Genomic DNA, 69,118 nt, shown 5'->3' with positions numbered 1-69,118 from the left:
CATAGAGAGAAGGTTCTTGGGAAACTGAAAGGTCTGAAGGTAGATGAGTCACCTGGACCAGATACAGTACACCAGAGTTCTGAAAGAGGTGGCTGAAGAGATCATGGAAACATTAGTAATGATCTTTCAAGTATCACTAGATTCTGGAATAGTTCCCGAATACTGGAAAATTGCAAATGTCACTACACGCTTCAAGAAGGGAGAGAGGCAGAAGAAAATAAACTATACGACAGTTAGTCTGACATCAATGGTTGGGAAAATGGAGTCGATTATTAAGGATGAGGTTTCAGGGCACACGATAAAATAGGTTGTAGTCAGCATGGTTTCCTAATGGGGAAATCTTGCCTGACAAATTTGTTGGAATTCTTTGAAGAATTAACAGGCAGGATAGACCAAGGAGGACCGGTAGATGTTGTGTAACATGAGGGGGAACTTCTTTACTCAGAGAGTGGTAGCTGTGTGGAACGAGCTTCCAGCAGAAGTGGTTGAGGCAGGTTCGATGTTGTTGTTTAAAGTTAAATTGGATAGGTATATGGACAGGAAAGGAATGGAGGATTATGGGCTGAGTGCAGGTTGGTGGGACTAGGTGAGAGTAGCGTTCGGCACGGACTAGAAGGGCCGAGATGGCCTGTTTTGGTGCTGTATTTTTATATGGTTTATATATATCGCCACTCTTTGCCTCCTGCCAATCAGTCACTGCTTTAACCATGCTAGAATCTTTCTTGTAATACCATGGGCTTGTAGCTTGTTAAACAGCCTCATGTGTGGCACCTTGTCAAAGGCCGTCTGAAAATCCAAGTACACAACATCTACTGGTCCTCCTTGGTGTAGGTTTCATCACCTAAGTTACAGAGAAAGGTTGAACAAGTTGGGTCTTTATTCTTTGGAGCGTAGAAGGTTGAGGGGAGACTTGATAGAGGTGTTTAAAATTATGAGGGGGATTGATAGAGTTGACGTGGATAGGCTTTTTCCATTGAGAGTGGGGGAGATTCAAACAAGAGGACATGAGTTGAGAGTTAAAGGGCAAAGGGGAGGGGAGGGAAAATAGAAGAAACTGAGATGCAAAGGGATTTGGGAGTCCTTGTACAGGATTCCCTAAAGGTTCATTTGCAGGCTGAGTCTGTGATGAGGAAGGCAAATGCAATGTTAGCATTCATTTCAAGAGGACTAGAATATAAAAGCAAGGATGTAATGTTGAGGCTTCATAAAGCTCTGGTGAGGCCCCACTTGGAGTATTGTGAGCAGGTTTGGGCCCCTTATCTCAGAAAGGATGTGCTGAAACTGGAGAGGGTTTAAAGGGGGTTCATGAAAATGATTCCATGATTGAATGGCTTGTCATATGAAGAATGTTTGATGGCTCTGGGCCTGTATTCACTAGGAGAATGAGTGGTTATCCATTGGAATCTATCTAATGGTGAAAGGCCTTGATAGAGTGGATGTTTCCTACTGTGGGAGAGGGGTCTCAGAATAGAGGGCTGTCCTTTCAGGACAGAAATGAGAAAGAATTTCTTCAGCCAGAGAGTGGTAAATCTGTGGAATTCTTTGCCACAGGTGGCCGTGCAGGCCAAGTCTTTATGTATATTTAAGGCAGACGTTGATAGATTCTTGATTGGTCAGGGCATAAAGGGATACGGGGAGAAGGCAGGAGACTGGGACTGAGAGGAAAAATGGATCAGCCGTGATGAAATGGCAGAGCAGAGTCGATGGGCTAAATGACCTAATTCTGCTCCTGTACCTTATGGTAACTCTCTGTCTCTCACTCACACTCACAAAGCAAGTATCTCTCAGACACACACAGAACACGCTCAGACCAAAATTGAACAGCAGAGAATTTATTTAAAAATACCCCAGGTTTGAAGCAACATCCAGGCGAACCGTATTGGGATGATGCAGAAACACGACTCCCTCCCCTGAGCCCTCGGCCCCTCTCCTGCACACAGTGCAAGCCCTCCTGTAGCCACTGTCTCCTCCAGTGCATAGTGTGATCCCACCCTCCCCTGCCCCAGAATAAAAGCACAATCGCAGCAGGAACCTCCCTCCACTGACCCATCTTTTCCCCCGTCCCTGGCAGAGACAGGGCTCTGACCCACCAACCCCTGGACAAGGGAGCCACCCAGCCCCTCCTTCCCCAGACGGCAAGGCAACAGATGAACCGTCACCGAGTGATCACCCCAGACACTCCACTACCACCTCCCACTCTCCTCCTCCCTCCCCCATCTCCATCTCACCCCCACACTCACTCCACCTCTCCATCTTCCCTCACTCCCCCTCCCCATCTCACCCCCACACTCACTCCTCACTCATTCCCCACCCTCTCCATCTTCCCTCACTCCCTTGTTCTCCATCTCACCCCCACACTCACTCCTCAAACACTCATTCCCCACCCTCTCCATCTTCCCTCACTCCCTTGTTCCCCATCTCCATCTCACCCCCACACTCACTCCTCACTCTCCATCCTTCCTCACTCCCCCTCCCCATCTCACCCCTCAAACACTCATTCCCCACCCTCTCCATCTTCCCTCACTCCCTTGTTCCCCATCTCCATCTCACCCCCACACTCACTCCTCACTCTCCATCCTTCCTCACTCCCCCTCCCCATCTCACCCCCACACTCACTCCTCAAAGACTCTCCATCCTCCCTCACTCCCCCTCCCCATCTCACCCCTCAAACACTCATTCCCCACCCTCTCCATCTTCCCTCACTCCCTCGTTCCCCATCTCCATCTCACCCCCACACTCACTCCTCACTCTCCATCCTTCCTCACTCCCCCTCCCCATCTCACCCCCACACTCACTCCTCAAACACTCTCCATCCTTCCTCACTCCCCCTCCCTCCACGCATGCCATCACATTCCACCTTTTCCCTTCACACTCCCCCTTTCACAACACCCCTCTCCCCCATTAACTATCAATGCCTCAGATGCGTGTCTTCCTCCCCGATCCCCTCTCACACTCTCCCCCCTCAACCCCCAGACACTGCACACCCCACTCCATCCACCATCTCCCCCCACCCCCCGGTCTCTCTTCACCCCATAACCACCACCTCCCCTCCCCACTCTCTCACCGACCGTTACTCTCTGCCCACTTCCCCTCGCCACCTCTCTCACGCTCCCCCATCAGCACCCCAGGCCCGCTCCCCTCTCTTCTACAATCTCCTCCACCACTCACACCTCTCCCAACCCTCCACTCATTCCCAATTTCTGTCTCCCCATCCCTCCATCGCTCGCTCTTCTCCCAGACTCTCGCCAACCTCCCGCCATCTCTGTCCCCTACCCCCTCCCTCTCTCTCTCGGTCTCTCCCCCCTACCCCTCACTATCTGTCCCCTACCCCCTCCCTCTCTCTCTCGGTCTCTCCCTCCTACCCCTCGCTCTCTGTCCCCTACCCCCTCCCTCTCTCTCTCGGTCTCTCCCCCCTACCCCTCGCTCTCTCACTCTCCCCCCATCCCTCTCTGTGTACTGCCCGGGGCAGAGGGTTGGGCAGCGATGAGTTCAGGTTTTGGTCTGATCAGGGGCTCTGGATCCAGTAGTGAGGAACCCCGTCCCAGAGGATGGACAGCAGGAACTGAGAGACAGGACACAGCCACACCTGCAGAGACACAGGGGGAAAGGGGGAAAGGGGGAAGGAGGGGAAGAGGGGTTCAGGGCAGGCTGGTGAATAACCTCCCCTTCAAACCCAAGAGTTATTGGACAGTGAAAGCCGGCTGATATACTCCTATTTTCATCCACATCTCTCTCCACTTCCTGCCCTCTCTCTCCCCCAAACTCTGCCTCCCACCTTTGTCTGCCGACTCTTGCCACCACTCTCACCCCTCCCTCTCACCTCACTCCTTACCCCTTCTTTCTCTATTTCTGCCCACACTTTCCCTCTTGTCTCTGTTGCCCATCTATCATTCTCTCCCTCACCCACACCTCTCCCTCCCTCTTTCCTCTGTCTCTCCCTCTCCCCCAACCCTGAACCACTGTCCGTCCCCTCTTCTCTCCTCGCCCCACTCTCTCTCAGCCCTCTATCCTCCTCTCCCCAAACAGCCCCACCCACTCAGCACACCCACCCCAAGGAGCTGACGGACAGTTGCCGTGCCTGGTCAGTGCAGAAACGGTCCCTGTGTGTCGGTACTGCAGGAGCGATCATCCACTATCGGCTCCGCCGCGCGGACGTGCGTGCCCTTGTGGCCGTTCAGTTGGACCTGGGTGTGGCAGAACACGCCACACTGCTCACAAACCAGTCGGTACGGTTGGATCATCGTAACGCCATGATGCTTGCGGGCATGGACCCTGAGATAGGCAGCCGTGGTGAATCCTGAATCAGCAAAAGAGAGCAGGCAGCTCAGACACAAGGAGTGATACACCGTCCCATCACACACTCCCAGGCTCAGACACAGAGTGAATCTCCCTCCACACCGTCCCATCACACACTCCCGAGGTCAGGCACAGAGTGAATTTCCCTCCGCACCGTCCCATCACACACTCCCGGGCTCAGACACAGAGTGAAACTCCCTCCACACCGTCCCATCACACACTCCCGGGCTCAGACACAGAGTGAATCTCCCTCCACACCGTCCCATCACACACTCCCGGGGTCAGACACAGAGTGAATCTCCCTCCACACCGTCCCATCAAAAACTCCCGGGGGCAGACACAGAGTGAATCTCCCTCCACACCGTCCCATCACACACTCCCGGGGTCAGACACAGAGTGAATCTCCCTCCACACCGTCCCATCACACACTCCCGGGCTCAGACACAGAGTGAATCTCCCTCCATACCGTCCCATCACACACTCCCGGGGTCAGACACAGAGTGAATCTCCCTTCACACCGTCCCATCAAAAACTCCCGGGGGCAGACACAGAGTGAATCTCCCACCATACCGTCCCATCACACACTCCCGGGGTCAGACACAGAGTGAATCTCCCTCCACGCCGTCCCATCACACACTCCCGGGCTCAGACACAGAGTGAAGCTCCATCCACACCGTCCCATCACACACTTCCGGGGTCAGACACAGAGTGAATCTCCCTCCACACCGTCCAATCACACACTCCCGGGGTCAGGCACAGAGTGAATCTCCCTCCACGCCGTCCCATCACACACTCCCGGGGTCAGACACACAGAGTGAAACTCCCTCCACACCGTCCCATCACACACTCCCGGGGTCAGAAACAGAGTGAATCTCCCTCCACACCGTCCCATCACACACTCCCAGGTTCAGACACAGAGTGAATCTCCCTCCACGCCGTCCCATCACACACTCCCGGGGTCAGACACACAGAGTGAAACTCCCTCCACACCGTCCCATCACACACTCCCAGGGTCAGACACAGAGTGAAGCTCCCTTCACACCGTCCCATCACACACTCCCGGGGTCAGACACAGAGTGAAACTCCCTCAGCACCGTCCCATCACACACTCCCGGGGTCAGACACAGAGTGAAGCTCCCTCCACACCGTCCCATCACACGCTCCCGGGGGCAGACACAGAGTGAATCTCCCTCCACACCGTCCCATCACACACTCCCGGGGTCAGACACAGAGTGAAGCTCCCTTCACACCGTCCCATCACACACTTGGGGGGTCAGACACAGAGTGAATCTCCCTCCACACCGTCCCATCACACACTCCCGGGGTCAGACACAGAGTGAAGCTCCCTTCACACCGTCCCATCACACACTTCCGGGGTCAGACACAGAGTGAAACGCCCTCCGCACCGTCCCATCACAGACTCCCGGCGTCAGACACAGAGTGAAGCTCCCTTCACACCGTCCCATCACACACTCCCGGCGTCAGACACAGAGTGAAGCTCCCTCCACACCGTCCCATCACAAACTCCCGGGGTCAGACACAGAGTGAATCTCCCTCCACACCGTCCAATAACACACTCCCGGGGTCAGACACAAGAGTGAAGCTCCCTTCACACCGTCCCATCACACACTCCCGGGGCCAGACACAGAGTGAAGCTCCCTCCACACCGTCCCATCACACACTCCCGGGGTCAGACACAGAGTGAAACTCCCTCCACACCGTCCCATCACACACTCCCGGCTTCAGGCACAGAGTGAATCTCCCTCCACACCGTCCCATCAAAAACTCCCGGGGGCAGACACAGAGTGAATCTCCCTCCATACCGTCCCATCACACACTCCCGGGGTCAGACACAGAGTGAATCTCCCTCCATACCGTCCCAGCACACACTCCCGGGGTCAGACACAGAGTGAATCTCCCTCCATACCGTCCCATCACACACTCCCGGGGTCAGACACAGAGTGAATCTCCCTCCACACCGTCCCATTACACACTCCCGGGCTCAGACACAGAGTGAATCTCCCTCCACACCGTCCCATTACACACTCCCTGGGTCAGACACAGAGTGAATCTCCCTCCACGCCGTCCCATCACACACTCCCGGGCTCAGACACAGAGTGAAGCTCCATCCACACCGTCCCATCACACACTTCCGGGGTCAGACACAGAGTGAATCTCCCTCCACACCGTCCAATCACACACTCCCGGGGTCAGGCACAGAGTGAATCTCCCTCCACGCCGTCCCATCACACACTCCCGGGGTCAGACACACAGAGTGAAACTCCCTCCACACCGTCCCATCACACACTCCCGGGGTCAGAAACAGAGTGAATCTCCCTCCACACCGTCCCATCACACACTCCCGGGTTCAGACACAGAGTGAATCTCACTCCACGCCGTCCCATCACACACTCCCGGGGTCAGACACACAGAGTGAAACTCCCTCCACACCGTCCCATCACACACTCCCGGGGTCAGACACAGAGTGAAGCTCCCTCCACACCGTCCCATCACACGCTCCCGGGGGCAGACACAGAGTGAATCTCCCTCCACACCGTCCCATCACACACTCCCGGGGTCAGACACAGAGTGAAGCTCCGTCCACACCGTCCCATCGCACACTCCCGGGGTCAGACACATAGTGAATCTCCCTCCACACCGTCCCATCACACACTCCCGGGGGCAGACACAGAGTGAATCTCCCTCCACACCGTCCCATCACACACTCCCGGGGTCAGACACAGAGTGAAGCTCCCTTCACACCGTCCCATCACACACTTCCGGGGTCAGACACAGAGTGAAACGTCCTCCGCACCGTCCCATCACAGACTCCCGGCGTCAGACACAGAGTGAAGCTCCCTTCACACCGTCCCATCACACACTCCCAGCGTCAGACACAGAGTGAGGCTCCCTCCACACCGTCCCATCACAAACTCCCGGGGTCAGACACAGAGTGAATCTCCCTCCACACCGTCCAATAACACACTCCCGGGGTCAGACACAAGAGTGAAGCTCCCTTCACACCGTCCCATCACACACTCCCGGGGTCAGGGACAGAGTGAAACTCCCTCCACAAAGTCCCATTACACACTCCCGGGGTCAGACACAGAGTGAATCTCCCTCCATACCGTCCCATCATACACTCCCGGGGTCAGGGACAGAGTGAAACTCCCTCCACAAAGTCCCATCACACACTCCCGGGGTCAGACACAGGAGAGAAACTCCCTCCACACCTTCACATCACACACTCCCAGGGTCAGACACAGAGTGAAACACACTCCACATCGTCCCATCACACACTCCCGGGGTCAGACACAGAGTGAAGCTCCCTCCACACCGTCCCATCACACACTCCCGGGGTCAGACACAGAGTGAAGCTCCGTCCACACCGTCCCATCGCACACTCCCGGGGTCAGACATAGAGTTAAGCTCCGTCCACACCGTCCCATCGCACACTCCCGGGGTCAGACACATAGTGAATCTCCCTCCACACCGTCCCATCACACACTCCCGGGGTCAGACACAGAGTGAATCTTCCTCCACACCGTCCCATCACACACTCCCATAGTCAGAAACAGAGAATCTCCCTCCACACCGTCCCATCACAGACTCCTGGGTCAGACGCAGAGTGAAACTCCCTCCACACCGTCCCATCACACACTCCCGGGGTCAGACACAGAGAGGACCTGTGCTGACTGAGCTGGGAGAAATCGAGGCAAAACTACTGGATAAAGTTCGTGGAATACTTTGGAGGTGGCTCTAAAAGTCTCTTGGACAACCGAGTGAGTGACGGTGCTGGTGTGGAAACTCGGTGTGCAGTTTTACTGCCGGTTTGGGCTGGGTTTGTCGGCGGCTGCTAACTGCGTAGCTCCCAGCTGCGGCTGCTGGCAACTCACCAGGAAGCCGGTTCGCTCCAAAACCGGAGGCAAACGCCGTCGTTCCCCCATTGACATCGGGGCAACGTTCCTCCTCCATTGTTTTCCTGATTTTCGTCCGGTGTTGGTGCCGGAGCATCTGGAAGGACGTTTCGGCCTCTCCCGGCCTGGGTCTCTGCAAGTCCGACGGAGCCTTTCCTGGCGCCGAGCCAGCGAGGAACTGTCGACTGCAAACTTTCCCGGCCAGGTATTCGACTCGTTCCAGGACTTCTAACCGGCACCGCTGTAGGATTCTCGGACTGGAAAGAGCGCCAGCATGCCGGACCGGTCTCCAGGGAGTCGCGTGCCTTCGGGGAGTTACGCAAGGGCGGCTGCCTCCCCGGCCTCGGACAACGCCCTGTTTCGGTCGGTGAAGGTGGAACGTGGGGTGCAATGTATTTTGCGCCCTGGAATGACACTAGAAAAGTGTGTGGAGGCAATGGAGGACCTTGTGGGGAAAGGTGGTATTCTGGCCACCGAGAAGGAGTTCGGAAAGGCAGTGTTCTACCTGGTGAATGAAGAGCTAGTGCACCGGGCCCTAAGCAGGGGAGTCACGGTAGACAACATCTTTTTACCTATGGAGCTGGTGACGGCCCCCACACAACGTATCGTGCTTGGGCATGTTAAGCCTTTCATTCCAAATGAGGACTTGCTTCCCCCACTGGCCCGTTTAGGGCAAGTAAGGTCGGAGATCACTGCCATCCGACACAAATTTAAGAGACGCACCCTCCGCACCGTAATCTCTTTCCGGCGTCAGGTATTCATGCAGCTGGAAAGGGAGGACGATGTTGAGGGCCGGTTTACTGTCCGGCACAAGAGAGTGGATTATCAGGTATACTGGAGCTCCGAGCGCCCACGGTGCCATGCGTGCAGGGGGGTGGGGCACTTTCGGAGGGACTGTCCTGCCGCCCGGAACCCGAGGGAGCCCACTTCGGGCACCAGTGCCCCAGCTACCTCTGCCCCGATCCTACTCCTGCGCGTGCGTCTGCGCCTGCATCTGACCCTGCCCCCGCCCGTGATCCTGCCCCAGCCCCTCACCCTGCCCCTACTCCTACGGTTGGGTCGGTCCCTGCTCCTCTCCCTATGGTTCAGGTGGGGGACGGGGTGGAGTCTGTGCGGAGTAAGAAGGCAAAGGGGAAATCCAAACACAGTAAGAAGCGGGCCTTTGAGGCTGCAGAGCTCACGCCCATTTCGCCTGAAGTGGAGCGCGAGGCTCGGGGAGGTGCGCAAGCAGACAGGGCGATGGAAACAGAGAGCGCCGCCCCATCGGTGAAGCCTGCACCTGTGTGCTCCTCCGGCGTGAAGAGGAGAAGGGAACGTTCCCGCAAGAGGGCAGGGGATGTAGATGCGGGGGAGTCCCAGGAAGGGGTGGGAATCCGGGTAGGGGTTGGTTCGAAACCTGAGTCCCCAGATGTAGCCACCAGTCCTGGGGAAGATGGTGTGGTTGTGCAAAAAGCTTGTGATAGCCCTGTTTGCACAAATGAGGCAGCCCTGGAGGCCTCCACCCAGGACCTACAAGTCAGCGCCTCTCTGGAGGCCAGTGTACCCAATAGTGTAAGAGGAGACGAGACAAAGCTCTCTCATTCTCAGCACCAGGCTGCTTGTGAATCCCTTGGACCAAAGGTGCCGGGTTCCCCTCTATGCCTGCCCCCTGGGGAGGGCGATTTTCTGTGCACGTCGACCCCAGCAATTAATGACTTGCAGGGAGTCCCTGGAGATTGTCCCTCCACTGTCGCAAATGTGGATGAGGCTGATGCGACGGTGGAGCGGGCAGGTGAGAGCGAGGTGCCCGCTGCGCGGTATGGGTCACAAGCGCAGCCATCTATTGGAACATGCGGGGAGGCCGATGGGGATTCTGTCTGCAGTGACGGGTTGGAGGGGGACTCTTTCGATAGTGAAATAATGGATATCCTCGCCCCCTCCTGAGAAGTCCCCATTGATACCTGTAGAGGAAATTAAGCACTTTATTCTCACCTCTGAGGGTGCCAAGCACCGGCGTCAACTAGCCTCGCTACGCTGGCCCAGCATGCCGAGGCTGGTGAGGTCCCTGCGAGTCATCCTCGGACGAAAGGGAAAGGGAAAGAGGAATGCGGTGTCGGGGAACGACAGACGACAACTAAAATCTTTCCTAGATGACCTAGTAAGGGACATCAGAGGGAGAAGCAGCCTCGCTCCAATGGGGGATGGCGGGTCACAGGGTGTCGCTGGTACCGCTCGAGCCCAGAAAGCAAAAAGTAACCTTGTTTTCTTTCCGGACAGTGTGATGGAGGGCGCCTCCGCTCTCACCGAAATGGGCACAGCTGCTGAGACCTAGTGTGCTCCCGCCATGAAGCTTACCATAGCTAGTCTCAACGTAAACGGCAGCAGGGGTCCACTTCGCAGGCATAACAATCTCTCAGCCCTCAGGGATGGGTGGTATACGGTGAGTTTCCTGCAGGAAACCCATACCATCCCTGGGGACAAGTCTGCTTGGCTCCTGGAGTGGCGGGGTGGGGTCTACATGAGCCACCTCAGCTCCATTTCTAGCGGGGTGGCGATCCTGTTGGCCCCGACCTTCCAGCCAGTAATTGAAAGAGTCCAGGACGTTGTGCCCGGCCGTCTGCTCCACCTGGTTGTGCGCCTGGATGGCGTACCATTGCATTTTATCAATGTGTATGCTCCCAGGCGCGGTGTGATGCAGACGCGCCTATTCTGTCAGCTGTCCACCCTGCTGAGCTCCATCGATCCTGGGGATTGCGTCATCCTCGGGGGAGATTTCAATTGTACCCTCGAGGCGGAGGACTGCTCGGGCCTCCAACGCGACCCAGCATCAGCAAAAAAGTTAAAGGAGCTAGTCGGCTCCTTTGACTTGGTGGACAGCTGGCGGAATTTTCACCCCAACTCTAGCGCCTTCTCGAGAAGGTCTAGAGAAGGAGGTTCCAGGATAGACCGCTTTTACATCTCTCGGGCCTACGTCTCCCGCGTGTCGGCGTCCTCCATGCGGCCGGTGTCGTGCTCAGACCACCACCTTGTGTGGATAGAATTTATTCCACTACACCCTCGGGTGGGATCCGGGTATTGGCATTTTAACAACCGGCTGCTGGAGGACAGCCGATTCCGGGATTCGTTCCGAGCTTTCTGGGTCTCCTGGAAGGAGAGGCGGAGAGAGTTCTGCTCCCTACGGCTATGGTGGGATGTGGGCAAAGCCCACATCCGGTTTTTATGTCGGGAGTACACTAGGGGGTCGACAAAGAGGCGGAGCTCTGAGGTTGAGCGGCTTGAGCAAAGAGGCGGAGCTCTGAGGTTGAGCGGCTTGAGAGAGCGTTGCTTGACCTGGAGTCCCGCCTTGGTCCGACCGCCGGAGACCAGCAGCTGTGGCAGGAATACCAGGAGAAGAAGGACGCACTAAGGAACCTGCAGCTCCAGCAGTCCCAAGGTGCGTACGTGAGGTCACGGATCCAAATGCTGCAGGATTTGGACCGTGGCTCACCCTTCTTCTACTCGTTGGAACGGTGGCGGGGAGTTCAAAAGCAGCTAGTGGAGCTGCAGGCTGCCGATGGCTCCTCCATCACGGACCCTGATGGAATTAACAACGAGGTCCGTTCATTCTATCGGTCCTTATTCTCGCCTGATCCGTCAAATGCGGAGGCGTGTAATGAGGTCTGGAAGGATTTGCCTAAGGTCAGCCCAGAGGACGCAGTGCGTCTGGATGCCCCCCTGACTCGGGAGGAACTGTCTACTGCCCTTCGGCAACTCCGGAGGGGCAAGTCCCCTGGTTTGGATGGACTGAGTGTTGAGTTTTATCAGGCTTTTTGGGATGTCCTGGGGGATGATTACAGCCTTGTCCTAGGGGAGAGCCTAGCCACCGGAGAAATGCCCCTCTCATGGCGAAGAGCTGTTGTGGTCCTACTGCCCAAGAAGGGAGACCTCCGCCTGCTAAAGAACTGGCGGCCGGTCTCCCTCTTGTGCGCGGACTACAAGATCTTCGCCCGGGCAATGGCCAACCATCTGGGTTCGGTAATTGGACAGGTGGTCCATCCTGACCAATCTTACACAGTCCCGGGCCGCTCCATCCAGGACAATGTCCACCTAGTACGGGACCTGATCCATCTACTCCAGGAGACTGGGACCCCGGTAGCGTTTCTTTCTCTTGACCAAGAGAAGGCTTTTGACCGGGTGGACCACAGTTTCCTGGTGGGCACCCTGCAGGCTTTTGGGCTCGGACCACACTTTGTGGCCCGAGTTCGGCTCCTGTACTCTGCCGCAAAGTGCCTAGTTAAGATTAACGGATCATTGACAGGACATATCCGCTTCCGAAGAGGAGTGCGTCAAGGGTGCCCCATGTCCGGTCAACTGTATGCGATCTGTGTCGAGCCATTCCTCAGCCTTCTTCGGCGAAGGCTGACAGGTCTGGTTCTGCGCAAACCGGACATGGGGGTCGTCCTCTCGGCCTACGCCGATGACATACTCCTCATGATGACAGACCCCTGTGACCTGCGGAGGATGCGCGAGTGCCAAGATGTTTTCTCGGCGGCATCCTCCGCGAGGACCAACTGGGCGAAATGTTCCGGACTCTTAGTAGGCCAGTGGCAGGTGGACTCCCTGCCAGAGGAGATGAGAGCTTTTGATTAGAGCACCAGACGCTTTCTCTATCTGGGAGTCTACCTGAGTCCTTCTGGGGAGGCCTGGCTGGCGAACTGGCAGCACCTGGAGACAAAGGTCATGGCCCGGCTAGGGCACTGGTCAGGCCTTCTCAGGGTGCTTTCCTATCGAGGGAGGGTGGTGGTCATAAACCAGCTGGTGGCCTCCATGTTGTGGTACCGGATGGTCACCTTGGCCCCCCCCCGCCCCTTTTGTCGCGAGAATGCAGAGGAAGCTAGTGGACTTCTTCTGGGGAAACAGGAAACACTGGGTCTCTGCAGCGGTTCTGAGTCTCCCAGTAGGAGAAGGCGGTCAGTCGCTGGTGTGTGTACGCACACGACTGGCGGCTCTCTGCCTCAGGACGCTGCAGAGATTCCTGTAAGCCGAGCACCCTCCCAGGTGGCACGTGTTGGCGACTTTCTTCCTCCGGAGGGGCTGCTGTCTTGCCGAAGATATGCAGCTACCACCGGCGGGCGTCAGCCGTGCTGCTTTGCAGAGGCTGCCCGGCTTCTATCAGGACCTACTGAGAGTCTGGAACATGGTTGCCTCAGGCCGGGAATCCCCTCCTCTGGCAGAGGGCGGGGTCCTGGCCGAACCTTGCCCTGTCTCAACGGATGTCGGTGCGGCTCGGGTGTGTGGAACGACTCGGGCTGAGCTGCTCGTCGGGCCCAGGCCCCGCAGCCTTACCCGAGAGACGAATCCACACAACTTGAGCCGTCTCTCATCGACACCCACAATCCCATTCAGGGATGCAGGCAGGAGGTACCTTTATGGGCTGCTGCTCCACACCCTCCACTTCCTAGCATTTGTCCACCGTCCTGACACGCCATGGCGGTCGGTCTTCCCACCTGGAGGTGAGGGGGGGCCCCAATGGAAGTACCTTTACAAGGGAGTCCTCCCCATGCACCTTGGGGATCTTGGCTGGAGGGTGCTGCACAAAGCGGTGCCCTGCAATAAGTTCTTTAGTCTGTACACAGATCTCCCAGCCACGTGTCACTTCTGCGGGCTGGAGGAGACCGTGTACCATATGTACATGGAGTGCGCGAGACTGCAGCCCCTTTTCGCGTATTTGCGTGGGCTGCTTCTTGCCTTCTGGTTGCATTTCAGTCCCACCCTATTCATATATGGTCATCCAGCAAGGAGGGGGGCACAGAGGGATGAGGATGTCCTTGTCAACTTGCTCCTGGGGCTGGCGAAAATTGCCATCCGTGGCTCCTGGAAAAGGGTGGCAGGAGGTTCTCCCCGGGCAGACTGCCTGGCTATGTTTAGGGGGTATGTTCGTGCCTAGGTGAACATTGAAAAGGAATACGCACAGTCCACGGCGACCGTAGAGGTGTTCCGGGACCATTGGGCTCCGCGGGGTGTAAATGCCATCATTGATGAGGATGGTAATATATTGGTTTAACATGTATTGTCTGTTTGTAGTGTAGTAAATGTGTTAGTCACTGGTTTTGTAAATATTGTACAGCACCGACATTTGTAATAAAGAATTTTGTTAAAAAAAAAAGGGGTCAGACACAGAGTGAATCTCCCTCCACACCATCCCATCACACACTCCCGGGGTCAGACACAGAGTGAAGCTCCCTCCACACCGTCCCATCACACACTCCCGGGGTCAGACACAGAGTGAAACTCCCTCCACACCGTCCCATCACACACTCCCGGGGTCAGACACAGAGTGAAACTCCCTCCACACCGTCCCATCACACACTCCCGGGGTCAGACACAGAGTGAAACTCCCTCCACACCGTCCCATCACAGACTCCCGGGGTCAGACACAGAGTGAAGCTCCCTGCACACCATCCCATCACACACTCCCGGGGTCAGACACAGAGTGAATCTCCCTCCACACCGTCCCATCACACACTCCCGGGGTGACACACAGAGTGAATCTCCCTCCACACCGTCCCATCACACACTCCCGGGGTCAGACACAGAGTGAATCTCCCTCCGCACCCACCTTTGTTACAGATGTCACATGTGTGATTGGGGCTGTCATTGTGAACCTTCATGTGGTCGGTGATGTAAGCTGCACTCAGTAGTTTCCCACAGACGTGACATGGGACCTTCTCTTCGTGTCGGATCATGTGGGCCCGGAGACGGTCCTTCGTGGCAAACGCAGCTGTACATGTCTGTCCAGGGGTGGGGGGATGGTGGGGAAGGGGGGGGAAGTGAGACAGGGGAAGTGGGGGAGTGGGGGGAGGAGGAGAGAGGGAGGGACAGAGAGGTGGGGAGGGGGAGTGGGGGGGGAGTGTCAGATAATGGCATATTCCCAAGCTATGCACAGCTTCCCTTCCTCTATGTTCCCCCTCCCACCATTCCTCCATCTGGACCCCCCTCCCATTGCCGCTTTCACCCTACCTGACACTTGAAGGGTCTCTCTGTCGAGTGGACCTGCCGGATGTGACTATTGAGGTGGTCGGGTCTGGAACAGAGCCGATGGTGAGGGGGGTTGGTTTGGGGTGGGGGAGGGAACAAGTAAAGGTAAATGTCCAAAATAATCCCACATGGCCACATCCTCCGTTACCCACTTCCGCCTCTCCCTTTCCTCACCTTCACCCTCTGCCCCTTCTCCACCCCCCCCCCCCCAGTACCTCAGATACTCCCGGAGAATCGTGTCACAGTGGCTGCAGCCATTGGGTCAGTATAGCACCAGTGCCTCTCTCACACTGTGTTCCCTCGCCATCACCTCTCATCCTTTCCCTCCTCCTCCTCCTCTCCCTCCACCTCCCCGTCCTTTCCTCCGTCACACTCCCCCTCACCCCTCCTCTCCCTCCCTTCTCAACTCCCTCCTCTCCCTCCCTTCTCAACTCTCCCCTCCCCCTCTCCCTTGCACACTTCCTCCCCTCCCCCTCACTGCCCCATCTCCCCCTCCACGCTCTCCTCCTCTCCCCCTCTCCTCCCTTCCTCCACTCCCCTCCCTTCCGCTCCACTCTCCCCTCTCCTCTCCCCTCCCCTCCCCTCTCCCCTCCACTTCCCTCCTCTCTCTCCCCTCCCTCTCTGCCCCCTCTGCCTCCCCCTCACCTGGAGAAGCCCTTGCCGCAGTGGCTGCAGCCGTAGGGCCGGTGCACGCCGCCCTCGTGCGAGCGGACGTGGTAGCTCATGCGGTCCTTGCGTTTGAACCTCTGCTGGCAGACGGGGCACTCGAAGGGCTTTTCGTCCGAGTGCGAGAGGCGGTGACGGTTCAGGTGGTAGACATCGCGGAATGCCTTGGCGCAGAGCTCACAGCTGTGCTCCTTCCTGGGCGGCCGGGGAGGGGGGCTGGGGGTGGTGGGGGAGGAGGGCGAGGAGGTGGGGGCCCTCCTGGCCCCTGCTCGGTGGGTCCCCTGGTGACGCCTCAGGTTGTAGCTGTTCTTGAAGTGCTTCCCGCAGAGGGGGCAGATGAAGGGGCCCCGTGGGCGGGAGCGGGGTGTGGGGGCTGCCTCCGGTGTCCCGCCCCTTCCCTCCTCATCCTGTCCCGGAGCCGGTGCACTGGGTGCAGGAGGAGGAGGTGCTGGAGGGGGGGCTGCCCCTTCCTCTGGGGGGGAGCCCAGGATGGGAAGAAAGTCAGGCTGAAGAGTTGTGGGAGTATCAGATGAGGTCGGCTGTTGTGTATAGGGAGTGGGGGGTGGAGGGATTTGGGGAGAAAGGTGGGGTGAGGGATACAAGGAGCAATATGGAGGAGTGAGTGGCATTTTTACATTTCACCACCCCCCAACACCTCCCACTCCTCAACCCCGCCAGGAGCCAAATCTCTCAACACCAGCCTCTTAATCCTTGAGCACCCCACCTCTCAGCTTCTCATCTCGACCCACTGACCCCTAACCCCTCAACCGTCCTCTCCACCCTTCAACCCCTACACATCTTAACCCTCGTACCCTGCACCCTCGCCCCTGACGCCAGCCTCTCTGCTCTCCACATCTCTGCCTTCGTCCTCACTGCCTAACCCCTCACCTCTGACATTTGACCCCTCACTTCAATCCTACACTTTACTGTTCACCCTCACCTCTCAACATTCCACCCGCTGCCCCCTCGACCCTAAATGCTCAAACGCTCATCTCTGGACCTTTGATCCCTAACCTTTCATTCTTTTACCCCTAGTCCAATGATAGACAACCCTGTTGAAGTTCGAACAGGCTAATCCAGCGCCCCACAGTTCCTGAAATGCCAGTACCCTACCCAATATGTCCTCCCGAGTCCGTCAGTCACCAGTGTCTCTGCCTCTCGCACTGGTCACCTATTGTGTCACTCATGGCTCAGTTCCCGCCCTTCAAGCCCAGCAGCCAATCACAGTGCCCCAACAACTCAGGCCACACCCACCCTCCCTTAAATCCCCATGGGCTGGTGGGCCATGCTCACCCCTCAGACCCTCACTCAGCCCCCTAACCCCTTCTGCAGGCTCGCTGGTAGTCCTGCCCCACCCTGGTGGTTCTGTCCCTCCTCACAAAGCCTCACTCCTCTACCCCCACCCCACACCCCTGCCCCTTCCCTGTAGCCCCACCCCACACCCCTTCTCTCTAGCCCCACCCACACCCCTGCCCCTTCCCCGTAGTCCCACCCTCACACCCCTGCCCCTTCCCCGTAGCCCCACCCCACACCCCTACCCTGTAGTCCCACCCTCACACCCCTGCCCCTTCTCGCCCCACCCCACACCCCCGCCCCCTCCCTCTAGCCACACCCCGCACCCTGCCCCCTCCCTGTAACCCCACCCCACACCCCTTCCCTCTAGCCCCACACCCCTACCCCCTGCCTCTAGCCCCACCCCACACCCCTGCCCCCTCCCTCTAGCCCCATCCCACACCCTTGCCCCTCCCTCTAGCCCCACCCCTTATCGCCGTAATGTCCCTTCCCCCGACCCCGTTCATGTAGCCCCGCCCCTTACCCCGAAGCCACGCCCATTCCCTACAGACCCCCCACCCACGGAGCTCCGCCCAGTATAGCTCCCCCTCTAATCACGCCCGTTACCCCTAGCCCCTCCCCTCCCCCAAATACTGTGTGGCCACGCCCATTCCCCCTCCCCCACCCCGTGGCCTCGCCCTCCCACTCCCCCCTCCCCCGTAGCCCCGCCCCCCGCTCCCCTGGGTCTCACCGGGAAGATGAAGCTGCTCCAAGCGGCGTCCATGCCAGTCCTCCCGCCACCCCTCGGTCTTCCCCGCTCTTAGTCCTCCCGCCGGTCCCCGGTCCTCCAGGACCCTCAGTCCTCCCAGCTTCCGAACCGCGGTCCTCCGGGTCCGGGACTCGGTCCTCCCGAATTCCGTAGGTCCTCCCAGGACCCTCGGTCCTCAGCCGTGGAACCTCCCAGCTCGGGGCTCGCCTTCCCTGGTGCCGGTTCTCCGCGCTCCCGGAACCGGGACGGCAGCGGCAGAGGAGGTTTCGGCGCTGAGGCTCGGCTCGGGCCCTGTGGCCTGGGCCTCAGGCGTGCGCCGGCCTCTCCTGCCGTTCTTCGCCCCGGGTTGCAGATGCTCTTCGTGCTGCTGGTGCTCCTGCCCCCTCGGGAGCCACGGGCCTGGCTGGGCCCCAGACCCCGGCCTCGGGTGCTTGCGTCCTCTCGCACGCCTCTATTTACAAACAGCAGCCGCTCAGCGACATGGCGGCAGCGGCGTGACCCCTGAACCCGAGGTGTCCCCGCCCCCTTCCCCCGGGGGTAGGGAGACGGAAGGAGAGAGTGGGGATAGAGGGAGGATAGACAGAGATAGAGGCAGGGGCGGGGTGGAGAGAGGGGAAGGAAAGCAGGGAGAGGTTGAGGACAAGGGAGGGAGTAAGGGGGAGAGACACTGAGTGAAACTCCCTCCACACTGTCCCATCACACACTCCCGAGGTCAGACACGGAATGAAACTCCCTCCACACCGTCCCATCACACACTCCCGGGGTCAGGCACGGAGTGAAGCTCCCTCCACACCGTCCCATCGCACACTCCGGGGGTCAGACACAGAGTGAAGCTCCCTCCACACCGTCCCATCACACACTCCCGGGGTCAGACACAGAGTGAATCTCCCTCCACACCGTCCCATCACGCACTCCTGGAGTCAGACACAGAGTGAATCTCCCTCCACACCGTCCCATCACAGACTCCCGGGGTCAGACACAGAGTGAAACTCCCTCCACACCGTCCCATCACACACTCCCGGGGTCAGACACAGAGTGAATCTCCCTCCACACCGTCCCATCACGCACTCCTGGAGTCAGATACAGAGTGAAACTCCCTCCGCACCGTCCCATCACACACTCCCGGGGTCAGACACAGAGGGAATCTCCCTCCTCACCCACCTTTGAACAGATGTCACATGTGTGGTTCAGGTCTCACTGAAAACCCAAGGGTGGAGTGGATGTGGAGAGAATATCTCCAACAATGGGAAAGACCATGATCCAATGATACAGCCTCAGGAAAAATGGACCTCCATTTGGAACGGAGACAGGGAGGAATTTGTTCAGCTGAAGGGTGGTGAATTTGTTGCCGTTGGTGGCTGTGGAAGCCAAATTCTTGGGTGCATTTAAGGCTGAGATTGATAGGTTCATTGGTAAGGGGAGAATCACAGGGTGGATTACGCTAATGATTATGGGGAGAATCATCTTTTGTTAACTGGAGAGGCTAAATGGTCAGTTGGGCTTCATTTTTGTCTGAAACAACATTGGACTTGAGAGCAGCATGCACCACCAACTTTTAAATGAGAATCAGGTTTGTTTTCATTGACAAGTGTCGTGAAGTAGATTGTATGCAACAGCAGTACTGTCAAAAAATACCACAAATTCCAGTGGTGTTCATGCAGAAATCAGATGGTGCAGGAGAAGAAACTGTTCCTGAACCCCTGTTCCTCTTCCCTGAGGGGAGCAGTGAGGAGAGGTCATGCCCAGGGTGATGAGGGGCCTCAGTTATGGATGCTGCCTTCTTGAGGCCATTTGGCAGATTGGTTTATTGTTGTTACATGTATGGAGATACGGCGAAAAATGTCTTGCACTCTGTTCATACCGATCAGATCATTATACAGGCCGTAAGACACTGAGGCAGAACAACTACAGAGTGCAGAATAAAGTGTCACTGTTAAAAGAGAGTGCAGTGCAGGCAGACAAGAAGGTGCAAGGCCTTAACAATCACGTTGACCCACTACTGTCAGGCAGGAGGTACCATAGCAGTAGCATCACCTTGTGCCGAGCAGAGGGTCGAGGAGCAATGCCTTGTATTCCGTCTGGGTACTTCAGCCTGATGGTACAAATATTGATTACTCCTTCCAGGAAAAAACTCCCCTTTCCACCCTCCTCCCCTTCCTCTGTTCCCCCCTCAGACCTGTTACCTCTTCTCACCTGCCTATTACTTCCCCCGGGACCCCTCCTCTTTCCCTTTCTTCTATGGTTCAGTCTCCTGTCCTGTCAGATTCTTTCTTCTCCAGCCCTTGACCTTTCCCACCCACCTACCTTCACCGATCACCTTCAGTTAGCCTCCTTCCCTTCTTCCCTGCCTTTTTATTCTGGCGTCTTCCCCCTTCCTTCTCAGTCCTGAAGAAAGGTCTCAACTTGAAACGTGGACTATCTGTTCATGCTGCTTGACCTGTTGAGTTCCTCCAAGACTTTGTGTGTGTTCAAGGACTGATAGGGTGGGAAACAGCTTCTCCTCCCTGAACTCCCTGCCAACACCCAGGTCTCGTCGTGTAAACTGTCATAATTGCACCTTATTATTTGTGGATTTGTTCGTGGTAATATTACGATGTGTTGTGTGTGAGGTATAGGTACTGTGTTGTGCACCTTGGTCCAGAGGAGCATTGTTTCATTTATCAGTGTGAATCTCTACAGTTTTAAAGACAGAAAATGTTAACTTGAGGCTGGCGTTCCAGGGCATTCTGCAATAGTCTAACAACTCCTTGAGCCCAGTGCTACGTATTTCTGCCCAATGGGAGTGGGGAGAAGAGGGAACGTCCGGGGTGGGGGGAGGGTCTTTAATGACGCTGGCCACTTTACCGAGACAACAATAAGTGCAGACAGAGTCCGTGGAGTCCATGATGTGCTGACCTTTCTCTGTACCGAGATGTGAAGTATGCGGACAGGGTGCTTTCTGTGGTGAGGAACATGCCTCAGTCTCCTGAGGGAGTAGAGACGCTGGTAAGATATCCTTGCCAGCAGGGAGGGTGGTACCCATGAAGGCCTCTGGTATACCGTCGGTGTGATTGAGCCCAGGGTAGATTTTCAGAGACGTTGACACCCAGGAAAGGGACTAGTGTGTGTCCCCATCCTGAAGACCATAGTCAATTCCTCTCGCCAGAGACTCAGATATTACATTCAGTTCATTGTCAGAGACAACCCTGGAATTCCCATTCACAGCAGAAAAGAGATACAATAGAGTTTTACAAAGACAGTCAGAATCAGCTTTATTATCACTGGCTCACTGGCTGAGGTGACATTGGTTGTTTTATGCAGCAGAATACATAAAACTTTTACAAATTACAATTAAGAATGTATAAAATAAATGAGTATTGCAAAATAAGAGCGCAGTAGTGAGACCGTGTTCAAAGGTTCACTATCCTTCCGGAAATCTGATGGCGGAGGGGAAGAAGCTGTCCCTGAATTGCTGAGCGTGGTTCTTCAGGCTCCTGTAGCTCCTCACCCATGGTAGTGATGAGAAGAGGGCCAGTCCAGTGTGGTGAGGGTCTTCAGTGATGGACGCAGGCACAGCGGTGAAGATATCCTCGATGACGCATCATAATCAGGTCTAATATCAGCAACCGTTGAGCAATGTGCAGCAATACAATACAATATAGTGAAAAACTTAGAAAAATAAATAAATCACACCGTATATGATTGTATATTAAACAGTTAAATTAAAAATTGTGCAAAAATTGAAATAATCATTTTAAAAAGTGAGGTAGTGTCCAAAACTTCAATGTTCATTTAGGAATTGGATGGCAGAGGGGAAGAAGCTGTTCCTGAATCGCTGAGTGTGTGTCTTCAGGCTCCTGTACCTCCTCCCGACAGTAACAATGAGAAGAGGACATGTCCTGGGAGGTAGGCTGGGGTTAAATGGGTGGGTTGTAATTAGGCTGGGGTTAAACCGATGGGTTGTAATTAGGCTGGGATTAAATTGATGGGTTGTAATTAGGCTGGGGTTAAATGGGTGGGTTGTAATTAGGCTGGGGTTAAATGGGTGGGTTGTAATTAGGCTGGGGTTAAACCGATGGGTTGTAATTAGGCTGCAGTTAAATGGGTGAGTTGTAATTAGGCTGGGGTTAAACTAATGGGTTGTAATTAGGCTGGGGTTAAACCGATGGGTTGTAATTAGGCTGGGGTTAAACCAATGGGTTGTATTTAGGCTGAGGTTAAATGGGTGGGTTGTAATTAGGCTGGGGTTAAATGGATGGGTTGTAATTAGGCTGGGGTTAAACCGATGGGTTGTAATTAGGCTGCGGTTAAATGGGTAGGTTGAAATTAGGCTGGGGTTAAATGGATGGGTTGTAATTAGGCTGGGGTTAAACCGATGGGTTGTAATTAGGCTGCGGTTAAATGGGTAGGTTGTAATTAGGCTGGGGTTAAACCGATGGGTTGTAATTAGGCTGGGGTTAAATGGGTGGGTTGTAATTAGGCTGGGGTTAAACCGATGGGTTGTAATTAGGCTGCGGTTAAATGGGTGAGTTGTAGTTAGGCTGGGGTTAAACCGATGGGTTACTGGACAGTGTGGCTCGTTGGGCCTGTTCCGTGCTGCATCTCTAAAGAAATAAAAAATAAAAAATTTCCCCCTCAGGTCCCTATTAAACTTCTCCCCTCTCACCCTAAACATTTGCCCTCTGGTTCTTGATTGCCCAACCCTGGGAAAACAGTCTGTGCACATTCAGAATAGGAATGAAGTTTTATATCACTGGCATATGTTGTGAAATTTGTTGTTTTGCAGCAGCGGGACATTGCAAAAGCTATAAATGTCAGCAAGTATGTATGTGTACGTACTGTATAAAGACACACATGTACCTATTGTACTGTCTTAGGCACCCCAGATTTTTTATATGGTTTCAGATGGTGTGACCTCAACATCACCAAGTCTGTCTGAGATCACCTGGCGAGATAGAAGCAAGCAAGAAAGCCAAAGTCTGCATAAGAACTGTGGCAAGTTCTCCAAGATGCTTTGAAGAACCTACCAGCCAATTTTCTCATAAAACTGCATGACAGTGTGCCTAAGGGAATTGATGCAGTTTTTACAGCAAAGGGCTGTCACACCAAATAGTGATTTGATCTAAGCAAAACACATACAAAATGCCAGGCAGCATCCATGAAAAATAGTAAACAGCCGACGTTTCAGGCCGAGACCCTTCACCAGGACTGGAGAAAAAAGATGAAGTCGGAGTAGGAAGGTGGGGAGGGGGAAGGGAGGAAGAAGTAGAAAGTGGTAGGTGATAGGTGAAACTGGGAGGGGGGAGGGATGAGGTAAGTAGCTGGTAAGTCAATTGGCAAAAGAAATAAAGGGCTGGAGAGGGGGAATCTGATAGGGGAGGCAGAAGGCCATGTGAAAAGGGAATGGGGAGGAGAACCAGAGGGAGGTGACTGGCAGATAAAGAGAGAGAGGGGAATGGGGGGGGTGGGGGGGGGGAGGCCAGCACCAGAAGTTCAAGAAGTCGATGTTCACGTCATCAGGTTGGAGGCTACCCAGGCAATATGAGGTGTTGCTCTTCCACCCTCATCACGGCAGTAGAGGGGGCCGTGGACTGACATACGGGAATGGGAAGTGGAATTAAAATAGGTGGCCACTGGGAGATCCTGCTTTTTCCAGTGGATGGAGCACAGGTACTCAGCAAAGCAGTCCCCAAATCTACATCTGGCCTCACTGATATTAAGGAGGCCACAACGGGAGCACTGGATACAGTCGACGGCCCCAACAGGCTCACAGATGAAGTGCAGCCTCACCTGGAAGGACTTGATTTGGGTTTTTTAAAAATCATTTACTGCTCTTTATAGTATTCTTTTTTTGATATCTACAAACTTTTTACTTCTTTATTTTTGAAGTATCTTCACAGGATTTCTTTACATGTAGAAGGAGAGAGGGAGAGGGGAAGGACGGAGCGAGAAAGGGGATGGAGTGGGAGGATAGGGGGAGGGGATGGAAAGAGATGACGGAGAGGGGGGTAAATGGAGAAGTGACGATGGTGAGGGGGAGAGAGCATCACCCATTCTTAGACAGGAGAGTGCAGAAGGTAGAGGAGGAGGATGATGGACGGTTCGAATGATAGTGGGAGAAAGCAGGCAGGGAGAGAGCAATTAAGGGCTGGGATGTCAGTGGAGGAGGTGCAGAAGGGATAATCAGGTGGGGATGGAGTGTGGACGGAGTAAACAGCAAGAGATGTAAATATGTAAATATATCCCGGCATAATTTACATATTACTATTTAACTATTTATGGTTTTATTACTATTTAATTATTTATGGAGCAACTGTAACGAAAACCAGTTTCCCCCGGGATCAATAAACTATGACTATGACTACTAGATAGAGAGAGGAGGATAGGCGTCGGGACGGAGGGAAAGGGAAGCAAGAGTAGTTGAAAGGATAAAGGGAGCAGAAGGAAAGGTGAGGTAGGGGATAGGGGAAGAAAAAGAAAGAATGGAGGGAAGGAGGGATAACAGTTGGAGAACCGAGAGGGAGAGGTGGAGGTGGAGAAAGGTTCCGGAGCAGGGACGTTGGGTGAAGGAAGGTCGGACGGACACAGGAAGTGCGTCTAGGAGGGGGAACGGCAAATGGACGGAACGCAGGAAGTGGGGTAGATAAATCGGAAGTGGAGCGGCTTGGAGGGACTGGCGGCGGAGGAGGGTGAGGTCGAGGGGACGGAGGGGAGGGGAGGGGAGGGGAGTTGAGGGCGGAGGGGAGGGTTCGGCCGGTAATGTGAGGGGAGGGAGCGGGGCTCGGGGTGGCAGTCGGTGAGAAAGGGAGGGAACCTGCCCCTCCCCACCGGCCTGTGATCACATCTCCCCTTCCTGGGAAAGGTCCGGGCGGGGAGACTGTCCTCACCCACCGCAGCTTCACTCCCGCATCTCCCCCCCACACCACCGACCGCGGCAGTCCCCGGGTGTCAGAGCCAACAGCAGCGGGGAGACTGTCCTCGCCCACCGCAGCTTCACTCCCGCATCTCCCCCCACACCACCGACCGCGGGCAGTCCCCGGGTGTCAGAGCCAACAGCAGCGGGGAGACTGTCCTCACCCACCGCAGCTTCACTCCCGCATCTCCCCCCACACCACCGACCGCGGGCAGTCCCCGGGTGTCAGAGCCAACAGCAGCGGGGAGACTGTCCTCGCCCACCGCAGCTTCACTCCCGCATCTCCCCCCACACCACCGACCGCGGGCAGTCCCCGGGTGTCAGAGCCAACAGCAGCGGGGAGACTGTCCTCACCCACCGCAGCTTCACTCCCGCATCTCCCCCCACACCACCGACCGCGGGCAGTCCCCGGGTGTCAGAGCCAACAGCAGCGGGGAGACTGTCCTCGCCCACCGCAGCTTCACTCCCGCATCTCCCCCCACACCACCGACCGCGGGCAGTCCCCGGGTGTCAGAGCCAACAGCAGCGGGGAGACTGTCCTCGCCCACCGCAGCTTCACTCCCGCATCTCCCCCCACACCACCGACCGCGGGCAGTCCCCGGGTGTCAGAGCCAACAGCAGCGGGGAGACTGTCCTCGCCCACCGCAGCTTCACTCCCGCATCTCCCCCCACACCACCGACCGCGGGCAGTCCCCGGGTGTCAGAGCCAACAGCAGCGGGGAGACTGTCCTCGCCCACCGCAGCTTCACTCCCGCATCTCCCCCCACACCACCGACCGCGGGCAGTCCCCGGGTGTCAGAGCCAACAGCAGCGGGGAGACTGTCCTCGCCCACCGCAGCTTCACTCCCGCATCTCCCCCCACACCACCGACCGCGGGCAGTCCCCGGGTGTCAGAGCCAACAGCAGCGGGGAGACTGTCCTCACCCACCGCAGCTTCACTCCCGCATCTCCCCCCACACCACCGACCGCGGGCAGTCCCCGGGTGTCAGAGCCAACAGCAGCGGGGAGACTGTCCTCACCCACCGCAGCTTCACTCCCGCATCTCCCCCCACACCACCGACCGCGGGCAGTCCCCGGGTGTCAGAGCCAACAGCAGCGGGGAGACTGTCCTCGCCCACCGCAGCTTCACTCCCGCATCTCCCCCCACACCACCGACCGCGGGCAGTCCCCGGGTGTCAGAGCCAACAGCAGCGGGGAGACTGTCCTCGCCCACCGCAGCTTCACTCCCGCATCTCCCCCCACACCACCGACCGCGGGCAGTCCCCGGGTGTCAGAGCCAACAGCAGCGGGGAGACTGTCCTCGCCCACCGCAGCTTCACTCCCGCATCTCCCCCCCACACCACCGACCGCGGGCAGTCCCCGGGTGTCAGAGCCAACAGCAGCGGGGAGACTGTCCTCGCCCACCGCAGCTTCACTCCCGCATCTCCCCCCCACACCACCGACCGCGGGCAGTCCCCGGGTGTCAGAGCCAACAGCAGCGGGGAGACTGTCCTCACCCACCGCAGCTTCACTCCCGCATCTCCCCCCACACCACCGACCGCGGCAGTCCCCGGGTGTCAGAGCCAACAGCAGCGGGGAGACTGTCCTCGCCCACCGCAGCTTCACTCCCGCATCTCCCCCCACACCACCGACCGCGGGCAGTCCCCGGGTGTCAGAGCCAACAGCAGCGGGGAGACTGTCCTCGCCCACCGCAGCTTCACTCCCGCATCTCCCCCCACACCACCGACCGCGGGCAGTCCCCGGGTGTCAGAGCCAACAGCAGCGGGGAGACTGTCCTCGCCCACCGCAGCTTCACTCCCGCATCTCCCCCCACACCACCGACCGCGGGCAGTCCCCGGGTGTCAGAGCCAACAGCAGCGGGGAGACTGTCCTCGCCCACCGCAGCTTCACTCCCGCATCTCCCCCCACACCACCGACCGCGGGCAGTCCCCGGGTGTCAGAGCCAACAGCAGCGGGGAGACTGTCCTCGCCCACCGCAGCTTCACTCCCGCATCTCCCCCCACACCACCGACCGCGGGCAGTCCCCGGGTGTCAGAGCCAACAGCAGCGGGAACATGTCCTCACCCACCGCAGCTTCACTCCCGCATCTCCCCCCACACCACCGACCGCGGCAGTCCCCGGGTGTCAGAGCCAACAGCAGCGGGGAGACTGTCCTCACCCACCGCAGCTTCACTCCCGCATCTCCCCCCACACCACCGACCGCGGGCAGTCCCCGGGTGTCAGAGCCAACAGCAGCGGGGAGACTGTCCTCACCCACCGCAGCTTCACTCCCGCATCTCCCCCCACACCACCGACCGCGGGCAGTCCCCGGGTGTCAGAGCCAACAGCAGCGGGGAGACTGTCCTCACCCACCGCAGCTTCACTCCCGCATCTCCCCCCACACCACCGACCGCGGGCAGTCCCCGGGTGTCAGAGCCAACAGCAGCGGGGAGACTGTCCTCACCCACCGCAGCTTCACTCCCGCATCTCCCCCCACACCACCGACCGCGGCAGTCCCCTCAATCGCCCCTTCTTCTTTTGCATGCTGCCCTTCATCTCGTAGCTCTGCAGATGACACACATCTCGGCCGAGACTGAGAATGACAACTCTCTGACTCTGCTACGGCTGCAATAATTACTAAAACGAAATGAGGATAAAAGTGAAGTCGTTCTGGCTGGCCCCAAAGTCAAATGAGATAAACTTCTTGATAAACAAGGGAAGTTGGGTCACAGGTAACTATCCGAGGTTGTTTTCTTGCCTCAGATTTCAATTTTAAAACCCTTATTTAAAAAAAGAGTGAGCACAGCAACATTTCAATATATAGCAGATGTTGGAAAGCTACAGTGCATCCATTTCTGTCACGTGATGATACTGAAAAACTAATTCACGCCTTTATGTCGAATGGATCAAATGACTGCAATTCACTGGCCTTCCAAAGCGATCTACTGATAAAAATAATTCGTTCAGGACACCAATGCTACACTTTTAATTAAAACCAGGATGAGGAGCATGTCGCTCTGTCGTAGCTACTCTGCATTGGCTTCCTGTATCCTTTAGAAATTGATTTTAAATTTCTCTTACCTGTTTTTAAAGCTTTTAATGGTCTGGGACCAGAGAACATCATTGAATCACTTTTTTGTAATCCTGTTCAAACTCTCAGGTTTTCTTCCATCGGTCTCTTAAATTTTAAACTATCTCTGGTAAAAGATACACATGCAAAAAGCTGGAGGAGCTCAGCAGACGAGGCAGCATCTATGTAAAAAAAGTACAGTTGATGTTTTGGGCCTGCTGAGTTCCTCCAGCTTTTTGTGTGTGTTGCTCGGATTTCTGGCGTCTGCAGATTTTCTCTTGTTTCCTTACAAGATAATTGGCAGGTCAGTTTCCCTGAACTACACTCCAAAATTGTGGAATTCCTTTCCTAAAACTATAAGGGATGCAGACTTAATTGTCACGTGTAAACGACAACTCTAAACCTATTTGTTTAGCTTTGCTTCTAACTGACATCTTTTTGTCTTGACCCTGATGTTTGCACTTTATCGCGTTGTGAAGCACTTTGGACTACATCGTCTATGAAACGTGCTTGGTAAATATTGTTCTCTGACCGCCCCCCCCCCCATCCCTATTTGAATCCCTTCGCCTCAGTTCACCACTTCCCTCCCCACCCCGCTTGCTGACACAGCCCACACTGATGCTTTCCTTTCTCTCTCCCCCCACCCCCCCCCACAGCTGCCGCATCCCCTGCTCCTTCGCCGGGTCCGAGGGGGGGCGGGGGTGGAGCAGGACGACCCCTGACCCCTGGACGAAGCCATGCTGCCTGGCGGGAGGAGGACAGGGATGTCGGGACGTCTCTTTGACCGCGGTGACCCCGAGGAATTCTTTGCTGACTTACGTGAGATTGGCCACGGCAGCTTCGGAGCTGTCTACTTCGTGAGTGGTTACAGACCCCCACCCTGGTTACAGACCCCTCCCCCCCAATCACAGACCTCCCCCCCCCCACCCCCACCCCCACCCTGGTCACAGACCCATTCACCCTGGTTACAGACCCCCCACCCCTAGTCACAGATCTCCTCCCCCCCACCCTGGTCACAGACATCATCACCCCCAGTTACACATCCCTCCCCACTTACAAACCTGATGACTCCCCCCCCCCACCATAGTTATACAGACCCTCCACCTCCCTGGTCGGAGACCTCCTCCCCCACTGCCCCCCCTACCCTGGTCACAGACCCCATCCCCCTGCAACCCCGGTTACATATCCCTTCCCCCCCTTACAAACCCGATGACCCCTTCCCCCACCCCTGGGGTTACAGACCCCTTCACCCCAATCCCCAACCCCCAACACAGACTCTTGCCCCCACCTCTGAGTAGAGATGACATTTTGCCTGGTACATCGATCATGTTAAGGGCTCCCAGTGCACCAACAACTCCGCACTCCCCCCGCCCCCCTTCCTGGGTGTATCCGGCACCTTGCTCAGCACACAGTGCCCCCTCCCATTGCACTGACCCCCTCTGTCCCATCCCACAGGCGCGAGACGTGAGGAATGGGGAAGTTGTTGCCATCAAGAAGATGTCGTACGGTGGGAAGCAGTCCAGTGAGGTATGGATCAGGGTGCCGGTGTCGGGGGAGAGGGAGGGATTGAGTGAGGTGAGGGGATGTGGGGAGGGGGAATAGGAAGGCGGAGGGTTGGGAGTAGGGGAGGGTGCCGGGGTGGAGAGAGAGGGAGGGATTGGGCGAGGTGAGGGAATGCAGGGAAGGAGGGGGGAATAGGAAGGCAGAGGGTTGGGGGTAGGGGAAGGTGCCAGGGTGGGATGGAGTGGTCTGGTTTGCCCACATTGTGTGGCCATTTGGGTTCCAGGACTGTCACTGGGTTCAGGTTGGTGTGGTGGGTGTGTGTGCTTTCCCGGCCTGCCCTCACCCTGCATTCTCTCTCCCCTGTGCAGAGGTGGCAGGACATCGTGAAGGAGGTGAAGTTCCTGCGACTGCTCCAGCATCCCAACACCATCGCCTTCCGGGGCTGCTACCTCCGGGAGCACACGGCCTGGGTGGGTGATACAACCCCCTCCTCGTACCCACCCCTCATCCTGTACTCAGTCAGTATCCCTTCCCTTGCCCCCCATTTCCCCTCCCTGTCTCAACTCCCCATTCCCCTCCTCACCACCTCCCCCCACCCCGTGTCTCCTCCTTCCATCCCCTTCTCTCATTCCCCCTCCTCTCATTCCCCCTCCTCTCATTCCCCCTCCTCTCATTCCCCCTCCTCTCATTCCCCCTCCTCTCATTCCCCCTCCCCATCTCCCCCTCCCCATCTCCCCCTCCCCATCTCCCCCTCCCCATCTCCCCCTCCCCATCTCCCCCTCCCCATCTCCCCCTCCCCATCTCCCCCTCTCCCTCCCCATCTCCCCTCTCCCCCTCCCCTCTCCCCCTCCTCCCTCTCCCTCTCCCCCCATTTTCCCACCCCTCACCTTTAAACTCCAGCCTGAGCCCATCGTCACGAACGCCCAGCGTGTCCCTACCTTCCCTCACCCTACACGTCGGCTCCACCACCTCTGCACCTCCTCCTGCCTTAACTACCCCCCTCCTCCTGCTCCTCTCCCTACAGCTGGTGATGGAGTACTGTCTGGGATCAGTGTCGGACCTGCTGGAGGGTAAGTGTGTGGTCCCACCTCACTTTGACCCCACCCAGGGGCTTGTACAAAGTTTATTGGCAGTCCCCATGTGCAGAGGTGCAACAAAAAACGTCTCAGATAATCGAACCTTTCTGCCCATCGAGTCTGCTGCGCTATTCCATCGTGGCTGATTTATCTCCCCATTCTCCTGCCTTCGCCCCGTAACATTTGACACCCTGATGAATCAAGAACATGTCAGCCTCCACTTTAAATATACCCAATGACTTGGAGGGAGGGGAGGAGGTGAGAGATGCCGAGAGAGCGTGGGGGAAGCGGCAGAAAGGAGTTTGGGGTGCCAGAGGTGGCGAGAGGGAACGTGGGGGGGTGGGGGCAGATGGCAGGGAGCAGAAATGTGTGAGGGGGGAGGAGATTGCACTGTGTTCAGACTGCGGGATGGGACGGTGAGGGGGCAGAGGGTGCATGTGAGGTGGGGAGGTATGTGTGTGCTGTCCTACCTTGGCCCTCTGTCCTGACTCCTCGCCACCGGAGGTTGGTCCAACAATCCTGGCCTGACCCTTGCCTCATGCTTCCCAGTGCACCGGAAGCCGCTGCAAGAGATGGAAATCGCCGCCATTATCCACGGCGCTCTCTACGGACTGGCGTATCTGCACTCCCACAACCTTATCCACAGGTAACTAGGGCAGGGTGGTACATGTGGTATATAGACTTCAGTAAGGTTCCCTGTTCTGGAGGGTCAGATCACATGGCGTCTAAACCCTTCAACGCACGATATTGTGCTGACCTTTTAACCTACACCATCACTCTAACCCTTCCCTCCGTCTTTCCATCATCCATGTGCCTATCTAAAAGTCTCTTGTATATCCCGAATGGATCTGCCTCTCCCACCACCCCTGGCAACGCATTCCCACACTGGTCAGTCTTTGTAAAAGGACCTGCCTCTGGCATCTCCCCCATATCTCCCTCCCTCCTTAAAATTATGCCCCTCAAATGAGCCATTTCTACTCTGGGCAAAAGTCTCTGGCTGTCCACTCAGTTTAAGCCTCTTACCACCTTAGTAGACCATAAGACGACGGAGTAGAATTAGGCCATCTGGTCCGTCGAGTCTGTTCCACCATTCCATCATGGCTGTTTTATTTTTGCTCCCAGCCCCATTCTCCATAATAATTAATCATGAACCTGTCAACTTCCACTTTAAATGACTTGGCCTCCTTGGTCGTCTGTGTCAATGCATTCCACAGATTCACCCTCTGGCTGAAGAAATTTCTCCTCAATCCATCCTATACTTCTCCTCCCTCTATCCTTTGAACTACTCTTGCTTCCCTTTGTCCCTACACCTATCCTCCCCTCCCTCTCCCTGTGTCCTCCCACCCTTCCCCCTCTATCTGTTGCTCCACCTCCTCCTCCACCACTCTATTCCTTCTGTACCTTACCAAGTCTGATCTGACTTATAAGGTCTTAGAAAGCCTTGGTATTACATCCTTGCTTTTATATTGTAGTGCTTTCGTAATAAATGCCAACATTGCATTTGCCTTCCTCACCACGGACTCAATCTGCAAGTTAACCTTTTGGGAATCTTGGACAAGGACTATATGTCTATTTCTATATACACCTGCATCGAGTTGCCTCTCATCTTCCTTCACTCGGAAGAGGAAAGCCTAAGCTCTCTCAGTCTTTCCTAATAATTGCTCTGTAATGCAAACAGCATTCTGGTAGATATTTACATGGGTGTGATTGGGGTCTTTGGGCTGGAAGAGGCTGTTACAGTGTGTATCTCTAAAACTGTGAATAACAGATCAATCTCCTCTGCACCTTCCCTAAAGCTTCCACATCCGTCCTCTAACTGAACACAGGACTCCAAGTGTGGGTTGACCAGTTCTATCGAGCTGTAACTTTACCTCGTGGCATTTGAACTCATCCCCCAACTATTAGTCAATAGACTATACACTTTCCTAACAATCCTGGCAACATTTTCTTATTAGTTTGAAGAATCGATGGATTTGAACCCTGTTCCTGCCATTAACCCTGTATTCTGCCTTTGTTTGACCTTGCAAAGTGAATCACTTCACACTTTTCCATCTCTAACTCAGTCTGCCCAACTCTGCATCCTATCAATGTCCCACTGTGATCTATGACAACCTTCGACAGTAACTGGACAAACAACTGGCTTGACAGTGGGGAGCAGAGGGTGAGGGTGGGAGGTTGTTTCTCGGACTGGAGGTCTGTGACTAGTGGTGATTCCCAGGAGTCAGTGCTGGGCCCTTTTCTGTTACCATCTCTATTCACAGTTTGGATGAGAATGTACGAGATGTGGTTAGTAAGTTTGCACATGACACTGGAATCGACAGTGAAAATGGTTATCATGATTTTCAGAACCACTTTATTCCCTGGTGTGCGGGAGACTGAGGGGTGTAAAACCACGAGGGGCACAGATAAGGTGAATCTGCAGTCTTTTTCCCCAGGGTTGGGCAATCAATAACGGGGGGGGGGGCACAGGGTTAAGGTGAGAGGGGAGAGATTTAACAGCAATGCAAGGGCAACTTTTTCACCCTGAGGGAATGAGCTGTCAGAAGAAGTGATCGAGGCAGCTACATTTAAAAGACCCTCGGACAGGTACGTGGATAGGAAAGGTTTAGAGGGATATGGGCCGAAGACAGGCAGCTGGGAGTCTGAGCCAGCCTGGAATGATTTGCCTTCGTGCTGAGTGACTGATGCTTTCCTTCTTGCTCCAGAGATGTGAAGGCAGGGAATGTTCTTCTGACTGAACCAGGACAGGTGAAGCTTGCCGATTTCGGATCGGCATCCATCGTTGCTCCTGCCAACTCCTTTGTAGGAACACCATACTGGTAAGCAATATTATTCCTTCTGCCGACAGTGTGCCTCTCCCTCCATTTCCACGCGTCTGACAGCCTCTGTCATATCTGCCTCCACCACCATCCCTGGCAATAATCACCTCTGCGCAAAAAAAACCTTGCTCTCTTCCCCCGACCCCCTCATCTCCTTTGAACATCACCCCCTCACCTTAAATGTATGCACTTTAGTATAAGACATTTTCATCCTGGGGTTAAAGATGCCAGCTGTCCACCCTTATCTTATGACCTTGTACCTTACTGCCTGCCTGCGGGTTCTTTGTACGGTAGCACTTTAATTCTGGTCTCTGTTATTGTTTTCCCTTGCTCTGCCTCAATGCGCTGTGTAACGATCTGTATGAACAGTACGTAGACAAGCTTTTCACTGGATCTCAGTAGGTGTGGCTTAATAAACCAATTCCATTTCCAATTCTGTGTATCTGATGAAAGATACACAGAGAGACATCTGTAAGATCTATCAGGTCTCCCCTCAGCCTCTTCCGCTTCAGATACAACAACCCAAGTTTGTCTACCCTCTCCTTTCAGCTCATGCCTTCTGCACAAATCTCTTCCGCATCCTCTGCAAAGCCTCCACACCCTTCCTGTAATGGGGTGACCAAACTGTAAAGGATCCTGCCATTAACCATGTCCTGTCCCTTTACATTTGACCTCCCAAAGTGCTACACCTCACATTTGTCTGCATTGAACACCATCTGAGTTTTGTGTGCCAAACTGATCGTATCACACTGTGACCTCCTGTGAGCTTCTGCTCTGCCCACCATACTCCCTTCTACTTGACCTGCGTCTCTGCTCTGTGACCCCTGACCCTGTCTCTTCCGTAGGATGGCCCCGGAGGTGATCCTGGCCATGGACGAAGGTCAGTATGACGGGAAGGTGGACGTGTGGTCTCTGGGCATTACCTGCATTGAACTGGGTAAGTGACGTTTGTCTGCTATTGCTGCCCCTGGGCCTTAAACAGACGTGGGGGAGTGTTGTCTCGGCGGTGATTGGGAGGATCGTTGAGACAGACGTGGGGGCGTTGTGTCAGGGTGGTGATTGGGGGGACGTTGAGACAGACGTGGGGGAGTTGTGTCTGGGTGGTGATTGGGAGGGACGTTGAGACAGACGTGGGGGAGTGTTGTCTGGGTGGTGATTGGGAGGGAAGTTGAGACAGACGTGGGGGAGATGTGTCTCGGTGGTGATTGGGAGGATCGTTCAGACAGACGTGGGGGAGTGTTGTCTCGGTGGTGATTGGGAGGGACGTTGAGACAGACGTGGGGGAGTGTTATCTGGGTGGTGATTGGGAGGATCGTTGAGACAAATGTGGGGGAGATGTATTTGGGTGGTGATTGGGAGGGACGTTGAGACAGACGTGGGGGAGATGTGTCTGGGTGGTGATTGGGAGGATCGTTGAGACAGACGTGGGGCAGTGTTGTCTCGGTGGTGATTGGGGGGACGTTGAGGCAGACGTGGAGGAGATGTGTCTGGGTGGTGATTGGGAGGGACGTTGAGACAGACGTGGGAGAGTTGTCGCGGTGGTGATTGGGAGGGACGTTGAGACAGACGTGGGGGAGATCTGTCTGGGTGGTGATTGGGAGGGACATTGAGACAGACGTGGGGGAGTGTTGTCTTGGTGGTGATTGGGACGGACGTTGAGACAGACGTGCGGGAGTGTTGTCACGGTGGTGATTGGGAGGGACGTTGAGACAGACGTGGGGCAGTGTTGTCTTGGTGGTGATTGGGAGGGACGTTGAGACAGACGTGGGGGAGTGTTATCTGGGTGGTGCTTGGGAGGATCGTTGAGACAAATGTGGGGGAGATGTATTTGGGTGGTGATTGGGAGAGATGTTGAGACAGATGTGGGGGAGTTGTGTCTGGGTGGTGATTGGGAGGGACGTTGAGACAGACGTGGGGGAGTGTTGTCTCAGTGGTGATTGGGGGGACGTTGAGACAGACGTGGAGGAGATGTGTCTGGGTGGTGATTGGGAGGGACGTTGAGACAGACGTGGGGGAGATCTGTCAGGGTGGTAATTGGGAGGGACGTTGAGACAGACGTGGGGGAGTTGTGTCTGGGTGGTGATTGGGAGGGACGTTGAGACAGAGGTCGGGGAGTGTTGTCTGTGTGTGGTGATTGGGGGGGACGTTGAGACCAACGTGGGGGAGATGTGTCTGTGTAGTGATTGGGAGGGACGTTGAAACAGATGTGGGGGAGTGTTGTCTCGGTGGTGACTGGGAGGGACATTGAGACAGACGTGGGGGAGATGTGTCTGGGTGGTGATTGGGAGAGACGTTGAGACAGACATAGGGAAGTGTTGTCTTGGTGGTGATTGGGAGGGACGTTGAGACAGACGTGGGGGAGATGTGTCTGGGTGGTGATTGGGGGGGACGTTGAGACAGACGTGGGGGAGATCTGTCTTGGTGATTGGGGGGGACGTTGAGACAGACGTGGGGGAGATATGTCTGGGTGGTGATTGGGAGGGACGTTGAGACAGACGTGGGGGAGATATGTCTGGGTGGTGATTGGGAGGGACGTTGAGACAGACGTGGGGGTGTGTTGTCTTGGTGATTGGGAGGGACGTTGAGACAGACGTGGGGGAGTTGTGTCTGGGTGGTGATTGGGAGGGACGTTGAGACGTGGGAGAGTTGTGTCTGGGTGGTGATTGGGAAGGACGTTGAGACATATGTTGGGGAGATGTGTCTGGGTGGTGATTGGGAGGAGCGTTGTGACAGACGAGGGGGAGTGTTGTCTGTGTGGTGATTGGGAGGGACGTTGGGAGGAACATTGAGACAGACGTGGGGGAGTTGTGCCTGGGTGGCGATTGGGAGGGACGTTGAGACAGACGTGGGGGAGTGTTGTCTCGGTGGTGATCGGGGGGATGTTGAGACAGACGTGGGAGAGATGTGTCTGGGTGGTAATTGGGGGGACGTTGAGACAGACGTGGAGGAGATGTGTCTGGGTGGTGATTGGGAGGGACGTTGAGACAGACGTGGGAGAGATGTGTCTGGGTGGTGATTGGGGGGGACATTGAGACAGACGTGGGGGGAGTGTTGTCTCGGTGGTGATTGGGAGGGACGTTGAGACAGAGGTCGGGGAGTGTTGTCTGTGTGGTGATTGGGGGGGACGTTGAGACCAACGTGGGGGAGATGTGTCTGTGTGGTGATTGGGAGGGACGTTGAGACAGACGTGGGGGAGATGTGTCTGTGTAGTGATTGGGAGGGATGTTGAGACAGACGTGGGGAAGTGTTGTCTTGGTGGTGATTGGGAGGGACGTTGAGACAGACGTGGGGGAGATGTGTCTGGGTGGTGATTGGGGGGGACGTTGAGACAGACGTGGGGGAGATGTGTCTGGGTGGTGATTGGGGGGGACGTTGAGACAGACGTGGGGGAGATGTGTCTGGGTGGTGATTGGGAGGGACGTTGAGACAGACGTGGGGGAGATCTGTCTTGGTGATTGGGGGGGCCGTTGAGACAGACGTGGGGGAGTGTTGTCTGGGTGGTCATTGGGAGGGATGTTGAGACAGAAGTGGGGGAGTGTTGTCTCGGTGGTGATCAGGGGGATGTTGAGACAGACATGGGAGAGATGTGTCTGGGTGGTGATTGGGAGGGACGTTGAGACAGACATGGGGGAGTTGTGTCAGGGTGATGATTGGGAGAGACGTTGAGACAGACGTGGGGGAGATGTGTCTGGGTGGTGATTGGGAGGGACGTTGAGACAGACGTGGGGGAGATATGTCTGGGTGGTGATTGGGAGGGACGCTGAGACAGACGTGGGGGAGTTGTGTCAGAGTGATGATTGGGAGGGACGTTGAGACAGATGTTGGGGAGATGTGTCTGGGTGGGGATTGGGAGGAGCATTGTGACAGACGTGGGGGAGTGTTGTCTGTGTGGTGATTGGGAGGGACGTTGGGAGGAACATTGAGACAGACGTGGGGGAGTTGTGTCTGGGTGGTGATTGGGAAGGACGTTGAGACAGACGTGGGGGAGATGTGTCTGGGTGGTGATTGGGGGGAACGTTGAGACACACGTGGGGGAGATGTGTCTGGGTGGTAATTGGGAGGGACGTTGAGACAGACATGGGGGAGTGTTGTCTGTGTGGTGATTGGGAGGGACGTTCAGACAGACGTGGGGGAGTGTTGTCTCGGTGGTGATCGGGGGGATGTTGAGACAGACGTGGGAGAGATGTGTCTGGGTGGTGATTGGGAGGGACGTTGAGACAGACGTGGGGGAGTTTTGTCTGGGTGGTGATTGGGAGGGACGTTGGGAGGAACATTGAGACAGACGTGGGAGAGTTGTGTCTGGGTGGTGATTGGGAGGGACGTTGAGACAAACGTGGGGGAGATGTGTCTGGGTAGTGATTGGGAGGGACGTTGAGACAGACGTGGGGGAGTTGTGTCAGGATGGTGATTGGGAGGGACGTTGAGACAGACGGGGAGTTGTGTCAGGGTGATGATTGGGAGGGACGTTGAGACAGACGTGGGGTAGTTGTGTCTGGGTGGTGATTGGGAGGGACGTTGAGACAGACGTGGGGGAGTTGTGTCAGGGTGATGATTGGGAGGGACGTTGAGACAGACGGGGAGTTGTGTCAGGGTGATGATTGGGAGGGACGTTGAGACAGACGTGGGGTAGTTGTGTCTGGGTGGTGATTGGGAGGGACGTTGAGACAGACGTGGGGGTGTGTTGTCTTAGTGATTGGGAGGGACGTTGAGACAGACGTGGGGGAGTTGTGTCAGGATGGTGATTGGGAGGGACGTTGAGACAGACGGGGAGTTGTGTCAGGGTGATGATTGGGAGGGACGTTGAGACAGACGGGGAGTTGTGTCTGGGTGGTGATTGGGAGGGACATTGAGACGTGGGAGAGTTGTGTCTGGGTGGTGATTGGGAAGGACGTTGAGACATATGTTGGGGAGATGTGTCTGGGTGGTGATTGGGAGGAGCGTTGTGACAGATGAGGGGGAGTGTTGTCTGTGTGGTGATTGGGAGGGACGTTGGGAGGAACATTGAGACAGACGTGGGGGAGTTGTGTCTGGGTGGCGATTGGGGGGATGTTGAGACAGACGTGGGGGAGTGTTGTCTCGGTGGTGATCGGGGGGATGTTGAGACAGACGTGGGAGAGATGTGTCTGGGTGATGATTGGGAGGGACGTTGAGACAGACGTGGGGGAGATGTGTCTGGGTGGTGATTGGGAGGGACGTTAAGACAGACGTGGGGGAGTTGTGTCTGGGTGGTGATTGGGAGGGACGTTGAGACGTGGGAGAGTTGTGTCTGTGTGGTGATTGGAAGGGACGTTGAGACAGACGTGGGGGAGATGTGTCTGGGTGGTGATTGGGAGGGATGTTAAGACAGACGTGGGGGAGATGTGTCTGGGTGGTGATTGGGAGGGACATTGAGACAGACATTGGGGAGTGTTGTCTTGGTGGTGATTGGGAGGGACGTTGAGACAAACGTGGGGGAGATGTGTCTGGGTAGTGATTGGGAGGGACGTTGAGACAGACGTGGGGGAGTGTGTCTGGGTGGTGATCGGGGGGATGTTGAGACAGACGTGGGAGAGATGTGCCTGGGTGGTGATTGGGAGGGACATTGAGACAGACGTGGGGTAGTTGTATCCGGGTGATGATTGGGAGGGACGTTGAGACAGACGTGGAGGAGATGTGTCTGGGTGGTGATTGGGAGGGACGTTGAGACAGACGTGGGAGAGTTGTCGCGGTGGTGATTGGGAGGGACGTTGAGACAGACGTGGGGGAGATCTGTCTGGGTGGTGATTGGGAGGGACATTGAGACAGACGTGGGGGAGTGTTGTCTTGGTGGTGATTGGGACGGACGTTGAGACAGACGTGCGGGAGTGTTGTCACGGTGGTGATTGGGAGGGACGTTGAGACAGACGTGGGGCAGTGTTGTCTTGGTGGTGATTGGGAGGGACGTTGAGACAGACGTGGGGGAGTGTTATCTGGGTGGTGCTTGGGAGGATCGTTGAGACAAATGTGGGGGAGATGTATTTGGGTGGTGATTGGGAGAGATGTTGAGACAGATGTGGGGGAGTTGTGTCTGGGTGGTGATTGGGAGGGACGTTGAGACAGACGTGGGGGAGTGTTGTCTCAGTGGTGATTGGGGAGACGTTGAGACAGACGTGGAGGAGATGTGTCTGGGTGGTGATTGGGAGGGACGTTGAGACAGACGTGGGGGAGATCTGTCAGGGTGGTAATTGGGAGGGACGTTGAGACAGACGTGGGGGAGTTGTGTCTGGGTGGTGATTGGGAGGGACGTTGAGACAGAGGTCGGGGAGTGTTGTCTGTGTGTGGTGATTGGGGGGGACGTTGAGACCAACGTGGGGGAGATGTGTCTGTGTAGTGATTGGGAGGGACGTTGAAACAGATGTGGGGGAGTGTTGTCTCGGTGGTGACTGGGAGGGACATTGAGACAGACGTGGGGGAGATGTGTCTGGGTGGTGATTGGGAGAGACGTTGAGACAGACATAGGGAAGTGTTGTCTTGGTGGTGATTGGGAGGGACGTTGAGACAGACGTGGGGGAGATGTGTCTGGGTGGTGATTGGGGGGGACGTTGAGACAGACGTGGGGGAGATCTGTCTTGGTGATTGGGGGGACGTTGAGACAGACGTGGGGGAGATATGTCTGGGTGGTGATTGGGAGGGACGTTGAGACAGACGTGGGGGAGATATGTCTGGGTGGTGATTGGGAGGGACGTTGAGACAGACGTGGGGGTGTGTTGTCTTGGTGATTGGGAGGGACGTTGAGACAGACGTGGGGGAGTTGTGTCTGGGTGGTGATTGGGAGGGACGTTGAGACGTGGGAGAGTTGTGTCTGGGTGGTGATTGGGAAGGACGTTGAGACATATGTTGGGGAGATGTGTCTGGGTGGTGATTGGGAGGAGCGTTGTGACAGACGAGGGGGAGTGTTGTCTGTGTGGTGATTGGGAGGGACGTTGGGAGGAACATTGAGACAGACGTGGGGGAGTTGTGCCTGGGTGGCGATTGGGAGGGACGTTGAGACAGACGTGGGGGAGTGTTGTCTCGGTGGTGATCGGGGGGATGTTGAGACAGACGTGGGAGAGATGTGTCTGGGTGGTGATTGGGGGGACGTTGAGACAGACGTGGAGGAGATGTGTCTGGGTGGTGATTGGGAGGGACATTGAGACAGACGTGGGGGGAGTGTTGTCTCGGTGGTGATTGGGAGGGACGTTGAGACAGAGGTCGGGGAGTGTTGTCTGTGTGGTGATTGGGGGGGACGTTGAGACCAACGTGGGGGAGATGTGTCTGTGTGGTGATTGGGAGGGACGTTGAGACAGACGTGGGGGAGATGTGTCTGTGTAGTGATTGGGAGGGATGTTGAGACAGACGTGGGGAAGTGTTGTCTTGGTGGTGATTGGGAGGGACGTTGAGACAGACGTGGGGGAGATGTGTCTGGGTGGTGATTGGGGGGGACGTTGAGACAGACGTGGGGGAGATGTGTCTGGGTGGTGATTGGGGGGGACGTTGAGACAGACGTGGGGGAGATGTGTCTGGGTGGTGATTGGGAGGGACGTTGAGACAGACGTGGGGGAGATCTGTCTTGGTGATTGGGGGGGCCGTTGAGACAGACGTGGGGGAGTGTTGTCTGGGTGGTCATTGGGAGGGATGTTGAGACAGAAGTGGGGGAGTGTTGTCTCGGTGGTGATCAGGGGGATGTTGAGACAGACATGGGAGAGATGTGTCTGGGTGGTGATTGGGAGGGACGTTGAGACAGACATGGGGGAGTTGTGTCAGGGTGATGATTGGGAGAGACGTTGAGACAGACGTGGGGGAGATGTGTCTGGGTGGTGATTGGGAGGGACGTTGAGACAGACGTGGGGGAGATATGTCTGGGTGGTGATTGGGAGGGACGTTGAGACGTGGGAGAGTTGTGTCTGGGTGGTGATTGGGAGGGACGCTGAGACAGACGTGGGGGAGTTGTGTCAGAGTGATGATTGGGAGGGACGTTGAGACAGATGTTGGGGAGATGTGTCTGGGTGGGGATTGGGAGGAGCATTGTGACAGACGTGGGGGAGTGTTGTCTGTGTGGTGATTGGGAGGGACGTTGGGAGGAACATTGAGACAGACGTGGGGGAGTTGTGTCTGGGTGGTGATTGGGAAGGACGTTGAGACAGACGTGGGGGAGATGTGTCTGGGTGGTGATTGGGGGGAACGTTGAGACACACGTGGGGGAGATGTGTCTGGGTGGTAATTGGGAGGGACGTTGAGACAGACATGGGGGAGTGTTGTCTGTGTGGTGATTGGGAGGGACGTTCAGACAGACGTGGGGGAGTGTTGTCTCGGTGGTGATCGGGGGGATGTTGAGACAGACGTGGGAGAGATGTGTCTGGGTGGTGATTGGGAGGGACGTTGAGACAGACGTGGGGGAGTTTTGTCTGGGTGGTGATTGGGAGGGACGTTGGGAGGAACATTGAGACAGACGTGGGAGAGTTGTGTCTGGGTGGTGATTGGGAGGGACGTTGAGACAAACGTGGGGGAGATGTGTCTGGGTAGTGATTGGGAGGGACGTTGAGACAGACGTGGGGGAGTTGTGTCAGGATGGTGATTGGGAGGGACGTTGAGACAGACGGGGAGTTGTGTCAGGGTGATGATTGGGAGGGACGTTGAGACAGACGGGGAGTTGTGTCAGGGTGATGATTGGGAGGGACGTTGAGACAGACGTGGGGTAGTTGTGTCTGGGTGGTGATTGGGAGGGACGTTGAGACAGACGTGGGGGTGTGTTGTCTTAGTGATTGGGAGGGACGTTGAGACAGACGTGGGGGAGTTGTGTCAGGATGGTGATTGGGAGGGACGTTGAGACAGACGGGGAGTTGTGTCAGGGTGATGATTGGGAGGGACGTTGAGACAGACGGGGAGTTGTGTCAGGGTGATGATTGGGAGGGACGTTGAGACAGACGTGGGGTAGTTGTGTCTGGGTGGTGATTGGGAGGGACGTTGAGACAGACGTGGGGGTGTGTTGTCTTGGTGATTGGGAGGGACGTTGAGACAGACGTGGGGGAGTTGTGTCTGGGTGGTGATTGGGAGGGACATTGAGACGTGGGAGAGTTGTGTCTGGGTGGTGATTGGGAAGGACGTTGAGACATATGTTGGGGAGATGTGTCTGGGTGGTGATTGGGAGGAGCGTTGTGACAGATGAGGGGGAGTGTTGTCTGTGTGGTGATTGGGAGGGACGTTGGGAGGAACATTGAGACAGACGTGGGGGAGTTGTGTCTGGGTGGCGATTGGGGGGATGTTGAGACAGACGTGGGGGAGTGTTGTCTCGGTGGTGATCGGGGGGATGTTGAGACAGACGTGGGAGAGATGTGTCTGGGTGATGATTGGGAGGGACGTTGAGACAGACGTGGGGGAGATGTGTCTGGGTGGTGATTGGGAGGGACGTTAAGACAGACGTGGGGGAGTTGTGTCTGGGTGGTGATTGGGAGAGACGTTGAGACGTGGGAGAGTTGTGTCTGTGTGGTGATTGGAAGGGACGTTGAGACAGACGTGGGGGAGATGTGTCTGGGTGGTGATTGGGAGGGATGTTAAGACAGACGTGGGGGAGATGTGTCTGGGTGGTGATTGGGAGGGACATTGAGACAGACATTGGGGAGTGTTGTCTTGGTGGTGATTGGGAGGGACGTTGAGACAAACGTGGGGGAGATGTGTCTGGGTAGTGATTGGGAGGGACGTTGAGACAGACGTGGGGGAGTGTGTCTGGGTGGTGATCGGGGGGATGTTGAGACAGACGTGGGAGAGATGTGCCTGGGTGGTGATTGGGAGGGACATTGAGACAGACGTGGGGTAGTTGTATCCGGGTGATGATTGGGAGGGACGTTGAGACAGACGTGGGGGAGTGTTGTCTCGGTGGTGATTGGGAGGGATGTTGAGACAGACGTGGGGGAGATGTGTCTGGGTGGTGATTGGGGGGGATGTTGGGACAGACGTTGGAGAGATGTGTCTGGGTGGTGATTGGGAGGGATGTTGAGACTGACGTGGGGGAGTTGTGTCTGGGTGGTGATTGGGGGGACATTGAGACAGATGTGGGGGAAATGTGTCTGGGTGGTTATTGTGAGGGACGTTGAGACAGACGTGGGGGAGTTGTGTCTGGGTGGTGATTGGGAGGGACATTGAGACAGACATTGGGGAGTTATGTCTGGGTGGTGATTGGGAGGTCGTTGAGACAGACGTGGGGGAGTGTTGTCTCGGTGGTGATTGGGGGGATGTTGAGACAGACGTGGGGGAGTTGTGTCTGGTTGGTGATTGGGGGGGATGTTGAGACAGACGTGGGGGAGTTGTGTCTGGTTGGTGATGGGGGGGATGTTGAGACAGACGTGGGGGAGTTGTGTCTGGTTGGTGATTGGGGGGGATGTTGAGACAGACATGGGAGAGGTGTCTGGGTGGTGATTGGGAGGGACGTTGAGACAGACATGGGGGAGTGTTGTCTCGGTGGTGATTGGGAGGGATGTTGAGGCAGACGTGGAGGAGTGTTGTCTGGGTGGTGATTTGGACGGACGTTGAGACAGACGGGGTGGAGATGTGTCTAGGTGGTGATCAGAAGGGGCATTTAGGTGGTGATTGGGAGGTACAGGAGCCTGAAGGCACACTCTCAGCGATTCAGGAACAGTTTCTTCTCCTCTGCCATCTGGTTCCTAAATGAACATTGAACCCATAAATGCTGCCTCACTTTTTAAAATTTCTGTTTTTGCACTATTTTTAATTGAACTATTTAATGTAGATATACTTACTGTAATTATTCTTTCACTATATTATCATGTATTGCATTGTCGTTCTGTGTTAAGTTAACAAATTTTATGAGACGTGCCGGTGATATTAAACCTGATTTTGATTCTGAGTTGTGTTGAGTTTACCAGATTTAGCAATGAGCAATGAAATATTGTATGAAACACACATGCCATTGCTGTTTTGTTGTGAATTGCTGGCAAACATGGTTTGAAGTGTTTTTGTTTATGGAAGTTTTCACAAAGTGGCAGGACACAAGGCAAGTTCTTGTCTGCTTTATCAGAGTGTATTCTCTTCAAATGTTCAAGGAGCCTGGACGGTTTTGTTGCCTCATTTGAAGGAACTTTTCCACACACAGAACTTGGGCTGCTGTCAGTTGCTTGGCGCTGGTATAAATCCACATTTCAGATCCTCTCTCTGTATTGTCTACAGTTCTTCCTCGTTTGCTCCACTTCTGCAATTTTCGTTACCGATTAATGACCCTGTTGTTTAAGTCCAACCTCAAACAGTGTGATCGATAAAGGGGGAAGTTACGATGGCATCATAGCTCAGGCAAAAACTAGCCCTGCCTGAAGATACATAAAATGGGGCCGCGGGCCGGAGAGGTGTGGTGAAGATCATTTGAAAGGGCAGATTCTGGGCATACCCTACTTCACAGGAACTGCACTGCACGATTAGAGTCCAGGAATCTTACTAGCAAGTGGCAGTAGTGGGTCTGGAGATAACACAATGTCTCTGTCCAGATTTCTCATGATATGCCAAATACAGAACTGTCTCATTGCTTTTCAACAACGATAAGGCATTCTGAGCTAACTGAGAGAACGGTGGGCCACGTCATCATTGACCACTGACGATCAAAAGCTTACAAAGTCATTCCTTTCTTAAATTAACCCTATAATCCCTTGCTACCAAGCAATTGCCACCGCTGCCCATGTAGCATCTGCCACCACCCCCAGGGTGGCAATATTGTCTACTTGGGAACCACCGCCGCACTGCGGTTGCGGTGGGGGACTGACGACTGACACCTAGATGAGGAAGGGCTGGATAGCAGGGGATTGTTGCCATTGTTTATGCCCCCTTCTACCTCTCATCCTCTCTTCTCCCCTTCTGTCTTCTCCTCCTCCCCCTTTCTTCCTCACCCCTTCCCCTCCCACTCTCCTCCCCTCTCCTCCTCCTCTTCCCATCCTCGCCCCCTCCTTCACCCCTTCCCCTCCCCTCCACTCTCTTCCTTTCGCTGCTTCTCCTCGCCTCCTGTCTCTAGCTGGTCTCACCTCCCCTCCTCTCCTATTTCCAGAGTCAGCTTTAATATCACTGGCGTATGTCAAGCGACATGTTGTAATGCGGGGCGGTGCAGAGTGCGGTGTGTTGTAATGCGGGGTGGCGCGGAGTGCGGTGTGTTGTAATGCGGGGCGGCGCGAGTGCGGTGTGTTGTAATGCGGGGTGGCACGGAGTATGTGTATTACCGAAAAGTTAAATAACTAGTACACAAAAGAAAACAAAGTGGTGAGGTAGTGTTGCTAGGTTTAGTGTCCATTCAGAAATCGGATGGCAGAGGGAAGTATCTGAGTGCCTTCAGGTTTCTGTCCCTGCCTCCTGATGGTAGCAATGAGAACGAGGCGTGTCCTGGGTGGGTGGGGGTGCCACCGTTTGGGAATGGCTCCTTGAAGATGCCCTGGATACTGGGTCGTGTCGTGCCGTGATGGGGCTGGCTGAGTTTGCAACTCTCTGCAGGTTACTTTGATCCTGTACTGTAACCACCCCCCGTGCCATACCAGACGGTGTTGCAATCAGTTAGAATGCTCTCCGTAATTCACAGATTTCCATTTTTTGTCCCCTCCCCATCCCATCCCACACTAACTTTCTGCTGTTCTTTTCCAGCGGAGAAGAAGCCTCCCCTGTTTAACATGAACGCAATGAGCGCCCTGTACCACATCGCTCAGAGCCAGGCTCCTGCCCTGCAGTCTGACCACTGGTGAGGAGAGACCCCGATTGCCACCCGACTTGTCCCTTCCCCTCACTCTCTTCCCCCTCCACCCTGTGTCTTCCTCCCTGGTCCTGTGTCATCTGGAGCCAGGCTCCTGGCCTGCAGTCTGAGCACTGATGAGGAACGACCCCTCTACCCTCATCCTCCCTCCGCATTCCCCATCCGGAATCACTACTCCCTTTCTCACTCCCTACTCTCAGCATCCCTGGTCATTTCCTCACCCCCCCCCACCCACCACACATTACTGAGAGTCAGGGCTCCTAACCTGCGATCCCGGTATCGGGGACACCCTCCCTCAAAGCTTCCCACACCCACTCCTCCTTCACATTCCCTGGCCGCACCCCCATCTCTTACACACTGCCTTGTGCTCTGCGTCCCCGTCTCCCCCTTCCCATCCCTCCCCTCTCCCTTCCTCCGCCCTCTCCTATTCTCCCCCACCCCCCTCGCTATCCCCCTCCCCTCGCTCTCCCCCACCGCCTTCCCCTCCCCGTCCCCTCGCTCTCCCCCACCCCCTTCCCCTCCCCGTCCCCTCGCTCTCCCTGCCCCCTCTCCAGTCCCACCCCACTCTCCCCCTCGCTCTCCCCCACTCCCCCTCGCTCTCCCCGTCCCCTCGCGCTCCCCCCTCGCTCTCCCCACCCCCCTCAGTCACTCCTGAAATGCCGCCCTGCCCTGGTCTGGGTGGGCCGCACCTGGTTTCCCGTTGACGGGTTCGCACTCCGCTCCGGTTGCAGGTCAGCCCCGTTCCGGAGTTTTGTCGATTCCTGCTTGCAGAAGCTCCCTCAGGATCGTCCCAGCTCAGAACAGCTGCTCAAGGTAGGGAGCCTCGACTCCTCAGAGCCCCTCCACCTCCCTCCCCTCTCTCCTCAATTCCCCACCGCTCACTGCTGCTTCCCATCTGAACCCCTCCGCCTCGCCCTCGCCCCCTCCGCCTCGCCCTCGCCCCCTCCGCCTCGTCTTCAATTCCCCCAGCCCCATTCTCAACAGTCTCCACCTTCTCCTCCACCATCTCCCCCCTTACTGTTTCCTCCTCCACCACCTTCTCCCTCCACCGTCCTTTCCTTCTCCTCCTCCCCCCCTTCTCTTCCACCTCCGTTCTGTCGCCCTCTCGCCTCTGTCTGCCCCTCGAACCTCTTCCCACAGGCAGGTCGTGAAGGTGTGAGGGTGGGGGTTTACGTGTGAGTCTCACGTCCCAGTGTCTCTCCCGCAGCACATCTTCGTAGAGAGGGAGCGGCCCCTCTCTGTGATCGAGGAGCTGCTGCAGAGAACCAAGGCTGCAGTGAGGGAGATGGAGACTCCCGAACACCGGAGGCTGAAGAAGCTGCTGTTCCAGGACGTGCCCGACACCCCCGAGGAGGAGGAGGAGGAGGAAGATGAGGAGGACGAGGTGGGGCTGGGAACTGGCCATAAGGGGGCAGGGAGCATCTGCTGGGAGGGAGGGTGTTGCAAGTAGAGAGGGAGGGAGGAAGATTGGTGCGTGGGGCAGGGGTTTTGTAAAGATGAGGGAAGGGGATATGTGAGGCAGAAGAAGAGGAGAGAGAGGTGAAGAAGCCAGAAGGGTGGGAGGTTGAGGATGTGTGTGTGTCCTCTGCACCTCCCCAGCATGTTGCTTACTTGTGTGCTCCTCCCCCAGGAGCCGGACCCCTGCGCGGGACAGTCAGACACGATGGCCAGCATGAGGGACAGCCCCGATGTTGAGAGCAGCCTCAGCAGTCTGACCCAAGGCTGGGACCAAAGCTCAGATGTGGGACTGCAGGCAGATGAGAACACAGCGCACAATGACAGTGTCATCACCCAGTGCCAGACGGTAAGTGAGCCTCACTCCTCATTTCACCTCCAGCGTCTCCGTCCCCTCTCTCCTCTCCCCTTCACTCTCTCGCCCCCTCTCCATTCACTGTCTTCCCCCTCACCATTTCTCTCTCTCCCACCTCCGCATTCTCTCTCCCCCTTCTCTCTCTCCTCTCTCCCTTCACTCTCTCCCCTCTCTCCCTTCACTCTCTCACCCCCTTCCTAGGAAGGAGAGAAGGGAGAGCTTCAGAGGGGAGGAGATTGTTGGTCGGACAGAGGGGAGGGAGCGGTTCGGAGGGGAGGGAATTGTTGGTCGGACAGAGGGGAGGGAGAGGTTCGGAGGGGAGGGGATTGTTGGTCGGACAGAGGGGAGGGAGCGGTTCGGAGGGGAGGGAATTGTTGGACAGAAGGGAGGGAATTGTTGGTCGGACAGAGGGGAGGGGGAGGTTCGGAGGGGAGGGAATTGTTGGTCGGACAGAAGGAAGGGAGAGGTTTGGAGGGGGGGGAATTGTTGGTCGGACAGAGGGGAGGGAGCGGTTCGGAGCGGAGGGGATTGTTGGTCGGACAGAAGGAAGGGAGAGGTTCAGAGGGGAGGGGATTGTTGGTCAGACAGAGGGGAGGGAATTGTTGGTCAGACAGGGGAGGGAGAGGTTCGGAGGGGAGGGAATTGTTGGTTGGAGAGAGGGGAGGGAGAGGTTCGGAGGGGAGGGGATTGTTGGTCGGACAGAGGGGAGGGAGAGGTTCGGAGGGGAGGGGATTGTTGGTCGGACAGAAGGAAGGGAGAGGTTTGGAGGGGAGGGGATTGTTGGTCAGACAGGGGAGGGAGAGGTTCGGAGGGGAGGGAATTGTTGGTCGGACAGAAGGGAGGGAGAGGTTCGGAGGGGAGGGAATTGTTGGTTGGACAGAGGGGAGGGAGAGGTTCGGAGGGGAGGGGATTGTTGGTCGGACAGAAGGAAGGGAGAGGTTTGGAGGGGAGGGGATTGTTGGTCAGACAGGGGAGGGAGAGGTTCGGAGGGGAGGGAATTGTTGGTTGGACAGAAGGGAGGGAGAGGTTCGGAGGGGAGGGAATTGTTGGTTGGACAGAAGGGAGGGAGAGGTTCGGAGGGGAGGGAATTGTTGGTTGGACAGAGGGGAGGGAGAGGTTCAGAGGGGAGGGAATTGTTGGTCGGACAGAAGGAAGGGAGAGGTTCAGAGGGGAGGGGATTGTTGGTCAGACAGAGGGGAGGGAGAGGTTCGGAGGGGAGGGGATTGTCGGTCAGACAGAAGGGAGTGAAGGGGATTGTCAATCAACAGTGAGAGAATGGATGAAGAGTACCTGTGGCTGTTAAGTTTCAGGGTGGTGAAGAGGTGAGGGACGGGGTGGGAGTATTGGGGTAAACTGGTACCTGGAGTGAACACACTGTCAGCTTCTCCCTTTATCATGTAACTCACTCCCCATCCCTTCTAACCTCACCCCTCCTCTCTCTCCTACCTCCCTCTCCTCTCTTCCCACCACAGGAGTCGAACACTTCCCAACGGCCAGACTCCCTGGAAAGCTGTTCTCTGCTACGGGAGGACGAGGTGGTGGGGCAGGAGTGGAGAACAGGCACGGGGAGCGCTGTCCAGCTCCCCTCAGATCGTGCAACAGGGCCGAGGCATCAGGACTTGATTCCAACCCAGCCCAGCGACCAACACCTTTCTCTCTGCCAGGGGGCCCCACTTGAGGGAGTGGAGAGGGTGCTGGTGATGTCCAGCCAGGGGCCAAAGGGTGGGGAGAGCAGGGAGGGGGTCCCGGGTGGGTTGGACGAAGGACTGGAGGGAGGGGTGGATGTCTGGGAGAAGGAGGGTGACCCAGGGGAGGTGGTTGAGGGTCAAGAGGAAAGGGATGCTGTTTGGGAGAAGGAGGATGTCCCAGAAGAGGAGGAAGAGGGAAGGGAGAGGGTCTATTTGGGGGTGACACCCTCGGGAAGGTCGGAAGAGAATGTCCAAGGGAGGGGGGATGGTTCTCCAGACACCCTGCCCTACTTTGAGCTCCAATCCTCCCCATCCCCCTCCACTTCCCCTCCCTCCACAACCCCTCCCTCCTTATCCCCTCCCTCCGACCCATATGAAGAAGGCCTCGTCCTCCCAGATCTTGAGGACCCCTCTCTGCTCCCCTCCCCACCCCCCCGGCCCCTCCAGCGTCTCTCCCTCCTCCTCCTCGGCCCTCCGCTGGCCCTTCTCTGGGCTGGGCCACCCCTCCTCCTCCTGCTGCCCTCCCTCGCTGCCCTGCTGCTCCTCCTCTCTCCGGCCCTGGACCGACCCGCCCTGGGCTCTCTCCTGGCCATTGCGGGCTCCTTGCGCCTCCTACTCAGCCTGGGTTCCTGGCTGGGGCCTGGCCTCCTGCTCGGGGTCCTGGGAAGCCTGGGCCTCCTGGGCTTCGGCCTACGGCTTCCTGCTTTCCTGCTGTTGTTCACGTCCTGCGGCCTAGTCTGGGCCTCCGCCTCCCTCGCACTCACACCACTCCTCTTCATCTTACTTGCCCTCCTCCTCCTCCTCCTCACCCTCCAGCTTGTCCCCGGCCTCTTTCCCCAGAAGTATGGCCTCCTTCTCCGAGGCTTAACCCTCACGCTGCTCTCGGCCAGTTCCTTGGTCTGGGCCTCTTCCTCCTATTCGCTCGCCCTTGCTCTCTTCTGCCTCCTCCTCCTCGCCCTACAGTTTTTCCCAGGTCATCTACCCCAGAAATATTCCCTCCTGCCTCTCGGCTTGCTCACATCCTCTTCCCTGGCTTGGGCCACCTCATCCTCCTCCCTCACCCTCTCCCTTCTTCTCCTCCTCGTCCCTCTGCTCCTCCTCTCCCTCCAGCTGGTCCCCAGCTCCCTCCGGCTGAACTCTCGCCTCCTGCTCCCTGTAGGCCTGCTGCTCTCAGCCTGCACCTTAACGTGGGCCGCTTCCTCCGCCTCCCCCTCACTCCTTCTGCTCCCCCTCCTCCTCGCTCTCGCCCTCCTCCCTCCGCCACCTCGGCCCCCTGTGCCTCGGCACGGTCTACGGCTCTGGCTGCGCCTGCTGCTGAGGCTGCCGGCCCCTGTGTTCCGCACCGCCCAGCGCTGCGGCCTGGTGCGCGAGAGCAGCCTCTTCAGCCTCTTCCCCAAGGCTGGGAGGGTGCCAGGGGGCAGCCGGCTGCCCCTCCCCTGCCGGAGCCGGGGACACAGGGAGGGCATCGGTGGGGTCGCCCGAATCCCCTCTCCTCCATCGCTGCTCGCTCGCTTCCTCCTGCTCCTCCTTGCCTTGGCCCGCCGGGCCGGCCTAATGCAGACCCCTCCCACCCCCCGGCCCAGCCGCATCCCCCGGCTGCTGCCCCGGGGGGAGAGGGGCAGGAAGGGGGTGGGGGTTGGGGGCTGCAGGGGGAGGGGGAGGGGGAAGAGCACTGTACCCAGGGGTGGGCAGAGGCGTCCGGCTGTGTGGATCCCCTGATGGGATGTCTCTGTCCACCCCACCCCGCATCCCCCACACCCTCTGTTCTCTCCCACCTTCCTCGTAAAGACCTTCACAGAACACTAGTGACTGGAGCATTCGGCATTGTGGAGGGACAGGGACAGAGGGTGATGGGTTTGGGAGGGGATCAGACTCTGTACTACACCCCGGTCATCAGTAAGTTATTATTGTTTGTTACTTTTCATTTGAGGTCATTTACTCCTCCCTCCCCCCTCCCCTCACCTTCCCTCCCCTCCCCTCTCCCATCACTTGCCCACTCCCACATTCCCTCCCCTATCCCCTCACTTTCCCACTCCCACATTCCCTCCCCTATCCCCTTACCGTTTTGGTAATTTGAGTTTTTTTTAATAAACATTTCACTTTTTGTTAAAGTCACTGCCGTCGGGATTTTCGTTCCTTTTGGATGGGGAGGGAGAGGGAGTGACGGAGGGATAAGGATGTGGAGAGAGAAATAGAGGTAACTGGGAGGGAGGAGGGTCAGGTGCTAGGAAGGTGGTAACTGGGAGGGAGGAGCTGGACAGAAGATGTCAAGGCCACCAATGGAGTCTGAGGCTTTGGCAGTGAGGCACAGGTGAGTAGCAGGTAAGATCAGGTAAGGCTTTATTTTTGTAATCGTTCGTGATGACATGGGCGATCATGGTTTATCCATGACAATGATTGTTCTTGCCAAGGTTTTCTGCAGAAGTGGTCTGCCATTGCCTTCTTCTGGGCAGTATCTTTACAAGACATACCCCAGCCATTACCAATACTCTTCAGAGACTGTCTGCCTGGCATCAGCGGTGGCGTAACCAGGACTTGTGATCTGCACCGGCTGCTCCCGTGGCTTCACGTGGCCCTGATCGGTGTGGGGGGGCGGGGGGGGGCCAAACCTTGCCCAAAGTTGATGACCTGGCACCCGGTGCATCGGGAGGGTTATGTGGACACTGCGTTTCAGGAGGCAGACACACCCGGTAGATGAACCTCAGAAACAGTGTGTGGCCTGGCTGACGAGGGTGTGACTGGAGCAAGGCGGGTCGGGGCACTCCAGAAGCTGTGTGGGAGGAGACGCGGCCAACAGCTCTGAGATTGTTGCTCCCCATGAGGGTAAGAGAGGCAGCTGTAGGAAAGATGAGCAGCCGAACTCTGGCACACTGGGGGTTCAGGGGGAGAGAAGAGAAATGTAGTGGTGATTGGGGATAGTATAGTCAGGGTGCAGACACAAGTCTCTGTTTCAAGGATCGAGAGTCCTGAAGGCCGTTTTGACTCCCTGGTGTTCAGGTTCGGGACAACTCACCTGACTTGCTGAGGAGTTTGGAGTGGGAGGGGAGAGATCCAGCTGCCATGGTCTGTGTGTTACGGACAATGTAGGAAGAACAGGAAAAATAGGACACAATAGGGTCTTTGAAGAGACACTTAGATAGCTATGTGGTTCTTAGAAAAATGGAGGGCTATGCGGTAAGGAAATTCTAGGTAGTTTCGAGAGTAGGTTACTTGGTCTGCACAACATTGTGGACCAAAGGGCCTGTAATGTGCTGTAGATTTCTATGTCCTGTGTTCTGCTGAGGGAACCTAATCAGCTAGATACTAAATTAAAATGTAATAATCTTTAGATTAACACTCAAAATGCTGGAGGAAGTCAGCAGGTCTCTGGATTGTTACCCAAGCCACATGCAATTGGCAAAGGTTCAGAGAGCATGGCCCAAAGATTGGCAAGGAGGATTTGTTCCAATGGGGTGGGCTCCCTTTCAACCATGCTGGGACCAAGGTCCTGGCAAATCACCGAACTAGAGCTTTGAATAGGATTTGGGTTTTAAACCAACTAGTAGGAGGATGGGGGATTGCAGGTACAACAGCTTGGAAAAGTAAGGATAAAGCAAAAGGGAAGGGGGTCTCCAGTCACCAAATGTGTGTGTGGATTTTAGTAAGGGGTTTGACAAGATTCCCCAAGGTAGTCAGGAGCTGTGTCTATGGAAGGCAGATAATGGGTGTTGATGGAGTGCATTCTGCCTGTTCTGGGACCCCTGCTCTTTGTGACTTTTATAAATGGCTTGGATGAGGAAGAGGAAGGGTGGGTTAGAAAGTTTGGAGATGACATGAAGGTTGGTGAAACAGTGGATCATGTTAAAGTTGTCGTAGATTACAATAGGATGCAGAGCTGGCCTGAGAAATGGCAGATAGGGTTTAACCCAGAAAAGTGTGAAGTGATTCACTTTGGAAGGTGAAAATTGAAGGCAAAAGACAGGGTTAATGGCAACATTCTTAGCAGTGTGGAGGAGCAGAGCGATCTTGGGGGTGCACAAGTTGATAGGGTTGGTGAGAAGGAGTATGGTGTGTTTACTTTTAGTTGAGGGTTTGAGTTCAAGAGCTATGAGTTACAGCGCTATAAACCCCTGGTCAGACCACACTTGGAATACTGTGTTCATTTCTGGTCATCTCATTACAGGAAGGAGGTGGAAGCTTTAAAGAGAGCACAGAGGAGATTTACCAGGATGCTGCCTGGTTTGGGGAGCATGTCTTATGAGGAGAGGCTGAGTGAGCTGGTGTTTTTCTCTTCGGAGCGAAGGAGGATGAGAGGTGACTTGATAGAGGTGTACAAAACAATAAGAGGCATAAATTGTGTGGATAACTGGAGAGTTTTTCTCAGGGTGGAAATGTCTGAACCAGGGTGATTAAAGAAAAGCACAGGGAGGTGTCAGAGGTAGGATTTTTTTTACACATGCACTGCCAGCTGTGGTGGTGGAGACAAATATTTTAAGGGGAATTTAAGAAATTTAGATAGGCACATGGATGATGGAAAAAGCAGAATGCCTGCAAGAAAATGAATCTTAAGGTTGCATATGGTGTTAGATTTACTTTGGATTTTGAGGGCTGTGTGGGAGGGAAGGGTTAGATTGATCATGGAGTAGGTTAAAAGGTTGATTACAACATTGTGGGCTGAAGGGCCTGGACCCTTCAGTAATATTCTGTTCTAAAGACTTGACAAAGGAAATAAAAAGGACTGAGAATTTAACTTCAAGTTACATGGAGACAAATTCAAAAGTGGTGAATACAGGACTGAAGTGTTGCATTTGACTGTGGAATAAGTTAAGAGATTTGTGGGTATGGCGGTGTAGGCATCGGAGGCATGACTGCAAGAAGATCGTAGTTCGGAGCTTAACATCCAATGATACCCATCATATTGAAAGGACGGGCAGGTAGACAGAGGGGGTGGTGTGGCACTTTTGGTAGAAAAAAATTAAATCAAATCGTTGGGAGGAGGTAACATAGGATCAGAAGATATAGAATCCTTATTGGTAGAGTTAAGAAACTACAAGAGTAAAACGACCCAGAATGGGATTTATTCTGGGTCAGATACCCAAACAGTAGCTAGGATGTAGGCTACAAATAACAAAGGGAGATGGAAAATGTATGTCAAAAGGGCAATGAGGGAGGGGTGTTTTGATATACAGTATAGGGAGATTGGGAAAATCAGGTTGGTGCTGGATCCCAAGAGATGGAATTTGTGTGTGAGATGGCTTTTTAGAGCAGCTTGTGGTTGAGCCACTAGGGAAAAGGCAGTTCTGGATTGGGTGTTGTGCAATGAACCAGATTGGATTAGGGAGCTTAAGATAAAGGTACTGTTAGGAGAAAGTGATCATAATGTGATGGGATTCTCCCTGCAATACGAGTAGGAGAAGCTAAAGTCAGATGTGTCAGTATTATAGTGGAGTAAAGAGAATTACAGAGGCATGAGAAAGGAGCTGGCTGAAGTTATTGCAGGAGGACACTGGCAGGGATGATGGCAGAACAGCAGTGGCTAGAGTTTCTGGGGGAAATTCAGAAGAAGCATTCCAAAGAAAGGATGAGGTAACAGCATAAAAGCAAAAGGGAGGTCTTACAGCAAAATTAGAGGGTTAGAAAGCTTTTAAAATCCAACAGAAGGAAACTAAAAAAGGCATAAGGAGAGAGAATGTGGAATTTGAAGGTAAACTAGCCAATAATATAAAAGAGGATACCAAGTGATTTTTTAGTTATATAAATAGTAAAAGAGAGACGAGAGTTAATATCAAGCCGTTAGAAATGATGCTGGAGATGTAGTAATGGACAAAGAAATGGCAGACAAACTGAATAGCTACGTAGCATGCCAAAAATTGGAGAGTATTTGGGGCAGAAATGAGTGTAGTTGCTATTACCAGGGAGAAGGTGCTCGGGAAACTGAAAGGTCTGAAGGTAGGTAAGTCACCTGCACTACACCCCAGGGTTCTGAAAGAGACTGTGAAGACATTAGTAATGATCTTTCAAGAATCACTGGAGAACTGGAAATTGCAAATGTTACTCAACTCTAAGAAGGGAGAGAGGCAGAAGAAAGGAAATTATAGGCCAGTTAGTCTGACCACAGCGGCTGGGAAGATTGTTGATTGTTAAGAATTTGGTTTCGGGATACTTGGCACATGATAAAGGCTGAAGTCAACATGATTTCCTTAAGAGAAGATCTTGCCTGACAAACCTGTTGGAATTCTTTGAGAAAATAACAGGCAGGATTGACAAAGGAGAGTTAGTGGATGTTATGTACTTGAGTTTTCAGAAGGCCTTTGACATGGTGTCACACATGAGGCTGCTTAACAAGCTACAAGCCCTTGGTATTACAGGAAAGTTTCTAGCAGGATAAAGCAGTGGCCAATTGGCAGGAGGCAAAGAGTGGGAATAAAGGGAACCTTTTCTGACTGGCTGACAGTGACTAGTGGTGTCCCACAGGGGTCTGTTGGGACCAATTCTTTTTATATTATACGTCAATGATTCACATTATAGAAATGATGGCTTTGTTGCAAAATATGAAGACGATATGAAGATAGGTGGAGGGGCAGGTAACGTTGAGGAAACAGGGAGCCTGCAAGAGGATTTAGGCAGATTAGAATGGGCAAAGAAGTGGAAGATGGAATATAGTGCACCGAAACGGGGAGAAAATTGAAAAACCCAAGGTGCAAAGGGACTTGGGAGTCCTTGTGCAGGATTTCCTAAAGGTTATTTTGCAGGTTGAGTGAGTAGCGAGGAAAGCAAATGCAATGTTAGCATTCATTTCAAGAGGAATAGAACCCTGTATAAAAGCAAGGATATAATGCTGAGACTTTGCACTTTGAGTATTGTGAGCAGACTTGGGCTCTTTATCTGAGAAAGGATATGTTGGCATTGGAGAGGATCCAGAGGAGGTTCGCGAGAATGATCCTGGGAATTAAAAAGTTAATGTATATGGCTCTGGGCCTCTACTCACTGAAGTTTAGAAGAACAAGAGGGTATCTCATTGAAATGCATTGAATTTTGAAAGGGCTTAATAAAGTAGATGTAGAGAGGATGTTTCTTACAGGTGGGGAGTCTAGGACCAGAGGGTGCAGCTTCAGGACAGAGGGCCATCCTGTAGAACAGAGATGAGAAGAATTTCTTTAGCCAGGGAATTCATTGCCACAGGAGGCCAAGTCAGCACCTACAATCACAAAGAAGGCATGACAGCATCTCTGCTTTTTTTCAGAAGTTTGTGTAGATTTGGTATCCCACCAAAAACTGACAAGTTCTGTCAATGTACGTTAGGGAGTATTCTGACTGGTTGCATCACAACCTGGTATAGAAATGGCTGCAGAAACTGGTGCACATACCTCAGTCTACCAGGAGAAAAGTCCTCCCCACCACTGAACACTGCCACAAGAAAGCAGCTTCTAGCAAGGACCCCAGCATCCCGGGCCTGCTCCCTTTCCATTATTACCCCTCAGACATCAGGCTCCTGCTCCTGAACCAGAGGGGACATTTTAACTCTCAACTCTGAACTGATTCCATCAGGCTTCTGCAGGCTCACTTTCTTGGGTTCTATATAACTCTTATTCTTAGTATTATTCTTAATTTGCACAATGTCTTCTTTTGCAACACACACAAAATGTTGGAGGAACTCAGCAGGCCAGGCAGCATCTATGGAAAAATGTAGTTGACTTTTTGGCCCGAAACATTGACTGTACTTTTTTCCATAGATGCTGCCCGGCCTGCTGAGTTCCTCCAGTGCTTTGTGTGTGTTGCTCAGATTTCCAGACCCTGCAGATGTTCTCGTTTGTGGTCTTTGCACATTGGCTGTATGTCTTTGTTTATCAGTTGTTTGTAAATTTGATTGTATTTCTTTATCCTGTAAATGCCAGTGAAAAAGTGAATCTCCCTCCCTCTCCCCGACGCCCAACACCCGCTCCCCGAGACCCGTCTCCCTCTCTCCCCGACACCCCCCTCCCTCTCCCTGACACCCGTCCGTCTCTTTCTCTCTCCCTCCCCGCCACACACAATTAGCAGCAGAAGTATGGAGCTTCCCACCTCCCACCATCATTCCTGTCCGCTTGATCTAATCTGGCTATTGTCCTCTGACCTCTCTCATTTTTGCTCACTGGATGTCATTCCCTGTAAACTGTAGAGACTGTTGTGTGTGAGAATCCCAGGAGTTCTCCAGTTTCTGAGATACTCAAACCACCGCGTCTGGCACCAACAGTCATTCCTTGCTCAGAATCGTTTCTTTCCCACTCTGGTCTTGACTGTGTCTGCATGCCTTTAGTCCTGAAGTTGCTGCCACAGGATTGGCTGATTAGATATTTGCCTAATGTGTGGGTGTGCTTGATAAAATGGCCACATGTTGATAATAAACGTTTACTTTGAACAGTGAACTTATTTGAATTTCTTGGTGAATCTGGAATTTATTGCCACAGATGGCTTTGGAGGCCGTATATTTAAAGCGGAGTTTGATTGGTTTTTGGTTACTCAGGGCGTCAAAGGTAACGGGGGAAAGGCAGGAGAATGGGGTGGAAAGGGATGAAAAGTAATTTTAGCAAATTTGCCGATGACACAAAGCTGGGTGGCAGTGTGAAATGTGCAGAGGATGTTATGAGAATGCAGGGTGACTTGGACAGGTTGGGTGAGTGGGCAGATGCAGTTTAATGTGGATAAATGTGAGGTTATCCACTTTGGTGGCAAGCACAGGAAGGCAGATTACTATCTGAATGGTGTCAAGTTAGGAAAAGGGGAAGCACAACGAGATCTTGGTGTCCTTGTACATCAGTCACTGAAAGCAAGCATGCAAGTACAGCAGGCAGCGAAGAAAGCTAATGGCATGCTGGCCTTCATAACAAAGGGAATTGAGTATAGGAGCAAAGAGGTCCTTCTGCAGTTGTACAGGGCCCTGGTGAGACCCCACATGGAATATGGTGTACAGTTTTGGTCTCCAAATTTGAGGAAGGACATTCTTGGAGTGCAGCGTAGGTTCACGAGGTTAATTCCCGGGATGGCGGGACTGTCATATGTTGAAAGATTGGAGTGACTGGGCTTGTATACACTGGAATTTAGAAGGCTGAGAGGGGATCTTATTGAAACATATAAGATTATTAAGGTATTGGACACGTTGGAGGCAGGAAGCATATTCCCGCTGATGGGGGAGTCCAGAACCAGAGGCCACAGTTTGAGAATAAGGGGTAGACAATTTAGAATGGAGTTGAGGAAAAACTTTTTCACACAGAGGGGTGCTGGTTCTGTGGAATGCTCTGCCTCAGAAGGCAGTGGAGGCCAATTCTCTGGATTCTTTCAAGAAAGACTTAGATAGAGCTCTTAATGATAGCAGAGTGTGGGTTATGGGGAGAAGGCAGGAACGGGGTACTGATTGTGGATGATCAGCCATGATCACAGTGAATGGTGGTGCTGGCTCGAAGGGCCTAATCCTGCACCTGTTGTCTAAATCAGCCATGGCTCTATGAGCTGAACGGCTTCATTCTGCTCCTATGACTTTCTGCTTTATGCTCTGAAATGTTACATTTGGAGGTCACCTATAAAGGGACAGGACCCCTAACAGTGTTGATGTACAGAGGGCTCTTGGGCTCCAAGTCCGCAGCTCCCTGGAAGGGCCCCACAGGTTAACAGGCTGGTAAAGAAGGCCTGAAGGTGTGTATGGCACACCTGCCTTTATCAGTCGAGACGCTAAGTTCAAGAATTGAGAAGTTATGTTAAGCAATATCAAACTCTGGTCAGGCCACATCTGGAGTATTACATTCAGTTCTGGAAGGGTGTGGGGGCTTTGGAGAGGGTGCAGGGGAGATTCACCAGGGTGCTGCCTGGATTAGAGGCCTGAGCTGTAAGGAGAGGCTGGACAAACTTGGGTTGTTTTCTCCAGAGAGGTGGAGGTTTACGGGAGATCTGAGAAATTACAAGAGGCACAGATAGAGTAGACAGCTGGTACCTCACCTACCCATCATCTGGAGACCCTCCATTCCTCCCGTGGCCCACTGTCCTGTCCTATTGATCCCTTCCTCCTCTCACCTACCAGCTTATTACTTCTTCATCCCTCCTCTTCCTGCCCCACTCCTTCCAGTCCTGACGAAACCGACTCATTATTCCTCCGCACAGACGCTGCCTGGCTGAGTTCCCCCAGCATTTTGTGAGCGTTGCATAAGTTCACAGCAGATGTTTAGTGAAGAATTTTTTAAGGCAGAATGGTGGGTGCCTGTAACGTACTGCCACGGTGACGGTGGAGACTTAGACAGACGCATGGATATAGAGGGAGATGCTACAGTGTAGGCTGAAAGAATTCAATGAGATTAGTTGAATTAGTTTGGCCCAACATTGTGGTTCCTGTGCAGTACAGTTCTGTGTTTTGTCCAATACACACACACACCACCCCCCAGCCGGTACCCAGTGTGGGTATAGAGAGCCCTCGGGGCAGGTCCCTCCCCCTCACCCTCCAGTCTATATCCACTGTGGGCTCTGAGGTCTCCCAGGCCAGGTACTGCACACACAATTCCCTCTACCTCACCCCCCAGTCTGTACCCAGTGTGGACATAGAGAGCTCCCGGGCCAGGTATCAGACACACACGCTCCCTCTACCTCACCCCCCAGTCTGTACCCAGTGTGAGTATAGAGAGCTCCTGGGCCAGGTATCAGACACACACGCTCCCTCTACCTCACCCCCCAATCTGTACCCAGTGTGAGTATAAGCTCCCGGGACAGGTATCAGACACACACGCTCCCTCTACCTCACCCCCCAGTCTGTACCCAGTGTGAGTATAGAGAGCTCCCGGGACAGGTATCAGACACACACACACGCCCTCTACCTCACCCCCCAGTCTGTACCCAGTGTGAGTATAGAGAGCTCCCGGGCCAGGTATCAGACACACACGCTCCCTCTACCTCACCCCCAGACTGTACCCAGTGTGGACATCGAGAGCTCCCGGGACAGGTATCACACACACACTCCCTCTACCTCACCCCCCAGTCTGTACCCAGTGTGTATAGAGAGCTCCCGGGCCAGGTACCAGGCACACACACACCCTCTACCTCACCCCCAGTGTGGGAATTCCAGGACAGAGACAGTGGGTACAGACTGTGTGAGGCTTCCTCTACCTCAACCCCCAGTGTGGGAATCGAGAGCCCCTGGGACAGACACGAATGGCTCCCTCACCCCCAGTCTGTACTCATTGCGATATTCCACAGTATCTTTCCTGGACAGAGACCCAGAGCTGGTGAGGACGAGGGTGGGTGTAAAAGATATTTAATATCATATACAAAACCACACAAAGTACAAAGTTTCAACTTACACCACCCCTCGAGGTAGATATACTGGTCCCCTCCCTTCTCATTCACCCAGGCCTCGAACATGAAGGCACAAGGAGGCCTTCATTAGTCGGGGGATTGAGTTCAAGATCTGCAACCCTGGTCAGACCACACTTGGAATACTGTGTTCAGTTCTCGTCCCATCATTACAGGAAGATGTAGAAGGCTTAGAGAGGGTGCAGAGGAGATTCACCAGGATGCGGCCTGGTTTAGAGAGCATGTTGTATGAGGAAAGTTTAAGCAAGCTAGGGTTTTTCCCTTTGGAATGCAGGAGGATGAAAGGTGATCTGATGCGGTATACAAGTTAGTGAGGCACAACCAGTGCCTGTATCCTGTGGTAGAAATGGCAAATAGGGGCTGCTATAATACCCCTTCCTCCCAGGGCACAGATGGCTAATATGTGGGGGCATAATGCTAAAATGATTGAAGGAAAGTATAGGGGGATGTCAGGGGGCATTGTTACACAGCGAGTGGTGGATGTGTGGGATGCCCTCTCAGGGATAGTGTCAGAGACTTTTAGATTGGCACATGGATGAAAGAAAAATGATGGACTGTGTGGGTGGGAAGGGTTAGCTTGATGGTGGAGTAGGTTACGAGGTCGGTACAACATCGAGGGCCGAAGGGCCTGTACTGTATTGTTCCATGTTGTACAGGTCGACCTTCTCTAATCCAGCACCACTGGGACCGGATTAGTGAAAATGCCGAATTACAGAAGGATCACATTAAGCATGATCAGTGCCAGAGTATGGAAGAAACCAGATTACAGGTAGTCGGATTAGTGAAGGTCGACCTGTACCACTGAGGCTGTACATAGGGAATCAGTCAGACCACACTTGGAGTACTGTGAGCAGTTTTGGGCCCTGTGTGCTGCCATTGGAAAGGGGAGATTCAGGAGGACGGTCCCTGGATGGAGAAGGCTTGACACAGGAGGAGCCACTGGGGTCCTGGGCCTCTACTCGACTGGGGTCAGGAGGAGGGGGAAGGTCTCATTGAAAAACCGAGGGCAGTGTGGATGTCTCCAGTAGTGGCATAGACTGTGATCCAATAGCACAGCCTCATTTAGAAATGAGGCGAGGAGGAATTTCCTCAGCTGTAAGGTGGTGACCAGTGGGATTCGTTGGCAAGGACAGCTGTGGAGGGCTGGTCATTGATGGTATTTAAGGCAGAGACTGATAGGTTCTTGATGGATAATGGGGGGAACAGAGAAGGTGGGAGAATGGGAATGGGTTAGAATTTTGTGAGCAGACAATGGGCTGAATGGCCTCATTCTGCTCTGATATTGTGGATTACCAAGCCACTGGAAGGCCGAATGAAGGACTGAGGGAATGTCCTCTCCCCATCAGCGGAGTTTGATCTGAAAGCAGATGCAGTTGGTGGTCTCACAGTCGGGCAGCTGGAAGGCACAGGCACAGTCACAGAGGGGGCAGCAAGGGCAGTTGCCCCGTCCACAGTCCTGGGGAGGGAGGCAGAGAATGAAAAGTTACAGTAAGGAAATCTGCAGAGTGCTACTGGGGAGACAAGGAGATGATGGGAGTGATGAAGTGGAGACGGAGACAGAAGATGACAGAGACGGTGAAACAAGGAAGAGACAGGACACGCGGGAAATGGGGTCAGGTGGGGATACGGGGGAGGGCAGGGAGATGGGGGGAGTGACGAGACAAGCAAGAGACAGGAGACAGATGGGGGTGGGGGGTGATGAGGAAGAGACAGGGCACGGGATAAAGGGACAGACAGTTGGGAGACAGGAGATGGGGGAGTGGTACAGATTCACTGGTGGGGAGATGGGAAATGGGTGAAGGTGGGAGATTGGAGATGGGAATTGGTGAGACGAGAGAGACAAAACACCTCAAGAAAGGGGCAGGCAATCATGAGACATGGAGATATTGTGGGGGTGTGGGCAAGGACAACACTGGGTGAAGGTGGAGAGTTGGCAATAGCGATGGACCAATCAATTCGCAAAGAGAGAGAGACGGAGTGCTTCACACAGGTCAAGGAGAAGAGTTTGAAAAAGGAGCATTTTGCGGGGCTTGGTGCAATAGCGGTGGGCCAATCAATTCACAGAGAGAGCTTTGCGCAGGTCGGGGAGGAGTGTTTAAAAATGGAGCGTTTCATGGGGATCAGCGCATTTGCAGCAGACCAATCGATTCGTGATTCATTAGCAGGAGCAAATAAAAGTAAAGCAGAGTGGCCATTGTGTGAATGGACCAGTGTTGGAGTGGGAACTCGAGGCTTTGGCTGAAGTGCTTCAGTGAGGAGGCACAGGTAAGGCTTGAATAAAAAGTCACTAAATTACAGCTAATTAACTAAAGTAGGGGTGACACAGGATCAGGAGATGTGCTGTAGCTGCACGATGTGGGAGCTGGTGGACCCCATTGTGGTCCCCGGTGACCACATCTGCAGCAAGTGTTGGCGGCTGGAGGAACTCAGGCTCAAAGTTGATGACCTGGAATCTGAGCGTCAAACACTGCGGCACATCAGGGAGGGGGAGAGTTACCTGGATTCTCTGTTTCAGGAGGGAGTCACACCTGTTAGATCAGCTGCTTCAAATTCAGTCTGTGGTCAGGGACAAGAGGGTGTGACTGCGAGTGGGGTGGGGAGTGGGATCCAAGAGGAGCCTCAGCCCTTGAGCTTGTCCAACAGGTCTGAGATTCTTGCTCCCTGTGTGGATGAGAGTGGGGGCTGTAGGAAGGATGAGCAGCCTAACTGTGGCACTGTGGTTCAGGGAGCCATTCAAGAGGAGGGAGAGAAGAGAAATGTAGTGGTAATTGGGGATAGTATAGTCATGGGAGTAGACAGAGTTCTCTGTCACAAGGATACAGCGTGCCAAAGGCTGTGTTGCCTACCTGATGTCCGGATTCGGGACATCTTACCTGACCTGCAGAGGAATTTGCAGTGGGAGGGGAAAGATCCAGTTGTCATGGTCCATGTGGGTACCAATGACATAGGTAGAAAGAGGAAAGAGGTTCTGCTGAGGGAGTTGGAGCAGCTAGGGACTAAACTAAAAAGCAAAACCAAAATGGTGACAATCTCTGGATTACTACCTGAGCCACATGCAAATTGGTTTAGGGTCAAAAAGATTAGAGAATTAAATGTGTGGCTTAGGGATCGGTGTGGGAAAAGTGGGTTTGAATTCATGGGAAATTGGCACCAGTATTGGGGAAGGAGGAAGCTGTACCAATGGGGCAGGCTCCACCTGAACCGGGATGGGGCCTGGATCCCAGCGAATCGCTAACTAGGGCTGTGGATAGGGCATTAAGCTGAATAATTGGGGGAGGGTCAACAGATTGGAGAAGTGTGGATAAAGTACAAAAGAAAAGTGTGAATAAAGATAAAGAAAAAGGCAAAAGATTAAAAAAAAGTAAGAATGGAGTGAAGAAAGGTCAAGCGCAAAAGATTACAAGAATTTAAAAGCACAGTGAGTGTGAGGGCACTTTGTCTGAATGCCCATAGTATTCGAAACAAGGTCAGTGATGTGTGGCACAAATCAGTACAAAGGGGTATGATTTAGTGGCTGTTACAGAGATGTGGTGGCAGGGTGGAGAGGATTGGGAATTAAATATCCAAGGATATCCGGTAATACGGAAGGATAGACAGGAAGGTAAGGGAGGTGGGGTAGCGCTCTTAATTAAAGATGAGATCAGGATGATGGTGAGAGACGATATCAGATCTAAGGAGCAGAACATTGAATCTATTTGGGTAGAGATTAGGAACAGTAAAGGGAAAAAAATCACTGGCGGGAGTTGTCTATCAGCCACCGAATAACAACATTACAGTGGCACAGGCAATAAACAGATAAATATCTGAGGCATGACAGAATGGAACAGCAGTTATCATGGGGGACTTTAACTTGCACATAGATTGGGTGAACCAAGCTGGTCGAGGCAGTCCTGAGGAGGACTTCATAGTATGCATCCATGATGGCTTTCTTGAACAGCATGTTACTGAACCTACAAGGGAACGTGTTATCTTTAGTGATCTTGCAGTTAGGGATCCTCTTGGAAAGAGTGCTCACATATGATTGAATTTCTCACACATAGAGGGTGCAATCTAAAACCAGTGTGTTATGCCTAAACAATGGGATGAAGGAAGATTTGGCTAGTGTAGACCGGGAATACAGACTATATGGTGGGATGGTTGAGGAACAGTGGAAGACTTTTCAAAGAGATTTTTCACGTGCTCAACAAAGGTATATTCCAGTTAAAAGCAACAATGGGAAACTGGAAGTTTGGGAAAACTTTAAAAAGCAACAAAGAAACACTAAGCAAGCAAGAAAGAAAGGGAAGCTATATTATGAAAATAAACTAGCACAAAATATAAAAACAGATAATAAACGTTTTTTATCTAAGGGTGGCTAAAGTGAATATAGGTCCCTTGGAGAATTGATATTGGCTTTGAATTACTTTTTTGTGCCTGTCTTCATGGTGGAGGACACATCTAATGTGCCAAAGAGAGATGTTATGGATGCGATGGGAGATGATGACCTCGATCAATAGCTATCACTAAAGAGGTAGTGCTGAGCAAACTTGTGGGCCTGAAGACAGATAAGTCCCCTAGTCCTGATGGAATGTATCTCAGGGCACTGAAAGAAATGGCGGAAGTTATAGTAGAGGCTTTGGTGATGATTGACTAAAATTCTGTGGATTCTGGGCAGGTTCCGGAGGATTGGAAGACAGCGAATGTCACGCCACTGTTCAACAAAGGATGTAGGCAAAAGGCAGGTAACTATAAGCCAGTTAGTTTAACATCTGCAGTTGGGAAAATGCTTGAAGCTATCATTAAAGAAGAAATAGCGAGGCTTCTGGAAAGAAATGGTTCCATCAGGCAGATGCAGCATGGATTGCTTGGATTTCCAGAAGGCATTTGATAAGGTGCTGCATAAAGGACTTATCCATAAGGTAAGGATGCATAGAGTTGGGGTGATGTATCAGCATGGACAGAGGGTTGGTTAACTAACAGAAAGCAGAGAGTTGGGATACATGGGTGTCACTCTGGTTGGCAATCAGTGGTGAGCGGTGTGCCGCTGGGGTCACTGCTGGGCCCACAACTGTTCACCATATACATTCATGATCTGGAAGGGGGGCCGAGTGTAGTTTATCTAAGTTTGCTGATGATACTAAATTGAGTGGAAAAGCAAATTGTGCAGAAGATACAGAAAGTCAGCAGAGAAATAATAGTTAAGTGAGTGGGCAAGGGTCTGGCAGATGGAGTACAACGTTGGTAAATGTGAGGTTATTTACTTCGGAAGGAAAAATGAAAGAACAGATTATTATTTAAATGGTGAAAGATTACAGCATGCTGCTGTGCAGAGGGACTTGGGAGTGCTTGTGCATGAATCACAAAAGGTTGGTTTGCAAGTGCAGGAGGCTATCAAGAAGGCAAGTGGAATGTTGGCCTTCATTGTGAGAGGGGTTGAATTTAAGAGCAGGAAGGTTATGCTGCAACTGTACAAGATACCGCACCTGGAATACTGCGTGCAGTTCTAGTCTCCTTACTTGAGGAAGGATATACTGGGTTTGGAGGTGGTGCAGATTGATTGCAGAGATGAAGGGGTTAGACTATGAGGAGAGATTGAGTCGCCTGGGACTGTACTCCCTGGAATTCAGAAGACTAAGAGGAGATCTTATAGAATAATGAAATTATGAAAGGCTCAAGATTCAGGGAAGTAGATTTATAATGGAGACGGGAAGGAACAGCTTTACCCAGAGGGTGGTGAGTCTGTGGAATTCTCTGCCCAATGAAGCAGTGGAGGCTACCTCTGTAAATATATTTAAGATTTTTTGCATAGTAGGGGAATTAAGGTTTATGGGGAAAAGGCAGGCAGGTGGAGATGAGTCCGTGGTCAGACCAGCCACAATCTTATTGAATGGCGGAGCAGGCTTGACGGGCCAGATGGCTGACTCCTGCTCCTATTTCTTTTGTTCTCATGTTAGTAGGGTGAGACATGACATGGGGAGAAAGGGGCAGACGGTGGGAGATGGGAGACAGGAACTGGGGAAGGATGTAATGGACACTCACCAGCGAGCGAGGACAGCAATGGTCCATACACTTGGTGAGGGTGGGCAGGCGACAGTCACAACTCTGGGCCAGAGTCAGCAGACACTGGCCACACGGACTGTCCTCACCCAGACCCCCACAGTTGCTCTCTCCACACACCCCTCGTGCCTACAGAGAGGAGGAAGTGTCAATATGGCACCAGGTACCTTATAAACCCCCACCCCAACCCCTCAATTATTCTTTAACCCACACCCATTCCTAACCCATCTCCACCCTCCACCCCTCCTCTCCCACCTCCAACCTTCCCCCCTCCTATCCCACCACCCCTCAATTCTCTCCCTTCCTTCTCTTCCCTCTCCCTCATTGCCCTGCTCCACCCATCCAGCACCTCTCCCTTCCCTCCTCCCATCCTCCTTTTCTGCTCTTCCCAACTTCCCTCCCCTACCCATTCTCATTCCCCCCCCTCCTCTCCCTCCCTACCCTGCTCTTCCTTGTACTCCCTCCTCCTCTCCACCACCTCCCCGCAATATCCCTCTTCCCTGTCCCTTGGCCACCACTCTTCCCTCCCCCTCAACCCTCAGCCCTCTCCAAACCATCCCTCGTTCCCCCCTCCTCTCCCCCTCACCAGCAGCCACTGACGAACGATTCCAAACCCTCCCTCGTTCCCCCTCCTCTCCCTCTCCCCCTCACCAGCAGCCACTGACGAACGATTCCAAACCCTCCCTCGTTCCCCCCTCCTCTCCCCCTCACCAGCAGCCACTGACGAACGATGACTGCCATCACTACCAGCACCAGGTAGACGCCGACCACCAGAATAATGATGGCGGGGAGGGGAATCAGCAGTTGTGGGGGGGCAACGGTCACCAGCACTGGGCTTCTCATCATCAGGGGCTGCGGGCAGAGAGAACAGGGGCCCCATTAAACAAGGCAGGCAGGTTAACCAATCCACACCAACAATAACCTGCCCAATCCATGACCTACTCAGTAACCAGTCCATACCATCATTAACCTGGGGTGACTGGACCAGATCCCTTTATAACCAAGGATGTGGTTTCGGGGTACTTGGAGGCAGATGGAAAAATAGGCCGGTCAGCATGGTTTCCTTAAGGGGAAATTTTGCCTCCTAAATCTGTTGGAATTCTTTGAAGAAAGAAGAAGACCTTAAGACATAGGAGCACAGTGAGGCCATTCAGCCCATCGAGTGTGCTCTGCCATTCCATCATGGCTGATCCCAGATCCCACTCAACCCCATACACCTGTCTTCTTGCCATATCCTGACCATCCTTTAAATATACCCACAGCTTGGCCTCCACCGCAGTCTGTGGCAGAGCATTCCACAAATTCACTACCCTCTGGAGAAAAAAAAAATCATTCTTACTTCTGCTCTAAAAGGTCACCCCTCAATTTTGAGGCTGTGCCCTCTAGTTCTGGATAGCCCCACCACAGGGTACATCCTCTCCACACCTACCCGACCAAGTCTTTTCAACATTCGGTAGGTTTCAATGAGACCTCCCACATTCCTCTAAATTTCAGTGAGTACAGGCGCAACGGTGCAAATACTCCTCATATATTAATCCTTTACTTTCTGGAATCATCCACGTAAACCTCCTATGGACTCTCTCCAATGCCAACACATCCTTTCTAATATATGGCCCCCGAAGCTGTTGACAATGCTCCAATACTCCAATACAGATTGAAAAAGAGGAGGTGCTTGCTGTCTTGAGGAAAATTAAAGTGGATAAATCCCCGGGACCTGACAGAGTGTTCCCTCGGACCTTGAAGGAGACTAGTGTTGAAATCGCAGGGGCCCTGGCAGAAATATTTAAAATGTCGCTGTCTACGGGTAAAGTGCCGGAGGATTGGAGAGTGGCTCATGTTGTTCCGTTGTTTAAAAAAGGATCGAATAGTAATCCGGAAAATTATAGGCCGGTGAGTTTAACGTCAGTAGTAGGTAAATTATTGGAGGGAGTACTAAGAGACAGAATCTACAAGCATTTGGATAGACAGGGGCTTATTAGGGAGAGTCAACATGGCTTTGTGCGTGGTAGGTCATGTTTGACCAATCTGTTGGAATTTTTCGAGGAGGTTACCAGGAAAGTGGATGAAGGGAAGGCAGTGGATATTGTCTACATGGACTTCAGTAAGGCCTTTGACAAGGTCCCGCATGGGAGGTTAGTTGGGAAAATTCAGTCACTAGGTATACATGGAGAGGTGGTAAATTGGATTAGACATTGGCTCGATGGAAGAAGCCAGAGAGTGGTGGTAGAGAATTGCTTCTCTGAGTAGAGGCCTGTGACTAGTGGTGTGCCACAGGGATCAGTGCTGGGT

General features: G+C 54.2%; 3 protein-coding genes across 7 annotated transcripts; 1 reads left to right on the top strand and 2 right to left on the bottom strand.

Annotated features, from left to right (window-relative positions):
- Window positions 1-3,399: 3,399 nt before the first annotated feature.
- Window positions 3,400-18,448, bottom strand: LOC140192550 (myc-associated zinc finger protein-like). 2 transcript variants are annotated; one of them, XM_072250115.1, is made up of 6 exons: window positions 17,899-18,448; window positions 15,855-16,414; window positions 15,192-15,255; window positions 14,791-14,962; window positions 4,050-4,297; window positions 3,400-3,586 (listed from the first exon to the last, which is right to left on the bottom strand). In XM_072250115.1, exons 1-5 carry the CDS (start codon window positions 17,929-17,931, stop codon window positions 4,083-4,085), a joined length of 1,044 nt encoding a protein of 347 aa, XP_072106216.1. In that variant the 5' UTR covers window positions 17,932-18,448; the 3' UTR covers window positions 3,400-3,586; window positions 4,050-4,082. The 2 variants fall into 2 exon arrangements, with proteins under 2 accessions (XP_072106216.1, XP_072106217.1); XM_072250116.1 differs by having other exon boundaries at window positions 4,079-4,297.
- A 6,035-nt stretch (window positions 18,449-24,483) lies between these two features.
- Window positions 24,484-51,600, top strand: LOC140192553 (uncharacterized). 3 transcript variants are annotated; one of them, XM_072250119.1, is made up of 14 exons: window positions 24,512-24,584; window positions 27,351-27,519; window positions 28,514-28,714; window positions 29,313-29,384; window positions 29,729-29,830; window positions 30,385-30,430; window positions 30,986-31,082; window positions 33,142-33,255; window positions 34,101-34,192; window positions 45,880-45,973; window positions 46,717-46,798; window positions 47,193-47,369; window positions 47,616-47,789; window positions 49,268-51,600. In XM_072250119.1, the coding sequence occupies exons 3-14, from the start codon at window positions 28,595-28,597 to the stop codon at window positions 51,200-51,202; spliced, it is 3,105 nt and encodes a 1,034-aa protein (XP_072106220.1). In that variant the 5' UTR covers window positions 24,512-24,584; window positions 27,351-27,519; window positions 28,514-28,594; the 3' UTR covers window positions 51,203-51,600. The 3 variants fall into 3 exon arrangements, with proteins under 3 accessions (XP_072106219.1, XP_072106220.1, XP_072106221.1); XM_072250118.1 differs by lacking the exon at window positions 27,351-27,519 and having other exon boundaries at window positions 24,484-24,584; XM_072250120.1 differs by lacking the exons at window positions 24,512-24,584; window positions 27,351-27,519; window positions 28,514-28,714; window positions 29,729-29,830; window positions 30,385-30,430.
- A 208-nt stretch (window positions 51,601-51,808) lies between these two features.
- Window positions 51,809-67,676, bottom strand: LOC140192554 (uncharacterized). 2 transcript variants are annotated; one of them, XM_072250122.1, is made up of 3 exons: window positions 67,541-67,676; window positions 66,812-66,958; window positions 51,809-52,353 (listed from the first exon to the last, which is right to left on the bottom strand). In XM_072250122.1, the coding sequence occupies exons 1-3, from the start codon at window positions 67,673-67,675 to the stop codon at window positions 51,997-51,999; spliced, it is 639 nt and encodes a 212-aa protein (XP_072106223.1). In that variant the 5' UTR covers window position 67,676; the 3' UTR covers window positions 51,809-51,996. The 2 variants fall into 2 exon arrangements, with proteins under 2 accessions (XP_072106223.1, XP_072106224.1); XM_072250123.1 differs by lacking the exon at window positions 51,809-52,353 and adding an exon at window positions 60,719-62,249.
- Between the last annotated feature and the right edge of the window lie 1,442 nt (window positions 67,677-69,118).

The sequence above is a fragment of the Mobula birostris genome, unplaced genomic scaffold, assembly GCF_030028105.1.
Source record: "Mobula birostris isolate sMobBir1 unplaced genomic scaffold, sMobBir1.hap1 scaffold_1647, whole genome shotgun sequence".
Lineage (NCBI taxonomy): Eukaryota > Metazoa > Chordata > Chondrichthyes > Myliobatiformes > Myliobatidae > Mobula > Mobula birostris.
Note: the sequence above shows the minus strand (reverse complement) of the source record. Positions and strands in the feature narration are given on the sequence as shown.

Excerpts from the sequence above, each read along its gene's own strand:
- LOC140192550 (XM_072250115.1), bottom strand. The coding sequence starts at position 17,931 with ATGGACGCCGCTTGGAGCAGCTTCATCTTCCCG. Across the intron at positions 16,415-17,898 it reads GGAGCAGCTTCATCTTCCCG|CCGACCTCATCTGATACTCC; the intron begins GTGAGACCCAGG and ends TATACACAACAG. Across the intron at positions 4,298-14,790 it reads ATGTGACATCTGTAACAAAG|GATTCACCACGGCTGCCTAT; the intron begins GTGGGTGCGGAG and ends TTGCTGATTCAG.
- LOC140192553 (XM_072250118.1), top strand. The coding sequence starts at position 28,595 with ATGCTGCCTGGCGGGAGGAGGACAGGGATGTCGGGACGTCTCTTTGAC. Across the intron at positions 28,715-29,312 it reads GCTTCGGAGCTGTCTACTTC|GCGCGAGACGTGAGGAATGG; the intron begins GTGAGTGGTTAC and ends CCCATCCCACAG. Across the intron at positions 47,370-47,615 it reads AGGAAGATGAGGAGGACGAG|GAGCCGGACCCCTGCGCGGG; the intron begins GTGGGGCTGGGA and ends CTCCTCCCCCAG.
- LOC140192554 (XM_072250122.1), bottom strand. The coding sequence starts at position 67,675 with ATGATGAGAAGCCCAGTGCTGGTGACCGTTGCCCCCCCACAACTGCTG. Across the intron at positions 66,959-67,540 it reads TCGTTCGTCAGTGGCTGCTG|GCACGAGGGGTGTGTGGAGA; the intron begins GTGAGGGGGAGA and ends TCCTCTCTGTAG. Across the intron at positions 52,354-66,811 it reads ATTGCTGTCCTCGCTCGCTG|TGTGCCAGAGTTCGGCTGCT; the intron begins GTGAGTGTCCAT and ends CTGAACCCCCAG.